General features: G+C 46.0%; 1 protein-coding gene across 1 annotated transcript; it reads right to left on the minus strand.

The window, feature by feature from the left end:
• Nucleotides 1-13,567: 13,567 nt before the first annotated feature.
• COL20A1 (collagen type XX alpha 1 chain) lies at nucleotides 13,568-56,880 on the minus strand. The gene is made up of 37 exons (XM_075846234.1): nucleotides 56,862-56,880; nucleotides 55,522-55,632; nucleotides 55,298-55,441; nucleotides 55,089-55,205; nucleotides 54,272-54,439; nucleotides 53,925-54,080; nucleotides 51,919-52,038; nucleotides 51,673-51,837; nucleotides 51,406-51,570; nucleotides 51,153-51,325; nucleotides 50,600-50,729; nucleotides 50,126-50,268; nucleotides 49,931-50,054; nucleotides 47,401-47,537; nucleotides 44,553-44,685; nucleotides 42,253-42,392; nucleotides 42,038-42,170; nucleotides 39,762-39,821; nucleotides 38,802-38,849; nucleotides 36,449-36,587; nucleotides 32,826-32,968; nucleotides 32,209-32,318; nucleotides 31,490-31,648; nucleotides 27,436-27,513; nucleotides 26,958-27,044; nucleotides 26,764-26,817; nucleotides 25,051-25,146; nucleotides 23,788-23,841; nucleotides 23,338-23,391; nucleotides 21,389-21,442; nucleotides 18,323-18,394; nucleotides 17,560-17,595; nucleotides 17,314-17,380; nucleotides 16,755-16,943; nucleotides 15,266-15,343; nucleotides 15,041-15,184; nucleotides 13,568-14,545 (listed from the first exon to the last, which is right to left on the minus strand). The coding sequence occupies exons 1-37, from the start codon at nucleotides 56,878-56,880 to the stop codon at nucleotides 14,517-14,519; spliced, it is 4,029 nt and encodes a 1,342-aa protein (XP_075702349.1). The 3' UTR covers nucleotides 13,568-14,516.
• Nucleotides 56,881-59,710: the final 2,830 nt, after the last annotated feature.

Below are 59,710 nucleotides of genomic sequence, written 5' to 3' on the forward strand. Positions count from 1 at the left end.
CGCCCTCCCTCCCTCCCTCTCCGCCCTCCCTCCCTCCCTCTCCGCCCTCCCTCTCCGCCCTCCCTCCCTCCCTCTCCGCCCTCCCTCCCTCCCTCTCCGCCCTCCCTCCCTCCCTCTCCGCCCTCCCTCTCCCTCCCTCCCTCCCTCTCCGCCCTCCCTCCCTCTCCGCCCTCCCTCCCTCTCCGCCCTCCCTCCCTCTCCGCCCTCCCTCTCCCCGCCCTCCCTCTCCCCGCCCTCTCCCTCTCCGCCCTCCCTCTCCCTCTCCGCCCTCCCTCTCCCTCTCCCTCTCCCTCTCCGCCCTCCCTCTCCCTCTCCGCCCTCCCTCCCCCTCTCCCTCTCCGCCCTCCCTCCCCCTCTCCCTCTCCGCCCTCCCTCCCCCTCTCCCTCTCCGCCCTCCCTCCCCCTCTCCCTCTCCGCCCTCCCTCCCCCTCTCCCTCTCCGCCCTCCCTCCCCCTCTCCCTCTCCGCCCTCCCTCCCCCTCTCCCTCTCCGCCCTCCCTCCCCCTCTCCCTCTCCGCCCTCCCTCCCCCTCTCCGCCCTCCCTCCCCCTCTCCGCCCTCCCTCTCCGCCCTCCCTCCCTCCCTCTCCGCCCGCCCTCCCTCCCTCCCTCTCCGCCCGCCCTCCCTCCCTCCCTCTCCGCCCGCCCTCCCTCCCTCCCTCTCCGCCCGCCCTCCCTCCCTCTCCGCCCTCCCTCCCTCCCTCTCCGCCCTCCCTCCCTCCCTCTCCGCCCTCCCTCCCTCCCTCTCCGCCCTCCCCTCCCTCCCTCCCTCCCCTCCCTCCCTCCCTCCCCTCCCTCCCTCCCTCCCTCTCCTCCCTCCCTCCCTCCCTCTCCGCCCTCCCTCCCTCTCCGCCCTCCCTCTCCGCCCTCCCTCCCTCTCCGCCCTCCCTCCCTCCCTCCCTCCCTCCCTCCCTCCCTCTCCGCCCTCCCTCCCTCTCCGCCCTCCCTCCCTCTCCGCCCTCCCTCCCTCTCCGCCCTCCCTCCCTCTCCGCCCTCCCTCCCTCTCCGCCCTCCCTCTCCGCCCTCCCTCCCTCCCTCCCTCTCCGCCCTCTCCCCCTCCCTCCCTCCCTCTCCGCCCTCTCCCCCTCCCTCCCTCCCTCTCCGCCCTCCCTCCCTCTCCCCCTCCCTCCCTCTCCTCCCTCTCCTCCCTCTCCGCCCTCCCTCCCTCCCTCCCTCTCCGCCCTCCCTCCCTCCCTCTCCCCCCTCCCTCCCTCCCTCTCCCCCTCCCTCCCTCCCTCTCCCCCTCCCTCCCTCCCTCTCCTCCCTCCCTCCCTCCCTCTCCTCCCTCCCTCCCTCCCTCCCTCTCCTCCCTCCCTCCCTCTCCGCCCTCCCTCCCTCCCTCTCCGCCCTCCCTCCCTCCCTCTCCGCCCTCCCTCCCTCCCTCTCCGCCCTCCCTCTCCCTCCCTCTCCCCCCTCCCTCCCTCCCTCCCTCTCCCCCTCCCTCCCTCCCTCTCCTCCCTCCCTCCCTCCCTCCCTCCCTCCCTCCCTCTCCGCCCGCCCGCCCTCCCTCTCCGCCCGCCCTCCCTCTCCGCCCGCCCGCCCTCCCTCTCCGCCCTCCCGCCCTCCCTCTCCGCCCTCCCTCCCTCCCTCTCCGCCCTCCCTCCCTCTCCGCCCTCCCTCCCTCCCTCTCCGCCCTCCCTCCCTCCCCGCCCTCCCTCCCTCCCTCTCCGCCCTCCCTCCCTCCCTCTCCGCCCTCCCTCCCTCCCTCCCTCTCCGCCCTCCCTCCCTCCCTCTCCGCCCTCCCTCCCTCCCTCTCCGCCCTCCCTCCCTCCCTCTCCGCCCTCCCTCCCCGCCCTCCCTCCCTCCCTCTCCGCCCTCCCTCCCTCCCTCTCCGCCCTCCCTCCCTCCCTCTCCGCCCTCCCTCCCTCCCTCTCCGCCCTCCCTCCCTCCCTCTCCGCCCTCCCTCTCCCTCCCTCCTTCTCTCTCCGCCCTCCCTCCCTCTCCGCCCTCCCTCCCTCTCCGCCCTCCCTCCCTCTCCGCCCTCCCTCCCTCTCCGCCCTCCCTCTCCCCGCCCTCTCCCTCCCTCTCCCTCTCCCTCTCCGCCCTCCCTCTCCCTCTCCGCCCTCCCTCTCCCTCTCCCTCTCCGCCCTCCCTCCCCCTCTCCCTCTCCGCCCTCCCTCCCCCTCTCCCTCTCCGCCCTCCCTCCCCCTCTCCCTCTCCGCCCTCCCTCCCCCTCTCCCTCTCCGCCCTCCCTCCCCCTCTCCCTCTCCGCCCTCCCTCCCCCTCTCCCTCTCCGCCCTCCCTCCCCCTCTCCCTCTCCTCCCTCCCCCTCTCCCTCCCCCTCTCCTCCCTCCCCCTCTCCCTCCCCCTCTCCCTCTCCGCCCTCCCTCTCCGCCCGCCCTCTCCGCCCGCCCTCCCTCCCTCCCTCTCCGCCCGCCCTCCCTCCCTCTCCGCCCGCCCTCCCTCCCTCCCTCCCTCCCTCCCTCCCTCCCTCCCTCCCTCCCTCCCTCTCCGCCCGCCCTCCCTCCCTCCCTCTCCGCCCTCCCTCCCTCCCTCTCCGCCCTCCCTCCCTCCCTCTCCGCCCTCCCTCTCCCTCCCTCTCCGCCCTCCCTCTCCCTCCCTCCTTCTCTCTCCGCCCTCCCTCCCTCTCCGCCCTCCCTCCCTCTCCGCCCTCCCTCTCTGCCCTCCCTGCCCTCCCTCCCTCCCTGCCCTCCCTCCCTCTCCCCCTCTCCGCCCTCCCTCCCTCTCCCCCTCTCCGCCCTCCCTCCCTCTCCGCCCGCCCTCCCTCCCTCTCCGCCCTCCCTCCCTCCCTCTCCGCCCTCCCTCCCTCCCTCTCCGCCCTCCCTCCCTCCCTCCCCTCCCTCCCTCCCCTCCCTCCCCTCCCTCCCTCCCCTCCCTCCCTCCCCTCCCTCCCTCCCTCCCTCCCTCCCTCCCTCCCTCCCTCCCTCCCTCCCTCCCTCTCCGCCCTCCCTCCCTCTCCGCCCTCCCTCCCTCTCCGCCCGCCCTCTCCGCCCTCCCTCCCTCTCCGCCCGCCCTCTCCGCCCTCCCTCTCCGCCCTCCCTCCCTCTCCGCCCGCCCTCCCTCCCTCTCCGCCCTCCCTCCCTCCCTCTCCGCCCTCCCTCCCTCCCTCTCCGCCCTCCCTCCCTCCCTCTCCGCCCTCCCTCCCTCCCTCCCTCTCCGCCCTCCCTCCCTCCCTCCCTCTCCGCCCTCTCCCCCTCCCTCCCTCCCTCTCCGCCCTCCCTCCCTCCCTCTCCCCCCTCCCTCCCTCTCCCCCCTCCCTCCCTCTCCCCCCTCCCTCCCTCTCCCCCCCCCCCTCCCTCCCTCCTCCCTCTCCCCCCTCCCTCCCTCCCTCTCCTCCCTCTCCTCCCTCTCCGCCCTCCCTCTCCGCCCTCCCTCCCTCTCCTCCCTCTCCGCCCTCCCTCTCCTCCCTCTCCTCCCTCTCCTCCCTCTCCGCCCTCCCTCTCCGCCCTCCCTCTCCGCCCTCTCCGCCCTCCCTCTCCGCCCTCCCTCTCCTCCCTCTCCGCCCTCCCTCTCCTCCCTCTCCGCCCTCCCTCTCCTCCCTCTCCGCCCTCCCTCTCCTCCCTCTCCGCCCTCCCTCTCCTCCCTCTCCGCCCTCCCTCTCCTCCCTCTCCGCCCTCCCTCTCCTCCCTCTCCTCCCTCTCTCCTCCCTCCCTCCCTCTCCTCCCTCCCTCCCTCTCCTCCCTCCCTCTCCTCCCTCTCCGCCCTCCCTCTCCTCCCTCTCCGCCCTCCCTCCCTCCCTCTCCGCCCTCCCTCCCTCTCCGCCCTCCCTCCCTCTCCTCCCTCTCCTCCCTCTCCTCCCTCTCCTCCCTCTCCTCCCTCTCCGCCCTCCCTCTCCGCCCTCCCTCTCCGCCCTCCCTCTCCGCCCTCCCTCTCCGCCCTCCCTCTCCTCCCTCTCCGCCCTCCCTCTCCTCCCTCTCCTCCCTCTCCGCCCTCCCTCTCCTCCCTCTCCTCCCTCTCCGCCCTCCCTCTCCGCCCTCCCTCTCCGCCCTCCCTCTCCGCCCTCCCTCTCCTCCCTCTCCGCCCTCCCTCTCCTCCCTCCCTCTCCTCCCTCCCTCCCCTCCCTCTCCTCCCTCTCCGCCCTCCCTCTCCTCCCTCTCTCTCCTCCCTCCCTCTCCTCCCTCTCTCTCCTCCCTCCCTCCCTCTCCTCCCTCCCTCTCCTCCCTCTCCTCCCTCCCTCTCCTCCCTCTCCGCCCTCCCTCTCCTCCCTCTCCGCCCTCCCTCTCCTCCCTCTCCGCCCTCCCTCCCTCTCCGCCCTCCCTCCCTCTCCGCCCTCCCTCCCTCTCCGCCCTCCCTCCCTCTCCGCCCTCCCTCCCTCTCCGCCCTCCCTCCCTCTCCGCCCTCCCTCCCTCTCCTCCCTCTCCTCCCTCTCCTCCCTCTCCTCCCTCTCCGCCCTCCCTCTCCGCCCTCCCTCTCCGCCCTCCCTCTCCTCCCTCTCCGCCCTCCCTCTCCTCCCTCTCCGCCCTCCCTCTCCTCCCTCTCCGCCCTCCCTCTCCTCCCTCTCCGCCCTCCCTCTCCTCCCTCTCCGCCCTCCCTCTCCTCCCTCTCCGCCCTCCCTCTCCTCCCTCTCCGCCCTCCCTCTCCTCCCTCTCCGCCCTCCCTCTCCGCCCTCCCTCTCCTCCCTCTCCGCCCTCCCTCTCCTCCCTCTCCTCCCTCTCCGCCCTCCCTCTCCTCCCTCTCCGCCCTCCCTCTCCTCCCTCTCCGCCCTCCCTCTCCTCCCTCTCCGCCCTCCCTCTCCTCCCTCTCCGCCCTCCCTCTCCTCCCTCTCCGCCCTCCCTCTCCTCCCTCTCCGCCCTCCCTCTCCTCCCTCCCCGCCCTCCCTCTCCTCCCTCCCTCTCCTCCCTCCCTCTCCTCCCTCTCCGCCCTCCCTCTCCTCCCTCCCTCCCTCCCTCTCCGCCCTCCCTCCCTCCCTCTCCGCCCTCCCTCCCTCCCTCTCCTCCCTCCCTCTCCGCCCTCCCTCCCTCTCCGCCCTCCCTCCCTCCCTCCCTCCCTCCCTCCCTCCCTCTCCGCCCTCCCTCCCTCCCTCTCCGCCCTCCCTCCCTCCCTCTCCGCCCTCCCTCCCTCCCTCCCTCCCTCTCCGCCCTCCCTCCCTCCCTCCCTCCCTCTCCGCCCTCCCTCCCTCCCTCTCCGCCCTCCCTCCCTCCCTCCCTCTCCGCCCTCCCTCCCTCCCTCTCAGCCCGCCCTCCCTCTCCCTCCGCCCGCCCTCCCTCCCTCTCCCTCCCTCTCCCTCCGCCCGCCCTCCCTCCGCCCGCCCTCCCTCCGCCCGCCCTCCCTCCCTCCCTCCGCCCGCCCTCCCTCCCTCCGCCCGCCCTCCCTCCTCCCTCCCTCCCTCCTCCCTCCCTCCCTGCCCTCCCTCCCTCTCCCCCTCTCCGCCCTCCCTCCCTCTCCGCCCTCCCTCCCTCTCCGCTCTCCGCCCTCCCTCTCCGCCCTCCCCTCTCCCTCTCCGCCCTCCCTCCCCCTCTCCCTCTCCTCCCTCCCTCCCCCTCTCCCTCTCCCTCTCCGCCCTCCCTCTCCCCTCTCCCCTCTCCGCCCTCCCTCTCCCCTCTCCGCCCTCCCCTCCCTCTCCGTGATTATTTAGGAGAATGATAATCAGGGTCCCCTAGCATGCAGAAATTGTATGGTCTTTAGCTGGTCATGTGATGCTGTGTGGGATTGATAGCAAAGCAGAGAGGAAGAGAAAGCTGGGGAAATCAAAGAATTAAGATGGAGGCTTTTAAGGCACAGACAAGGCAGCAGTTCAAAAAGTAAGTCCGGTATACATAAAAGAAGTGTAGAGTGTGGCATACGGTCAGGTGTGTTTCCAGTGAAGGTCTTCTAGAAAGATTTGCTGCTGCTCCTTCTCAGATTGCCATTGTGTTCCATACTACATGCTTCACAGACCTAAAGTGTTCCTTATCTGCACCTCTGCAGCACGTCAACCTTTTTGGAGCTTTTAAAGTGAATCCCTCGGGCTCTGGTTCTCCAAGATTTTACCATAAATTTTCATTATAATCATATCCTAAAGATAGAGTATGCATATTGCACATCATATTCGAGGCAAGAGTACAGATAGCAGACAACTTAACTGACAAGACCTACATTATATTAGCCCTAAGGTTTTGGTTGTTCCCAGATTTGATGACTGTGGGTAATTATAAAGTTGTACCTTTACGATAATTTTATCTATTTCCAATAGAAGTATAAAGGAGTGTGCACTCATGGCATGTAAGGCTGGCAGGGTTGGTTCCAGGATTATGTGGGCACTTGGGCGAGTAGTAGGCCCCTTTGAGGTGGAACTCACGGCGGCAGTAAAATCGTAGAAAACATCACTTTGTGCCCCATAAATTTAGTGCCCTCTGTAGATAGTGCACGCGCCCTCCCAGGCAGTAGCAGATGTTGTGGCACTAAGTAGACCATAGACCCTGGGCTGTTACCCAAACTTGGGCCTCCTTCTGCACCATGACGATTGTTAACACTACTTTTTTGTGCTAGCATTAACAAATGGGTGTTACGATTCTCTTTGTCAAAGGGCTGTGTCCCTACATACTGACAGTCTCCAACCATCGCTGTCAGCAGTGGTGTAACTACCGCCGTAGCGGCTGCTACGGGGCCCGCGGCATGAGGGGGCCCGTGTCACCCGCCGGCACGGGCCCCCACCATGGCCGGAGGCTCCGCTAGCAGGCGCTATGGCTGCTACAGCGGGACGTCACTGAACACTACGGCAGAGCAGGGAGGTATCGCCCCGCTCTGCCATTAACTGGTTCCCGACCGCTGGCTGTATTTTTACAGCCAGCGGTCAGGGTCCTTAAAACCCGAGCCATAGACTTTCTACGGCTCGGGTTTTAACTTGCTGCCCGCGTGATCGGGCAGCTGCATGTCAGGTCCCCAGCAGTCAGTGACTGCCGGGGACCCCGAGGAGAGGATAGAAGCAGCTTTCACTGCTTCTGTCTTCAGGAATAGAGACAGCAGCAGCAGCGGCGCTGTCACTATTCCTCCCGGTGATCATGTGACTGGTCAAATGATCGCCGGGTGCCGTTACTGACAGGCTGCTGCTGGGTCTTACAAGACCCAGCACAGCCCTATTAGTGACAATCGGGGCTGCTGTGCAGCTCCAGTTACAGTGGAAAAACATGGTGTAAAAGAAAGAAAAAAAATATATAAAGTTCCCCAAAGGTCTTTTTTGACCTTTGGGGGACAGACCATAGTAATAAAAAAATAATAAAGTACAGTGCAAAAAAAATTTAAATAAATACACATAAAATACCCACCCCCAAAAAAAACGTCCCCCACGTCCCCCCCCCCCGCCAATCATTGTTGTAACGCTAGCGCTGACCCAATTACCCTAATATAGACATGCAATATATAAAAATTTACGGTAGACAATGGCGATCACAAATAAAAGGTCTATTTTAGGGTAAAACTGTTATTACCAAAAAAAAAATAGCTGAAATGTAAAAAAGCTTATTTTTTTACTATTATTTTCAAACTTTATGAATAAAAATTCTAAAATGGCAAAAAAGGTGTGTATAAAAACGATAAAAAATGAAACCTGCATTGTCTACGGAAAAAACGTCGCAAAAATCACGTCGTTAGCCCAACAAATAAAAAAGTTATAGCCATTTAACTAACACGCGCTAAAAATGGCTAAACGGTGTCTGGTCCTGAAGGCGCAAAATAGAGCAAAAGACATGTATCCCCCCCCTCTCCACAGGACAGGGGATACATGTGTGATCTCTGGCATTGATAGGGAGAACGGGGGACTGAAAGTCCCCATCACAAACCTCGGACTTCCAGGGTCTGTGTCGGCAGCTCCTTAGAAATGAATGGAGCGCTTGTGCGCATGCGTGACCAGCGCTCCTTTCATTTTTATTGAGCTGCGCAGACGCCGGAAGTCAGAGGTTAGTCATGGAGAACTTCAGGGGACTTTCAGTCCCCCGTTCTCCCTATCGCTGCCAGCGATCACACATGTATACCCTATCCTGTGGAGAGGGGATACATGTATTTTGTAGGACACATTGTAGGTCGCATTTTTTTGGGAGGGGGGACGCTGTATGGCGTTCCCTACAGTGGGGGGGGGGGCTGTATGGCGTTTTCTGCAGGGGGGATGTATGGCGCTATCTACAGAGGGGGGGGGGGTTGTGTGACACCCAGGGGAGGGGGGGCCCCAGTCAAAAGTTTGCTATGGGGCCCAGTCTTTCCTAGTTACGCCCCTGGCTGTCAGTCAGTATCACACTTGTGCAGGAACACATCCTCCTGACTGTGCAGTCCAAGACTGATTAGGGAAATGGTGTAAGACTTTTTGTGAAATATAGGAAATTCTTCTAATAAATATGTACGGAGAGGTGGAAGATTAGATTTATAGAGAGTGTCTCACAGGTGACGACGTCTAATGCTAGTAGTTTTTTCTTCTCCATCCAGTCCAGACATCATCACTACTTCTCCCGGCCTTGACCCATTTCTTCAGAATTTGCCACTCCGATGTCTTCGGCTCCTCACTTTTCCAACATTTCCACACCTATAAACGAAGAGAAAATTATCATGGTGCCACATACTGTGGCACTAAATATAATTATCAAACACTGTAAAATAATGCATCACATACAGTGCCCCCCCTGTACATAGTGCCACACACATTACCCCCCCCCTATAGATAGCACCACACAGCCCTCCCCCTCTTGTAAATAGTGCCAAACAGCCACTCTTAAATGTAATATTATATATTGTACTTTACCTTGCACCGTTCCCGCGACGGCCGCTCCAGCCAGACGCATGTGCAGACTGGCGTGATGCAGCCTATTAGTATTAAATGAATACCGAGTCCTGAGGACTCAGATACAAATGGTGTTTGCCACTAGCACCAGGGCCCCCTCCAGTGCTAGCGACGCAACCGGGCATGAGGGGGCCCTCTGCGGTTCGGCCGGCAATGGGCCCCCTGGGAGCCACCCTAATGAGGATCCGCCACTGCTCCCAGGTAATGCCACAAAGCCCCCCTCCCTGTAGGTAGCGCCTTTGGGGTTCCCTCTAGGAGTGGAATCCCCAGCCGGAGCATTGCCAACACTCTGGCTGTGGATTCCGCTTTAGGAGAAGCCCCTGATGTCACTGTCCACATATGGACACTATGGTCAGGGGAAACTCCAGAGCATAGTCCCGGGCAGACGTCACTACATAGCACCTGCCTGCGCCGAGCTACACGTGGCACAGTGAATGCTGAAGCAAGGCTCCAGCATTGAACCCAACTGAATGTGCGTCCTGCGGTTGCGACCTCTATAGCTGGGACACTGCTCTGCTATGGACAGAGATGTTGTGACGACGGCAGTGTCAGCATTCTTAGTGGGCCCGGCGCTTGCCCGAATTCGCCGGGTGCAGACGTCGGCCCTGAAAGCTGCCCATAAACAGCCCATTATTTGGCTAACATGCTTAGACAAATGGCCTCTCATTTCTATGGAGTGATGGAGATAAGCAGCTGCCGGTAACATTGGAGACCACTTATCTTTGCATCGAACTGGTTAGAATTCAACGTATCCAAAAGTTTAACCTGTGACTGTTAGTAGGCCCCGTCTATGGGACAGATTAACAAACAAGTCATGTTTCTAGCTATCTTAAAGAGGACCTCTTACCCTCCTACATATCTAGATTAGTAAATACTTGTATCCCCCATGAAATAACAATTCTCAAACATCTTTTCTTAGAACGCTACATTGTGCGGTTCCTCTGTTATTCCTCCTAGAAATTTATGATTAAATAGTCTGAGTGTTACCATTCCCCTGGTCCAAGGGGCGTGTTCCTACAAGTCACACTCAGACTGTCAGCACTAATTAGACAGTCAGTGTAGGGACACCTCCCACACCAAGTTGTCAATGTATTTATACATTTCTAGGAGGAATAAAAGAGGAACGAAACAGATTTCTAAAAAAATATTAAATTATTGGGAATGCAATTATTTACTAAAGACATGTCAGGAGAGGCGACAGATCCTCATTACAAATCACATAGTTGCTGGGAAATATACCTATAGGTCTTCATAACTTGGAGTGATGGGAGTAGTAGTTGTATGAACACATTGATGTTGCTCTCATAATGACCACTTTTATGTGATCAAAACTCCCATGAAAGTGAACTTTCCATTAAGTCGATTTTCCGCTCGTTCCTGCAGGTGAAGCAGGATTGGAAGTACGTCGCGATGGTGATTGACCGGATCTTCTTATGGATGTTTATCATCGTCTGCCTATTGGGAACTGTTGGACTATTCCTTCCCCCTTGGCTAGCCGGAATGATATAACCTCAAGGACCCAGGACAACAAGACGACGGGTTTGCAGACTGTGGGGTTGGGACATTGGATTAGGGTGGGAATATTTGGGAGCATGAATGCATGGTGTATGCAGGAAGGCTTAACCGGACACAAGACAGAAATGAAATCTTAAGTCGAAACGAAGAAGAATAATGACCGGAGCGCGTGTGCGTGTGACAGTGTCTGTAGTATATCAATATTTAATCTTATGTCTGACTCGCATGAGTGGGTTCGGAAAGCTCCTGGGGATACCCTAGGGCAGAAAACCATTTCAAAGGCATTCCCTGCTTCCTTGGCCAGGAATCCTTCATTAAATATTTGCTGTACACAGCTCACTGCGCAAAGCAATGGAGTATTGTAAACCTGGGCAAACTCTGCTGCTCTTCAGTAAGTGAATAAATATGAATCGAACCTTCAGTCTTTTGTAGTTTGTCCATGAAAGTGTCTGTGTCCAATCTTCTATACATTTATGTGGAACTCAGAGTAGTCTTCCAAATGATAGCACAGTCTCCGACAACCTGGAAAAGGCTTTAAAGGGAGTCTCCATTTCTTAACGTCCTGTCCTTTTGTGATGATTAATTTCTTTATAAAAATATATTGAGGTCAGAGCTCATTTTTTTTGATACACTGCTCCAAACAGAGTTAACATTTTATTATTTAACTGCTTGCAGCCAGCACTAGAGGGAGCTCAGGAGCATACAAGGTATAAACCGTATGCAATAAGCTCCCCCTAGTGGTGATTGCAGGCAGCCATAATTGTAGAATTTGATGCAATGCCTGTCTATGCTGGGGTTTTGAAGCTCTGTATCAGAAAATGAGCTCTGATCCCTACAAAATATATTAATAGGTCCCTAATTTGTGACAATGAATTTTTATAACGCTACAAGTTGTTCTAGGGTGGACATTCACCTCCCATGCCATCACATTCCTCATTGGCTGGTGTCTATTTAACCCCCTTTCTTTGCACATCATACGTCTTAAGTTAATTCTTCTGTTCCCTTTTAATGGTTTACCGTGTAATGTCTGTGGAGAAGATAAGCCCGCTCACTCAATTGGCGCTAACCTAAGCATAAGTGTGAGTCTACATGCCCAATAATGGGGGTTAAGGTCCTGTTCACACAGTTTTTTGCTGCCTGAAAAATCTGACTCATTCTTTCAGGAATTTTGTGGCAGATTTTGGCTTGCACTCTTGGCCGCGGGCAAGAAACACCGCAACAAATGCTTTCTCTGGCTCCTATTAATGTCAATGGGAGGTGAGAGATGGAAACAACCAAAGAAAGGGCATGTCGCTTTTCCCTGTGAGGGTTTTCTCCGCTCGCGGGGAAAAAAAAAAACCTCCTACGTCTCCCATTGAAATCAATGGGAAGAGATTTCGGACGTTTTTTGCCCCGGTTTCCGACGTGTTTTGCGGCAAAAAAAACTCAGTGTGACCAGGGCCAAAAGGGCAAGAACGCAAAGCACCCAAGGTATTTGCCTTTTAAATCTCAACGCAAAAGCGGCCTGATGTACTGATCACAGGCACACGTGCCATCTTTTATCCGCTGCCCTGGTACATCTTGGTAAAGAGCTGTAGAACAGCTCATGTTGTATGAAGGACATGTTGAAAGTTCGGATGTATCCTCCACCGCAGGCAGAGCAGCTTGTGATGCAACAAACGTTCAACTATCCAAACCCATAGGGACTTTAGGAAGAGGGAAAAAAGGAACAGAGGTTTAATTTGTGAAGGGCACAGAATGTGTGTAATGTGTTATTCAGATCATCCTCCTCATTAACACAAGACAGAGAACTCTTTCTCCAAATAAATTTCACATCCCCCATTCAAAATACAGTGAGAAGCACATGACTGAGAAATAACTTAATTTACAGTGCAGAAATACTTGTAGATAATGAGCCTGACATCAACACATATGCAGATGGAGCAGCGTTCGACACATCGGTTACAGACGCTAATCTATCTCTATTAAGTGTCTACAAAGTCATTCTAAATGTAATCTCAATGCAGCAGAAAAAGACACAGAATTAACGATTTCCACTCTGAACTGCTCTTTCAGTTCTAGGCTCAGAAGCAAAGAAGAACTGTAGTATATCAGTACTACTCCTTTTATATACAAGAATATAACTACTATAATACTGCCCCCTGTATATAAGAATATAACCGCTATAATACTGCCCCCTATATACAAGAATATAACCGCTATAATACTGCCCCTATATACAAGAATATAACCGCTATAATACTGCCCCTATATACAAGAATATAACTACTATAATACTGCTCTTATATACAAGAATATAACTACTATAATACTGCCCCCTATATACTGGAATATAGCTACTATAATACTGCTCTTATATACAAGAATATAACTACTATAATACTGCCCCCTATGTACAAGAATATAACTACTATAATACTGCCTCTATATACAAGAATATAACTACTATAATACTGCCCCTATATACAAGAATATAACTACTATAATACTGCCCCCTATATACAAGAATATAACTACTATAATACTGCCCCTATATACAAGAATATAACTACTATAATACTGCCTCTATATACAAGAATATAACTACTATAATACTGCCCCCTATATACAAGAATATAACTACTATAATACTGCCTCTATATACAAGAATATAACTACTATAATACTGCCCCTATATACAAGAATATAACTACTATAATACTGCCCCTATATACAAGAATATAACTACTATAATACTGCCCCCTATGTACAAGAATATAACTACTATAATACTGCCTCTATATACAAGAATATAACTACTATAATACTGCCCCTATATACAAGAATATAACTACTATAATACTGCCTCTATATACAAGAATATAACTACTATAATACTGCCCTCTATATACAAGAATATAACTACTATAATACTGCTCCTATATACAAGAATATAACTACTATAATACTGCCCCCTATATACAAGAATATAACTACTATAATACTGCTCCTATATACAAGAATATAACTACTATAATACTGCCCCCTATGTACAAGAATATAACTACTATAATACTGCTCCTATATACAAGAATATAACTACTATAATACTGCTCCTATATACAAGAATATAACTACTATAATACTGCCTCTATATACAAGAATATAACTACTATAATATTGCCCCTATATACAAGAATATAACTACTATAATACTGCCCCCTAAGCATAAGATTTCTACACGCAGTAGAAGACGACTTTTTGTGGACATTTTTCAGACCGCAACCTCATTAAATTCACAAACACTTATCAAGACACTTGACAACTTCTTCAAAGTTTATATTAAAAATGTAATTTTATTGTGTTAAGAATCTTAAAATAGACTTCAAAATTGTCTTAATTTAAATTTTTTTGAGGTACTGTTCTACCACTAATTTTATGATCTTTTCACCGTATATTTATCTGATGATTCGTGACCGTTCCTTTACAACCCTTAAAGGAGTTTTTCCACTAAGCACATCACTGTATGATCACTGGGGGCTTCGCTACTGGGACCCCCACTGACCACTAGAACTAGGATTTTGACTGGAGAGGCGATTGACTATGGCGCACATACACTATGTCCATGGGGCCGACGAAGACAACCGAGTGCAGCCATTTCTACATTTTAAAATCCTCCGAACTGCGATTGTGCAGTGAGGAGAATCAGTGGTTAGGACCTCCATTTTAGTGATCGGTGGAGCCTTTAACCATCATACATTTCTCACCGATCCTGGTGATGAATGTTTAGTGGGAAAACCACTATAACCTGCAAATAGATCTGATCTGCAATACCAGACACAGCCTGTGGACAAGGATGGCACTGTCTCTGAAAAAAAAACAACACTTTAATCCTAGACAATACCTTTACATTAATTTCAAAGATACTTCAGTGTGGCATCTCAATGACTGTCCTGGCAATCTTGGAGCACTCTTAAAAATATAATGTATCTTATAGGCAAAGAAAAATTGATTATTTTAAGATAAACCTCAAACATTTATTAAGAATGCAGGAGGTCATCAATACACTACTACATACAGAAGAAATATCCACATTTCCTTAAATTTATCTCTAAAATTTCTTTGGTCATATAAAGAAGATCTCCTGCCCTGTTTTAGGGTCCGTTGTAGCCTACCTGCCTGAAACCAAAAAATTCTTCATTTATGGTAAAATCCAAGGGAAGTCCAACTCTCCCAACAGCCAAGGTTTCTTGGTCCCAGATGAAGCCTCTCAATATAAAGGTCCTATTTCTTCAACCCAAAAAGTGACACAATGGAATCAGGGAATGAAGTTCGGGTCCTGAGCACCTGGAGACAGAAGGGAGAAGATGTCTATCGTCTCAAGCCAAGGTCCAAAAACTTAACATGGAGGTCATGATGTGTCTATACCGGGTCTCTCCAAGGAGATGGTTTGGGTTGAGGTGAAAGATCAGTGGTTGTCAGTCATGGTGACAAATGTCATTTACAATGGATAGGAGAACATTGCGTGGAACAGCTTTCTAAGGGGTGCAAATAACCTTTGATATTTTTTTTCCTACCCGTTGTCCCATTGATTTTAATGGAAAAAACTAATGATATTCCAATGACATAAGTGGTGGAAAACTAGACATCAATGGGACAACAGTTGGAAAAAATGATGTGACTGTTGACAACAATCATACATTTTTTGCAATTCAACATCCGTAATGTGATTACCAGAAATTGTTTTTTACCCCCCTATTCAGATCTCACACTAGGTTTGAGATTCCATCCATTTCCATAGATACGAGACTCTAGTGAGTGGTAGTTATTTTTACTTAGTACCTGAAAAGCATAGAGATGATTCACAGTCTCCTGCTGCTCCAGGAGGTCCATGATGTCCGGGGATCCCAGGACCTCCAGGTGGCCCAGGAACCCCAGAAGAGCCTATAGATCCAGGATTTCCAAATACCTCTGTGCCTGGTGAACCTGTAACAGATATGAAAGCCTTAGATCTAGTATTTTCTGATTTTATTGCAATAAAAATGTGGCAACAACCTCTGTAGGTACCTATTACACCTGGAGGTCCTGATGGTCCTTCTTTCCCTTGCCCTGGAGCACCCTTCTCTCCAAGATATCCTTTAGGTCCTACGATAAAATATGACATATGATGAAGACCATAGTTTGTACATTAGGAAAAGAGGCATCAAATACGTAAGGCACAAAAGCAGATAGGAACTACTATCTGTATACTTTTTACATTGATCGAGGTTGAAACACTGGAAAGGTAACTGTGCTTGACTGCATGGAGTAATGCCCAACATGGTAGTCTGGTATCAAAACCATCTACTACCCAAACCTACAGCAGGTACCTTCAAAAATATGGCACTATGGGACTAGAACATTACATTTTATAGGTGGTGGTCAGTCTTGAGATCTTCACTGATGTCAAAGGCCACCATATTCCTAGTGGTAGTTTATGGGCTCCAAGAGCAAACTATAGGCTGGTGTTCGAAGATGTGTCTATCGACCTTGGCTACAGGTGGTCACAAAACAGTCTTTAGGCCGATTGACAGATGTGGTGGAGCCACATGGAGTTTTTATTTTCTCCCTCGGCTTCCCTACCCTGTTCACGCCAACTTTATTACAGAACCTGATCTGTCCAAGCATCAGTTCTCAATATATTCGCTTGTGTACCTCCAAAAGAGAGAACATGAGACCCAACACATTACAGCCAACCGTAGGCCATAAGAATTAATCCATAAGACGACCAATAGTTCTAATAACGTCAAATGTGGGAGGTGAGAGAATTAGTGAAAAGCACAACATGCGCTGAACCAAACGCGGGGGGAAGGGAGGGGGGGGGTCATTGGCAAATACGTCCTGTCATTTCCTTCATATTGGTTCCTAAACCGTAAAATTGGCCATTGGTCCTCAAGTGTATGGATGTCCTAGATCAAACCCAGTCTCCATCAGGTTTAGCATATACAATAATTTTAAGCTTAAAAGGTATGCCTGGCCTGAGAAAAATATGTCTGCCTACTTCCAAATACTGCACCACACCTGTCCACAAGTTTTGTCTGAGGCTGAGCTTCAAGAAAGATGGGTGCAATACCAGATACCACCTACGGACAAGTGTGGTGCTGTTACAAGATTAGAAAAACTGATTATTTTTTTTTCCCCAGAATGTCTCTTTTAAGCTCTTTCTTTATCCAAGAAAAATAAACACGTTCAATTCAATGAGGCAGGACACGTTCAGGGGCATAGCTACGTCTCTGGCCACAATGGATGGTGCCATACCTCTAAACTCTACAAGAACTGGACCAGCTATAAAATATGGGATGGAGCTTAAAGGAACACCACAGGCAAAACGTATATACTATGTTATGCATAGTGCAGGTCTAGAGGGGGAGGTGCATGACTCAGGGATTTTCTCTTTGATGTGATTTCCTTGTGTCCGGTCCTGCACCGTGTATCCATTTTGCCTTGTATGTTCCTTTAAGAGAAAATATGCCCATAGGCACCAACAATGCACATCAAGTCCTCGTGCCATCAGTACCTCTTTCTCCCGGGTATCCATTCCTAGCTGCTTGTCCTGATGCCCCATTAACTCCTGGTTCTCCTTGTTCCCCTGGTAGCCCTGGAGGTCCTGGCGGCCCTGGCTCTCCCATTTTTAATTCTGTATCCCAGAGAGGAACAGGCGGTATATCTTGTTCTCTAAGCAGCGTATCCAGCTTTATTAAGTGAGCTGAAGAAGAGACACAAAAACAAAACATATTGAGCCAGGAGAAGTGCACAAAAAAACTAAATTTTAGAAGTTTTCAATGAATTCAAATTTTTAAAAAAGCACGGACACCCTTTTAGCCATTATGCATATATCATAGGTAAGATATTAGAAGGGTGTATTTAAAGGAACACTCCTGCATAGATGACAGTGTGTTTTGCCTAGTGCAGGGCCTGAGGGGGCAGGGCATGACACAGGGATTTTCTCATTGATGCTTCTTGAATCCCTGTGTCATGCCCCTCCCCCTCAGGCCCTGCACTAGGCATAACTAAGTGCTTAATTTTTGCCCGCAGTATTTTGAAGGGGAGGGGGGGGGGTGGTTTCTAGGACTTACCCTGAATTAGCCTCTCGCACACCTGGTGCACCAAGTGATAAATGGTCGCAACGGACTGAGGTTCCCCCTGTGTTGAAAAAATGTGACCTTTACAATACATGTCACTGAAATTCTTACAAGTGACGGGCAATCAATGACGGGGGCTCAGCTGGTCGCCAATGATTTCCTGTCCCTCCACATTGCTTATCTCTTGATTAGACGTCTACCTAATCTTCTGCAATTAGTCTTGTGTTAATTGTCACTCACCTTCTCCCCCTTCTCTCCACGGGTGCCAGGCAGGCCCTATGAAGGTAGAGAAGACAACAAATGATTGCAGAGAAATAGAAATCACTGTAGGATTGAGACAAAGCCGAACGAGATAATAGGAAAAGTCTGTGAGATGTTCACCATACCCCTTCAAATTAAAGAGGAACCTTGAGACATTGGTCCCAGTTATCCTAGAGTACAGAATGCCTGGTGGGGATCGTTGCTATTTCTGCCTGTAGAGGTCACTAGTCTAATGGGTGACCGCACACTGGACATGGGAGGACTTTCCTTAAAATGAACCCTGGTGGGCCTTACTGTGGGATGCAACCTCCAATGCTGCGGATGAAGCTGACATATTGCTGTTTGGATCTTAACCTCTTAGAGCGCCACCTAGAAGTGATTTCATGTAAAATATAGGCATCTCCCTTTTCGGGGGGGAAGAGAATGGTGAGCAAAATTCGCATTAGATACTGGAATGCCAATGAATATCTAGGCAGCTCATGATAATGAATAGTTTGTATGACTTTTTGGCATGTGGGCATATTTCCAACTGATATTTGATACTTTTAGGGTCTTGTAGGAACTATAGGCCCAGAAACCTCTAGTGGGCCAATAGAAAGTATCAATCAGCTATGGTCAAAATGTCCCACTATAATTTACGTAAAGTTGTCCAACCAACGGGGATAATTATTAAAGCCATGATAATATACCAGAACTATTGTGTTTGGACTGTTTTATTGGAATAGAATTAGAAGCCTCTTACCGTAGGCCCAACATCCCCAATGGGACCCTTCTCACCAGGATTGCCACTGAGACCATGGAGTCCTTGGATACCCTGAAGAGAACAAAAATAAAATAGTTACCTACTTTAATGGTCCACCAATTGAGTTCTTGGGGTTCCTCTGAGGGTTTTAGAGGGTACCCAAGATGACAATGGGTTTTGGCACCTGACCCTTCCAACTTTTCTTAGGCCATCTTGGCCATTATGCCATACAGGTAAATATACTGTACTCTCAGCAGCAGGATCTTCCCTGAGACAAAGGTCCTGGAAATGATGGAAATTTTTATACGTGGTAGTTCTATACAGATTTCCTACAGCGGCTACTTTTTTTTTTCTTGCTGCAATTATTTTTGGGCAGTATGCTCTGCACGACTACTGCTCGATAGAAACGAGACCGTGAAATATTGCTTTGAAGGTGGCGTATAGGACACGGACAGGTAATTCAATTGTTCTGCTTGTACCGGTGTTGAGATGCCCATAGCAGCCTACCAAATAGCAATAGTCCTTTTACAAGTTCATCTTATAGGATTCAAAGTCAAATCAAAAGCCGAAATTAAAAGGAATCGGCTCGGTTTCAAGAGGTAACTTGTGCCTTGGTGATGGGGGGGGGGGGTAGAGGTGACTCGAATTACCTCAACTTCTGAAGATTCTCCTACACACATAAGAAAGGTAACCATTAAAAAGGTGAAATCTCACTATTGGGAACTATAGGGACAATATATTTATTGGGGGAAGGCAATGTACAAGAGCCATGCAGATGAAGCCTCTGGTCAAACTCAAGTCCAGGACCCCGGTGATTCAAGGCACCACTACCAACCTTTGTTATTTTTGCTGGGGAGGACTGGCATACACTAGGCTATATATCCAATAGGTGGCCACACAAGCTCAAAGGACAGGACTGTAGACTACCAAGTTCTCTTTGGAAGAAGCATCAACTTGCATTGGGTTCCTTTGGCCACACATCTAGAATCCCAAAGGCAATAGTTTGGAGGAAGACACGTTCCCTGTTATAACACTGCCCCTGGGCACAATGCTAAGTTAAAAGTCCAAGTGATTTTGTGAGGAGCAACCACATATGGATGTTTATTGGCACTACATGGCGATAGCTTGGCACCTAATGTCCATGTAGTGTATGTATGAACTGTTATAATTCCATCCCTGATTACGCTGCATTTTTCCAAATCCACCACCTATGAATTTCTTTGCTTACTACATGACTCAACATCACCTACCATTATACCTGATCTGAATGAGATAGATACAAGAAAATGATTCCTTACTCTTATCAAACCACAACCCAAAGCAATACACCCAAGGCATCGCAAATAAAAGGGGTTATACGGTATTAGAAAAACAAGGCTACTTTTGTCCAGAAACAGCGCCACACTAGTCCATGGGTTGTGTCTGGTATTGCAGTTCGGCTCCATTAAAGGGGTTGTGGTATTGCAACTCAGCCCTGTTTACTTTAGCGTTTATACTGCAGCCATAGAGCGGGGAAGGACCTCGGATGGTTGCTGATCTGTGCAGATCACACCGACTTCCTCTCTAAATACAAAGGCCATTGATTTTGGTCCCCCTCGTACAGCACCAATATATCTCAATGTACTAATTTTGGACTCATCTGGATGTGCTGGTGTTCTAGCTGTAAATGTCTGTAATATATTATATATAATGAGACCAATTTCAAGTGTCTAACAGTATTTTTCCGGCTGCGCTTTCCCGGTCCCTGGATATGTATTATAGGAATATAGCTATAAATAAATATTGCCCTATATAGAAGGCTTGTTTGTCACTATGACAAATCGATTCTGTCCTATCCTAAATCTTGTTTAAGAAATCAAAAAGGGTAAATTAAGAATTATCTTTATTATAACAGACTGTATATATCGGCTGGTGCTCCCCGGGCTTTACACTCAAGGAATTCTTACCTAGTCCGCTAACTGGTATCCCCCTCTAAGGGCTCCCAGGCCACTAGGATTCGCGTTTTGCAGTCCGCAACGGTCGCGTGCATGAGCCCTAAAGAAGCGTTCATTATCCCAGGTCTACAACGTAGGCAAATATATCTCCATGAACTTCCTGAAGCCACTTCATGTGGAGTGTTGTATCTCCTGTATCTTGTCTTAAAATGTTCCAACACCTCTTTTACCTCCATGTCTCTAAATCTCTATGGATGTTCCCTCTAAAGCATATAGACTCTTATAGCCCAGAAGTTCTCACTAAATGATGCTCAAAAATATCCAATACAGGTTGTGAAGTTCATAACCAAGCAACCGGGTTCAGTTGGCCGTCATAAGGTCACAAAACCCAGACCCACCACAGCTCCACAAAACCCAACTTAGATCTCCTGAGAGGTCTATGGAGATCTAAGTCTGGTTCACTTCAATCTGGAATGGACTCGGGTGCTACGGCCATAATACGACTGTCTGAAATAGGCCTGAGGATGGTGACAACATCTAGAATATAGAAGGTCGTTGACCACATGACAAATACGATGACTTCATATTTTCAAGTAGACATAACAGAAGTACTATAAAATAGATGGGTCATTAGCAGGGCCAGGCTTAGGTGTGCTTGGTCACTATATGGTAAAGCATAAGTGGGGCATCAGTAGTAGGTACTGAACGTGGTAGTTACCAACCTAAGGCAGGCCCTGGTCAGTAGGTAGTTTAAGGTAGCTGGAATTATGAAGAATTTTGTTTCCCTTTAAAGAGGACCTATCACCTCTCCTGACATTTCATAAGAAATACAACTATTAGACATAACTAATCTCGAGCATCTCATTTTAGAACTCTACATTGTACCATTCCTCTGTTATTCCTCCTAGAATTGTATGAATAAATTAACCAGTGTTACCAGTTGTGGGTGTGTCTCTACACAGTTTGATACTGTCCAATCAGTGCTCAGTCTGGGTGTAGGGACACGCCCCTTTGAACACTGACAACTGGGCGTTACCAATCCCCTTGTCAATGAATCTTCTCTTGTAGACCAATGAAGACACAAGGATCATGAGATTCTACATTCAAGTGACGTACAGTTCATGGTTCTTACCCGAGGCCCAGGTGATCCTGGAATTCCAGATATCCCCTCCACACCTCGTATTCCCTAGAAATATATACTGGCAAATATGAAATCCATACAAGATGTGGGCACAAGCATATGGTTAATGATGTATTATACAATCCTTCTCTGGCTATGAGTCAACACAACACGTTCCTGTCTATTAGCATTTTTTTTAGCAAAATTACAGAAAAAGTGATTTATTGAAAACCCATCTGCCGTTCTCTGCAGTAAGCAAAATCCGACTGTATATTAAAAGGTCACATTTGTCTGGAGAGTTTCAGAAGTATAATGAGCAGTCATGGAGATGCGTGTGTAGCGGCAAATGTAGACAATTTAGAAAACGGTCTGGAGAAAAGTTACAAAGAAGAATACGTGTGTGACAAGATTGGAAGTATTCAAAAAGTTATGATGGTATCATCCCAGCCCTGCCTATTCATTGAGGCAACAATGTCTCTTCAGATACCCAGAATACCTCCCAAAGTGTCTAAATGGGGTCCCTTAGACCCACCAGACGAGATGACTCGCAAGGTTCAACCTCCATCTATACAGAACATGCACATCCACTTGTAGTTGCATCATAACTTTGCTGTTATCATTGCACACACTGGACATATCAATAAAGGTCTAATAGGTTATTTGTGAATCAAGATTTAGACCATAGTGACAACTAATTGGTTCCAAAATCATCTCCAAATGATGTGGTTTTCTGCTGAACCCTTGGGGACTATCACACCCTAGTGGCAACTAATAGACCCTAGTAGCAAGTACTGGTTCCAAAGTCATCTCCACATGGCGTGGTCTTCTGCTGGACCCTTACGGACTAATACGGTGTCAGAGCCCGGACCACCAATGGATTCTCTGGTGGGCCAGTCTGGCCCGATCAGTAGGTTTGCTGGAGTAAACTTGACTAAATGCTAAAAAATACCTATAACCAAGTGCCTCATGGCAACTGATCAATGAGTCAACTCGATAATCATTATGTCAGTGGGCTTTAATAGCTGATAACAGTCATGTATTAATGTCAGACAAAATATTTTTGGGACACACTAAAAGTCCATCATGAAGACATAGAAGGGAAGTTAATCATGAGCCTGCAAGCCCAATGATGAACCTTCACGAAAAGTCCAATGGGTCTGATCCCTGTCTAGCAAGATCTCTGTTGGACATCTAAAGGAGGGCCATATCTAGGAGAGGATGCCCCAGGTGCTGGGTGCCAGTCTGCCTTGGCCAGGGCATTTAGATACGAGGAAAGGGCAAAAAATGATATCTTTGTCCCAAGTGAAGATACGTCCTGCTACGCCCCGGGTCTAATGTACAGTTTTTGGTTAAAAAACAAATGGAGGCTTTTTCTCAAACCTACTTATCAGATAGAAACACTCATCATACTATGGCAGTAAGAGTATCACGGGGACTAGAATTTGCTACCTGCCAAACAGAGATGAATGGATGAAGACACAAGATATGGTGTAGGGATCCATATTTTGTGGCCAAGACAGGATGCCCTATAAAGATGAAATGGAGGACTGAATTGTTTCCACTAAATGACCCCAAAATTACAAAATGACCAGAACAAGTGATCTCTGAACCCTGACTCCTTAGTGACAGGATTGAAGACGAAAGGGGTAATATAGTTACGAAGTGAGAAGCTCCGTATTATTAGGGTCTCTGTAAGATATAATGTTTACAATAAGTGGTTGGGTCCCTTTAAATCACACATATGAGAACGGACATTATACAGGGGAAAAAAACATTCAAAATTATCTCTCATTAAATAAAAACATAGGTTGGGAGCAAATCACAAAGATACGCAAATAACTAAAGTCACACACAAGTCCTATTTATAGCGACACACATCTAGATCTGTGAATACACGTTGAGTATTATTAGCGGGTTCCTTATAGCCGCGTACATCACAACTTCCCCACAGTCATACATACCTTGGGTCCCATCATCCCATCTCTTCCTGGCATGCCCTCGAGACCAGGAGGACCCTAGAAGAGCAGAAAAATCACTTACTTGGGGAAGTCAAAAACATTCTTAGGTGACAGGTCCACCATCTTGTCTCATAGTTTAGTCCCTCTATCCAGAGGCCTAAATTGAAGCTCTTGGACCCCAATACACAAACAGTGCCCCTACCTACTACGTGCCATTTATAATACTGATGTCTTCTTATGTGACAGAGGGGCATTTGGGCCCTGGTGATACTTCTACCTCTGCACCCACTATAGCTACACACCTGACTCCATCCACCTCTATACAGGTTTTAGTGATGGGAACCCAATACTATTGTCAAAACTAATACACACATTTCCCATTGTCTCATTTTTGCTGTTTTTCTGATACCGTGATGGAGGAGTAGTGGAGAAGACATTATTGACCCTTATTACCTGTAGTCCGGGACTTCCTGTGTCGCCCTTTTCGCCTTTCATACCTGGAGGGCCCTGAAATAAAACAGACACGATATAATGAAGCAAAATTTTACTGTAACCTAGTAAAAAGCTGAACCTAGGGAACCCCCCCAAACTCATTTTTATTTTGGCCTCCCAGTGCCTACTCCATAATACTTCCATATGGAGAGGTTATAGATATAACCGTGACTTTTACGGTGGTCCTATAAGTGAGTCTAGGATCACGTGAACCTTGTGCTTAAGAAGTTTGGATCCCTCACATCATTTCATGGAAATACCAAGTATAGATGAAGGTTTATTGCTACTTGTCTTCTCCTTACTAGGTGGGACTATTAGACCTTGGACTCTTTAGACTTTTTGTAGCTCCAAAGGTCAACCTATGATCAACTTTGGTCCTTGTGCTCTTGGAGCCTTCATATCACTTTATGGAAAAATGAGCTGTAGACGGAAAGCTCGGAAAATCTGTCCTCCCCTTACCAGGTGGTCATATGAGACCACAATAAAAGTCAATGAATAAGTCAGTCAATGATTACATTTTGTGGTCACAGGTTCTTAAGACATTTGGAACCGTCACTTCATCTTATGGAAATATCAGGTGTAGATGGAAGGCTTGTACAACCTGTCCTCTCCTTACATTCATCAGACCTTGATATTTTTGTGGTCTCACAAGTCGGTCAATGATTACATTTTGTGGTCATAGGTTCTTAAGAGGTGTGGAACCTTTACATCATCTTATGGAAATATCAGGTATGGATGGAGGCCTCATGCTACCTGTATTCTTCTTACCAGGTGGGACTTGACTTCTTCTGAGTCCCATGAGTCTGAGTGGGTCTTAGAAAAATTTGGTCATTGTTTTTAAGATTATATAGATGGAGGCCTCAAGGTTTGCTAATTGTAGACTCCTTATTAGGCACACAACCCTAGTTGGCCATGGTCAAGATTAAACAATGTAAGCATTGGAAGCATGTATGAAGTTTAGTGATGGTCGTAGACCAGAATAATCTTAAAATCTTCATAAAAACTTGTATGGTTAGAGGGATACTGTGCCTCATAATCTCCTCAACGGGATTGCAACTGTAGAAGTCAACGGCCAAAGCATGGCATTAGATGTAGGTGTTGAGGGAAGTGTGTAAACATTTTTGATGGAGTTTTGCATCCCCCCTACTCTTTCCTCATGTTCCTGACTCTTTATAGGATCACCATGTGGCCAAATGACTATAAATTAACTATACTTGTTGATACCATAGGTCCTGCAACCATCATCCCACGAGCTCCAGGAGACCCCATGTGGCCTCCAAGACCCTCAGGACCCATCTGTCCAGATCCTCCAGCTTCACCCTAATGAGCATAGAAAGAAAACAGATGGTTCAGGCTTCACACTATACAAACTAAAAAACACAACTCGTCCTACAGATGTTGTCACCCTGTTTTACATTTCAGACCAGCGTCTCCCTCGTGTTGATTACATTCGCTCTCAGCTCATTCCCCAAAGTGTGATGTGTTGATTTAATGCAGGTGGGTGAGGAATATAAAGTTTCATTCAAATCCCGGAGCATAATTTACTCCTCAGCGTGAAGCAGGAGAGGGAGGGGGGATAAATAGTATAATAAAAAAATATTCTTCGTTTATGGGTCATGATGTGCGAGAAACACCGGAAAATACAGCACAGAGGGGGCACTGGGATAGCAGAGGACCCATTATCCGGGAGGGGGCTGCAGCCTTTTTGCATTAGGAGATACATGTAGACAAAAAAAATTCCCATGATACCTTAGGTGTGTTACCATGACAACTATAAGACACCATGGGAGGCATAAAAAAAAACTAAAATTCATGCAGCATTTTGCAGAAAAGGGGTGCGAAGAAGTGTAATAGCTAGAATGCGCATATTAGATAAGAGACGTCCTCTAGTTGTCCCAGAGCCCGGAAAGGAAAATCTGGAAAGTTGTGATGTAATATGTCACCAGCTCCCATATCGGTCTTCGGGAGTCTCGGACAGTTGGACAGGTGGAGATATCTTTAGTGCAAGGAATGGATGAAGGGTTGCATCATCACCATGACAAGCCATTCTCATACTAAAGCTAGCTTGGCAAAGCTGATCGCCACTGGTCTGGCTTCATAAACCCCCAGGGATCGGCCCTAGAATTTAATATTACATGCCAGTCAATTGATTGAAGGGCCGTCCACGTAATACATACTTGGGCTGGATCCACCAGAGATAGAGAAGGATCTACCACGCTGGACCCTTCTCTATGATATCCATATGCCCTAAGATGGCATACGGACAAGGGGTTGTTGTGCTGGAGTATTCCAGTCTTCCATAAAGGGATTGTCCGGAATAGAAAACCCATTTTTATATACCTACTAGGGAATTGTGAGTTAATAGAGGGGGTCCGCTGTTCAGGATCCTCATCTCTTGGCCAGAGGAGAAAGCAGTTATGAAGAGCGTCTCTCTCTCTGGAGGATCTGTCCTGTCCTATATTACCCAGACAACCCATTGATTTGAATTGTGTAATACTTAATTTCCCCTGTGGTGGTGCTGCAGGGAAATTGTACACTTACTACCAGGTTTTCTTACAGATTAAAGCTGATCGCTGAGGGTCCCATCAGGAGGACATTTTGTGATCCATTTATTATTAAGAACCTTTAGGGATTGTCCAAAGAGGAGAACCTCTTTAAGATCCATCATCAGCCTATGAGCAGCCACTTTAGCTGTCTGATGTTGACGGTCAGCAAAGTTTGGGATCGGGTCCCATTTGAGGGTGGTAAGTCTGTGGTCACTAATTACAAGGGGGTAAGGAATGGGCATCTTAAAAAGTCTCGTTTTGTTTTGTGATTTCCAGGGGTAGAAGTTACATGCCGGGTTACCTCGCGTTCTCCTAACTGCATTCCGGCTATTCATATACCTTCACAAACATATTCCCAATGGTCAGAACACATATGTACAATCTTTCATACCATTGGTCCAGCTTCACCCTGCTCCCCTTTGGATCCTCGAGGCCCAGGTGGTCCCTATGGAAAGTAGAGTTTTATAGGGGAATGTCAAATGACAGGTTAACCCAAATCTACCGATCTCAAACATGAGTACAATATACCAGCCATACAGTATGTTCCATATCTCTTTCATGCATGGTCTCAAGTATTGTTCTTACAGGTAGTCCAGGGGGCCCTGGGGGTCCTTGAACATCAGAGGTGCAGGTGCAGGCAGATGGCGGAGCCGGACAGCTGTTCTTATCCCTCTGAAAGAAGAGAGAGATCACTGGGGAAGATCTGAGATGGTTGAAGACCTGACCAAGATGGGAAATAACAAACATGGTGGTAGGACAGACTGGGGAGATAAATGGTGTCAAGGTCCTCGCCCTGTGCCCACAAATTTCCTCGGGCTGGTATTTCCCAGAACCTGGTAGTAAGGATGGCATTTCATTATTCTCAGCATATTCAGGGCAACAAAAATGTCAACGTAAAGATCTCACTTCATATTTTAATTAGGAAACTAGACGAAATTGTGAATTCTAGGAACCTACAGCATAATCCCCAGAGGTACTAGTTACAGAACAGCAGCAAGTTATTCACTGGGTATGGGATGTAGTGCAGGATAGAAATAGCAGAGTGCGCTCATCTAGCTCTCACCTTGGCTGGGACATCACAGCATCCGTCTCCTTCTGGGATCTCTGAAGTGCAGAATATCAGAAATGACTGGAGCTCCAGCTGAAAGACAAATACAGAAGGGTTTGGTCCGTGCGTTGACTGACCATTTGGGCAATGCCTGGAGGCCCATGGACAGTGGGTCCCACAGCTCCAGCACTCTTTAAAAAGGAGTATTCCAACAGAAAAACTCTGCTCTAAATGGGGGGGGGGGGGGATCCCTGTGGTGGGACCCTAACCTTATTATGTAAGCTCTGCTGTTTGTGCTTTAGACTTTTCCAACATCCCGTTTCTGGGACAGTAAGTAGCTGTCTGGCAGCAACCATTGTCAGCCATATTAGCTCTCGTGGGACATTTTTGTCACCTTTCTTTCCTCAAATCCCGTAGCAAATGGCCAAAGTGAGAGAGTACACCTTTAATTGATTCTGGAAATAAACATTTGGTCACTATCAGGCATTGGTCAGACAGACCAGAGCCTCCACCTTAATGTATAGCTTATAATATTACAAGGTTTTCTTTTACTTCACTAAATCAAGTTAAAAAAATAATCAAGGAATAGTGGAAAAAGTAAGTCATTGGTGTCACCAGTGAAGGAGGAAGTAGCTAACTTCTCTTTCTACTTGGATTTAATAGCCAGTCACCTGGGAAATAACTGCATGAAAAGAAAGTCTTCTCCCGTGTTGCACCTATGCTCCGGAATTCTGCTTGAGGGGGCTCAAACGCCCCTTTGCCACATAAGACATCAGTATTACAAATGGCAGTCAGACAGACCAGAGCCTCTACCCTAATGTATAGCTTACATTATTACAAGGTTTTCTTTTAATGTATTAAATAAAGTAAAAAAAACAAAACAAAATAAGGATACTGAAAAGAGTAAGTCATTGGCGCCATCAGTGAAGGAGGAAGTAGCTAACTTCTCCTCCAACTTGGATTTAATAGCCAGCCACCTAGGAAATAACTGCATGACATGTCTTCTCCTGTGCTTCACATATGCTCTGGAATGCTCTACCTCCGGCAATGATACTAACTATTTATCGTGAAAGGCATTTTAAGAGAGGCTTATCACATTTTTTATTTTCGTTACAACCCTTGGTGTGAAAACGTTATATGTAAAAACAATTTTATTGTCCTTGCAGCTCTCCGCACTCCTCTTCACTTGTTAATAAACTTTACTGTACATCTGAGCCAGATCTGTGGGTGATATGCAGCAATATTTATAAACCCCACTGTAAACTCCTATATAACTAAACTGCTCCCCTAGACAGATGTGTGCCACCACCTCTGCCCTCTTTAGCTAGTAAGCCCCAGTGACCAGGGTTCTTTCTTGGTCTACACAGCATTTTGGCTATGCTTGTCATAGCAGCAGTTTCGGATCCAGAGGTGCTCAGTCAGGACAGGAAGTTGCATCCATAATCAACCATTTTGGGCTACGGGGAGCTGTTTTTGGTCACACAGTCACCCAATTCCTATACAGAAATACTTCCCTGCTTTATTTTAGAAAGGGAGAAAGCAGATAAAGAATGAACGGGCATTCAGTCCAATGTGCTGGACTTAATGACAGGCAGGTAGGGGCCTTCCGACACTTAGGCCACATGACAGCCCACATGAACCCTTGGAGCTAATAATGCAAATGCCTCTGATTAGGAATTTAATTAGAAATGGTGGCCTGGCAAAAACAGCTATAATAACATGGAAATAATATGTAAGACATGCAATTTTATAAAAATGCATGAGAAAACTTCGCCCTCAAGCCGAGCTCTACTAGAAGTGTATAAATAAGTTCTACTGTAATACAAATGACCAGCAGATATAAGCACGATGTTGCGTTATCAGTAGGCGCTGTGATGGGATTTAAGGACAGGCGCTCCCACGGTTAATAATTAAAAGAACACGTTGATTTAGCGAGGCGCTCTTCTCATCTTGTCCCCCATCAGCGGTCCCCTCTCCACTGACCCGCACAGCTATATATAGCCAGATGCTATCGCCTCTTTAAACGCCCTCTGGAGAGCTGGACTCTTTCTTCTCCATTCCCAGAGATGCGGGAATCAGTCAGAGCCTGAATCTCTTCCAAATGAGACCCATTGATCACTGGAAATTTAAAATGTCTCAGGTTAAATAAATCTGGATGACGGATGAAAATAAGGCGTTCTGGGCTGATATGCCGGGAGGCCGCGCTGACTCTGGGTGACATTGCATTAAGGAGAACAATGAATGACTTACTGATGCTGGAATTGGACACTATCAAGAAATAGACATGGGTTAACCCTTCTTGTGCTGCAAGAGGAATAGAAGTATCTGCCATAGTAACTATGGCTCTGTACTAAAGAAAATGCAACAATTCACTGACTGCTATAACCTGGGTATCTTCTGTACATAATTATATATGTACAGCTGGTATAAGTTATACATCTTCTTGTATATAGTGATATGGAGCACGCTGGTATAACCTGGGTATCTTCTGTATATAATTATATATGTACAGCTGGTATAAGTTATACATCTTCCTGTATATAGTGATATGGAGCATGCTGGTATAACCTGGGTATCTTCTGTATATAATTATATATGTACAGCTGGTATAAGTTATACATCTTCCTGTATATAGTGATATGGAGCATGCTGGTATAACCTGGGTATCTTCTGTATATAATTATATATGTACAGCTGGTATAAGTTATACATCTTCTTGTATATAGTGATATGGAGCATGCTGGTATAACCTGGGTATCTTCTGTATATAATTATATACGTACAGCTGGTATAAGTTATACATCTTCCTGTATATAGTGATATGGAGAATGCTGGTATAACCTGGGTATCTTCTGTATATAATTATATATGTACAGCTGGAACATACTTCTTCTTGCATATAGTGATATGAACTTTAGATATATGGACCATATATATATATGTAGGCTTAGTCCCAGTTCTGGGTGTATGTGCAGCGTAGGTTCCCACCTTACAGAGGTCGCCTTGTCGTGGCAGGTGGGCTAACACTTTTTGATCAAAATGTGCACTAAGAACCTCCCTATTGTAAGTAGATTTAGCTTTAGTGCATATTTATTTATATTTAGTGGTTTAGGTGGCATTAGTGTTGCAGGGTGCTGTCGCCATTTTTTGTCTGCTATATATATATATATATATATATATATATGTGTGTACGTACGTACGTACGTACGTACGTACGTGGTCCTTCCCCTTTTTCATAGAAATACTCATGTGCACATCTTGCCCCGTGGACAAAATCTATGAGACCACACCAGCTGTATATAAGGGGCCAAGGACATGTCAGCAACTCACCAACAATTGTGGACTCTCGCACGGTTCCATAGACCACCGACTACAAGATGCTACTTTTTGATAATCATCATCTTGATCCATCTTAAACACAGGTGTTGTTTTTGGGCTACGCACATTGTGGACTTTGTGATACTGGTCGGCTAACATTGATGTAGACGCCATACTGGTGCTTGCACTGGGCTTTCCAGTTTAGAAAACCCATTGTCATACACCCTATTAGGGCATTCCGAGTTAATAGAGGGGGGGGGGGTCTTCTGTTCAGGATCCTCATCTTTTGGCCAGACATGAGAGAAGTAACAATTAGCGTCTCTCTCTCTCTCTCTGGAGGACTTGTCCTATCCTGCATTACACATACAACACATTGATATGAATGGACACCGTGTAATGCCTCATTTGTCCTGTGGTGGCACTGCAGGAAAATTAAACACTTACTGCCAGGTTTCCCCACAGATTACAGCTGATCGCTGGAGTTCCAGCAGGTGGACACTTGGTGATCAGCTTATTGTCAATGGACCCATCTAACACGTAGGAATTTGTCCAAGTTCTATTCCAATTGAAGTGGTGCATTAAGTTTCTACACAATTACTTTGTCCATTCTAAATAGGGAAGACTAGGCATTGAGAAATCCGTAACAGATATAAAAACAGAAGACAACACAGTACAAAGAAGACCATGTGGACAAAAAGGAATAAAGTAAAAGCAGAGGTGACTTGGAGATCTGGCTCCAGGATTTACTTACTGCTGAGGAGCCACTTTTTGGACCTCGAGTTCTTGTTAGTTTGCCCAACATTTCAAACCCCAAGGTGGTCACCTTCCCCATAGTCTTGACAGTCTTCTCTGCCACCATCTGGCAATCCACATGGATCTTGATACTCGCTCTGTTAATGGCTAGTTGTACCTGGACAGAAAGACCAAATAAATTAAAGTAGACATCAACCTTTAGTTATAAGACGATAATATCGGTGGTGCCTACAGAGTTGGTGGCTCCTTACATTCCCAAAATCAAAGGGTTGCAGAACTCATTAAAGGGAGTCTAGTTTAGAAAATCCATTGTCATACACCCTATTAGGGAGTTCTGAGTTAATAGCGGGGGGGGGGGGGGTCAACTGTTCAGGATCCCCATCTCTTGGCCAGAGTGGAGTGTGGTTATAAAGAGTGTCTCCTGCTCTTGAAAATTTGTCCTGTCCTTTAGACATCCCATTGATATGAATGGGCACTGTGTAATGCTTAATTTCCCCTGTGGTAGCACTGTAGGGAAATTGAACACTTACTGCTAGGTTTCCTCACAGATTACAGCTGATCGCTAGGGGTCCCAGCAGGGGGACACTTTTTAAGTTGTCATTGGGATGCCCTGCTGTGGCCTACTACTACACAACTGAGTACACAAATGATCTTGAGTAATCCTTCAATGGACCCCGATCTCTAAATCCAATGGTGATGAAAAGGCCAGTATTTTACCTTATGGAAACTTCCATAGAAGATCTTCTTTACTTCGTGCCGATGGAAGGTCACCTCCTGTAATCTGCCCTCAATATCAGAGTTGAAGTAAGTCAGAGACTGTTTAGTTGCTGTTGATGAGAAAAATGAAAAAAACCTAAAAGAAAGCCATAGATGACCCATCCCCGTAACATAACCCAAGGAACCACTCTTCAGTTTGGCTAGTCATGGGATCCCAACGTGAGATCTGACTATTGGCTGGTCCGGCTGAGCAGCTTGATCCCATTTTGGAAGGATGTGGTCTATTGGTGGGGCAAGATGGGGTCTGTTGGTGGTCCTCACTAGGGCTTTTGAGGACCATCACAGCTTCTAGAGCATCACTGTTGAGGATAGTGATGGTTTTAGGCTCACTCACTACGACATGGGCTAACCTTGTCCAAGAAAAAAATTACTGGAGGAGAAAGGGTTATATAGAAGCCATCATGGCCAACATAATACTAGAGGAGCATTCGGGAAGCAAGGTTTATAATGGATGACATAAATAGACCTAATAACCTTAACCCATTACATACCAGCCCCCTATTGCCAATCCCAAACCCAGATTTAAGATCTGATATACTATATTCGAAACACCTTACGGTCCAGGATAATCCCCGTGACGGGCTGGAAGTCTTCATCCGTTATCTGCCACAAAGCGAAGGGTTCCTGGGCAGCATGTGGAGGCAGACGTAGAAGGAAGCTCAGGCTGTGTTCTGGGGGAAGGCCATTAGGATGAACTTCTCTTAGGATGAGAAAACACATAGATTCATGGTAGACGGGGAAGATCACCAACACGCAAATTATGTCAATTTACTAGACGCAGCTCTGATACACTGTAACGAGCCATGCACTGTCAGTAGGACAGGATTAAGACCGTTTTGCGCTGAACCTAAACAAGTGTGTTTCAATTCACCGACAGCAATCAGAGATCTTGAAAACCTTGAATCATTGAAACGCAAATTTGCAGAATGATTCATAATTCAATGAGTAAAAACGTCCGTCTCACGACAAAAACCCCCGTCCATATGTTCTATTAGGGCATATGGACGCCACAGAGGGGGGTCTTACAGGGAGCCACTCTCTATGGCCGGCATGTAATGTTACACCCTGGCTGATGCACTGAAAATTTGAGGCTGGCCGAGATTTCCCTCAGTTATAACGTATGACAACTGGGGGGGTAGAGAAGCCGGATCGGCTGTTTTTTTACAGAAGGGTTGCCTACATTAAACAGCCCCTTTCAGTGCATTTACATCAGACTTGACAACCCCTTTAAATATGGTGTCAAATGGTTTCAAATAAAAAAAAATCTTCAACCAACCATCTGGGGTTGAGGAGAGGGCAATCTGCGGTCTCTGGTGTGGAAATCAAATCTGCTATTGCTCTATGACCACTTTTGTACATTCAGCTGCATGTAATGAAATAGTAGTCACCTAGACAGGAAGAACAGTGGTTGCTAGGCAACTTGAGGTATTGTAGCATGCAGAATACACTATGGGGGGGAAGGGGGAGTTGCAGGATGCAAAATAAACATTTGTGATATTTAAGTATGTAATAGGTGGACGCTATGTGTAGGCGGTAACTGCAGTTGAATCACACCTTAAAGGGCTTCTCCACTTTGGACAATTCCTTGTACGGCTGGGTTCCCACAGTGCAGATTACAGATTTGCTGCAGATTTTGCCCTCATTTTGGAAACCAAATCCAGATTTGGATCCAGTAGCGCAGACCTATACAGCCTTTCTTTATTTATTTCTTCTGTTCCTGGTTTTGGCTTGAAAAAATACATGAAAAATCTGCCAGTAAGCGTTCAATTTCCCTGCAGTGCCCCCACAGGCGAGATGAAGAATTACACAGTGTCCAATTATATCACTGGGTTGATAGGTCCTCCAGAGTGAGGGACGCTCTATGTAACTACTCTCCACTCTGGCCGAGAGATGAGGATCCTGAACAGAGGACCCCCCTCATTTTTCCCATACGGTGTAAAACAATGGGCTGTCTAAACTGGACAATTCCTTAAAGCAGACTATAGAGGCGTAACCTGAGCCTCTAGGGCCCCATTGCAAAATCTATAACTGGCCCACCCACCTACCATGCGCCATTTATACTACAGGTGTCCTTATGTGGCAGAAGGCCCCCACTCAGGTACCAGAGCCCCATGCGACGTATCTCTGCACCTCCTATAGCAGCCCTCCCCTCCCCCGATGCAATTCATTTGCTTGGAGCCAGTTAATACAATATTTCCGTAAATCGCAGAATAATATATACGGAAAATGAATAACGTAATGTAATTCTTTGCAGCAAAGACTTCCATCATCAATTGCGCTCTCGCGCCCACAGCAGACCGCGGCCAATCTTCACATAGCCAAACGGCTGCAATATTGTCAGCAATGATTGATCAACCATGTGGCGTTAAACGCACGCGGAAGGTTTCTTTTTGCCATGGGAAGCGAGTCAAAATACTAGAATATCCCCAAAGCGGGAGGAGATCGCAATCCGCCAGCCGCATTCAGAGATAACGGAAACAGCGTGAGATTCCAAGATGCAGATTAGGTAGAATTAACATATAAAATAGCGAGACCCCAATAGGTGACCTGTGATATAGGACCAGCGTGCCCAGGACCATGGATGACTCCATATTTCAATTATTATACTAGGATAATTTCCAAAATACCCCTCCCCTGCCCATAGGGGGCACCACAGGTCTCTGGGATTTGCACATTCTTCCGTATAAAGGAGATTTATGTTATCAGGGCTTTGTAGGATTAAGAGCGGAGGCGACGCAGGCGACATGAAAAGACAGAGCCCCTCGCCGTTCCCTGGGATGTTCTCGCTGCCAATTAATTTCCTATCCACCAGAAAAAGGGTCTCGCACAGGCCACGAAAATGAGATGAAAAGTGAAGCGGAGGGAGCTGGAAACGACGGGAAGATGAGAGGAGCGGGGAGAAGGAGACGTAGCGTGGAGAATATAGGAAATTACAGAGAGCACCTGATAGTGAGGGGGAAACGGCCATGCTGAGGCCGAGAGGGGGTGCCAGAGATTAGGACGGTCATGCCAGGTGTTGCGGGTAGATTACGTAGCTCCACCACACCGGAGCCTGGCTGGAGATTATCAAACTCCAGCGTAAGGTAATTGAAGCTGGACCGCTGTATAATGAGAAATCCTACAGCTTTGGGTTTCAATTCGTCACCATTTTAAAGAGCTCTGCTTGCCGTCAGTGAATGAGTAATAGATTATTTTTTTTCATGTAGGGCTTGAAAATCTGTAGAGACCTGATACTTCTCACGGCTGAGGGTTTGCTACAATGTATCCAGTCTAGGCAATCCTAGCTCTGATATATTGTTATCTCTTGACACATATTATGGCTTTTATTCATATGGAGCACAGGTAAATCCCCAAAAACACGCACACCCCGGTTTCTTAATTTTGCCTTTTAAGAACTGGAATTATTTTTATTTTTTTGGAGAAGTTGTTAATTCCTTTACATTGTGTTTATAGTTATCACCATTTTCAAGATAAACGATTGTTGTCAGTGAATGAAACATTAGATTCAATGGTCTAATAACTGGTTCTGACCTGGTCCTGCTCACATAGCTGGTGGTATGTGTTACATTGTATCAGTCTAGGCAAATCTGTGACCTAAATACTGAAGCAGCACAAATATCTCACTTGTCCTGGACTCCAGGCGTATACTGTAGCTTTCACCTACACTGAGAAATAGTAATAACTCAGCTGGGTGAACAGGACTAGATCAGGACAAGTTTAAGACTTGGAATGTTAATATTTCCATTCACTGAAAGCAATCAGAGATAATGAAAAACAAAGTATAATAAAAAGATGGTTGTCCATTCTTTTTTACACCCTATTAGGGAATTCTAAATGAATAGAGGGGAGTCGTCTTGTCCTCTCCTGTATTACACAGACATCCCATTGATATGAATGGACGATGCGTAATACTTCATTTCCCCTGTGGCGGCGCTGCAGGGAAATGAAACACTTGCTCCCCACAGATTACAGCTGATCGCTGGGGACACAGCAGGGGGAACACTTTGTGATCAGTTTATTGCCAAGGGACCCTTCTAACAAGTAGGGATTTTGCACAGCGGAGAGCCCCTTTAACTTCCTATAATACAATAATTACGCTTTATTGATAGACTGGACGAGCCCTTTAAGTGATCTGTTCCTGTAAGACACCAACGATATATTACATAGTCATTGCCATTACCTGGTCCATAGGGTCAGCTGGATATCCTCAGCAATTGAATAAATCCTGGACCCCCCTAAAACAAAGGCGTCAAGGGAGACCCCTCTGATTGAAGAGTAATTCTTCTCGTCCAAGCCAAAAACCGCCATCATATTATAACCTGACAGAGAGGACAATGAGCAGATCAGTCACCTGTATGAATAAGCTTCTTTACAAGGCAATATACAGCACCCTTAAAGAAACCCCCCCCCCCCACCCACCCCAGTAAACAGAAGACCCCGAGTCGCCGTCTTATGTAAGGTGGTTACAATTCTAGTTCTATCTGTTCCTGGGAAAGCTGGGTGATGACTAATACGACCTGCATTATAGATCTCATCTTCTAGAATGATGCCTGTTAGATTATTATTGAGTCTATATACGAGTCACCAACTGCCAAAGTATAGGTCTATGGATCTAAATTATGACAACTACTATAGGCACTATGTTGTGATCCCCATAAGGGTTGTCATAGGAACGGAATTAAGTTTGTGGACTCTAGTGTAAACAAGCCTGCCGTCACACGTAAACCCACATACAATAGTCTTTCTGCAATTTGCTAAAATACTTTGTCCCTTTCAAGATCTCTGCTTGCTGTCAGTAAATTGAAAACTTCATATTTTCTATTACATCCAGAAGCTGAAACCCCATTCTGACCCCACAGCTGAGGATTTGCTTCAATTGTATCCGGTTTAGTCAATCCTCTGTGAGATTTAAAAAAAATAACTTGGACTTTTATTGCATTGATACGTTGTAACAAATTCTCAGAGCAGCATAGATTTGTGCTACTGGTGTAATTACTTCACAGACGATTCGCTAGACTGGATGCATCTGTAACAAACCCTCAGCTGTTGTTTACAAGAATGTCCCCATTTACTGACATCAAGCAGAGGTCTTAAAATTGGTGAACAATTGAAACACAAATTATATTAGAAAGTTGCAGAACTTTTCAACAATTAATAACTTCTAGGAACAAAACTGAAAATGTCATTGTGGATAATGCCCAGTGGTATTGACCTCGCCCGGGTGTAAAGTCCAGTATGGCGGCGCTGGCCATAGTATCATGTGATCCGGATATAGTTCTGTGCCTAGAGTCCCCTGTCAGTCCTATGACCCCGGTGCCAGTTTTCAGTAATACTATGGCATAATGAAATCTGTAGTTGGGGAGGGGGCCACATGCCAGGGGCCCGAGTGCCTCATAAGGATTCCAAGCTAATGGATGGGAAACACTTATTTAGGACTATAGGGGTCTTACATATGAGGGACCTCTTGTATCATTGAACCTCCACACTCCTTATCTGCAGCTGTTCTCTTTGGGGTCCCCCATGGTTTATACATTAGCGCTTGGTGCGCTTGTAACCTCTGTACCTCCTATGCCACAGTGGGGTTATCACTTTATTCCGCTCCCAACTTTTGGGGGGACGTAATGGACATTGACCCCCAGATTCTGCCTCCATTAAGCGGACTAAATGGGTTTTTGAGCAGTAGCTGCCCCTTTAAGAGCGCTATTCCTGGCCGGAGACTTTCTTATAATATCTTCATTGTACGCGGCTATTTTCTGGCACAGATCTTATTGTGCAGCTGATTGACATTGTGCTCTAATGTTGAGACAGATTGAATTGGCTGTAAAGATAAGAAGTACACGACTCCTCAGACTAGTTCCAGACAAGACAAAGTCATTATTTCACTTTAGGAGAATGTTCTCAGGATCTTATAAGAAGATTTTCCACCTAAATAATAGAGAATCCCCCAGTGAATATCTGACCTTGAGTCGTCCTCTGAGGTCAAGTTATTAAAAAATAGCAGTTTCCTCTGTATATCTGTTTTTGGGAAAGTAGGATGACAACTAATATGATTCCCAACTATCCTCAAGTCCTGAATGGCCCACCTACGCAGTTATGTCCTGATATGTTCCCATTGCTGTTTAGAGCTCTAGGAAAACTGATATCTGCCACATTTGTTCTAAATTTGATATAAGAGGATGGATGAATTCCATAAAATATGTGCAAGAAATCTCAAATCCTCTGCTTCACTTCACACAGAGTTTAATTATAAAATTCTGATTGTCTGCAGCCACCACTAGGGGGAGCTCATTGTAGCTAGTATTTAACTCAATAGGAGCTGTACAAATATGTGTGCAGTGAGCTCCCCCTAGTGGTGGCTGCAGGGAAAGTTAAGGACTCTGGTGGAAAGCGGATAGAGTGCTTGGCCCCCTTTCATAGGCTCCATAGGGGTTGCCCCTGGCATTATATTTAGATAGAAGAGGGGTCATTAGAGCTCCCATCACAATCTTCAGCTCAGTATGGTCTGGTGATACCTGTAAACTGAGGGCCCCTACCATGAAATGCATCTTTTAGTCCTTTGTCTTCAATCAGTGGGCACAAATCTGGAAAATATAAAGACACAATATTGGCATTATATATATATATATATATATATATATATATATATATATATATATATATATATATATATATATATATATATAAAATGGGGTCTGTGGGGATCAAGATCACTACTAGGGCCATGGGTTCAATTCTGACAAGGGCAACATCCGCAGGGACTCTGTACGGCATACCAGAATCCTGCCCTGACAAACTACAAATTACATAGGTAAACACAAAAGATTTCATTATCAGCACCTGGTGGCTATAGGTGGTATTGCAGCTCTTTGCAATTTTTCAGTATACAGTTCATAGCGCAACAGATCAAATTCCATTACCAGCACCTAGTGGTCATAATTTAAAAATGAGAGTACATAGGGCAACAATTTTCTATTGGCTCCCTCAATACCAAGGCATATGGACACAATAGGGTACATCATTGAATCGAATGGGCAATAAGTCGGGTTTGAGCTCTCTTTCAATTCTTAACCCTTTCCCATCTGGGCTGCTTACAGAAAATGGACAAAAGACGCAATTTATTCTTCAATTCTATGGTAATTATTTAAATCCGGTAACACGTATCATGATAGCGCCGCTCACTTCGCCGCCTGCTTCCATTTCACTTCTAGGGAATAAATAACTTCTCTAAATTGTAATCAAATTGTCATTTGTGTTCCAGTAAATCCATCATAACACTGGACGCAAATGGAAGAATTTTAATGCGGAATTACCAGAACGGATTAAACCGAAAATCTCCCCCAAAAATTTATAATTTTTTTAAAATAATTTTTGTTATATATTTTATTTATCTAATTTCTGCTTTAAAGAACCGTCTACCAATCTCATTTCCAGCCTATCTACCATTTTGATTGGACGCCAATGGTCAACTGACCTAAAACGACCGGATTACTCACCGTCTGTACGGGTCAATGTGAACCCACCACGGGCCACAGGCATCTTCCTGGGATTGTCCCCTGCACCAAAGAAAAGTGAAGGATTATCCTCTTTCCTATATCAGCAATCTCCTATTTATATCTACAGGGTTGTACATTGAAAACCCGGGGCCCCATAGCAGAGATGGGGCCCCTTTCAGGTTCTGCTTGACACCCCCCCCCCCTGACAACCAGGGACAGTGCAGATTCCAATCACCTATTGAAGACCAGCTTGGAAATGGGCCAGTCTCTCTAAGGGCCCCATAAAAGCCACGATGGTACGAATACCAGCCCCGGGGCCTGCAGGGGCCCAAAGGTCTCTCTGTCCCATATGAGGAAACCAGTGTTATAAATGATCCATCATAGTTGGGGGCCCAGAAGATTCAAGATACCCCTCCGCTTGTCGCATAATATATCATAGAGGCCGCCGGTATGGTTTACATGGGGCCCTTAAGAGGGGCCACAGCTCAGATTGGCTCGGTCTCTGAATTTTTGCCCCCTTCTCGTCATTTATAAGACCCCTCTGTCAGGGTGTAAGCTGTGACGCCGGTTAACAGGATGGATGGGAATGTATCACGGGGATAACGTCGTCTGGAAGAGGCCAATTACTTATTATTACTGGAACTAAACACCCTGATAATTAATGACTGAAGGACAATTTTCTTAAAAGAATTAAACTATAAAGCCGCGTGTTCCGGCTGCTGCGGCGTCTACGAGATCAATCTCTGTCTTACTGCGAGACAATGAGGGATAAATACCACAAGGTGATAGATAGATAGATATGAGAGAGATAGATAGATAGATATGAGAGAGATAGATAGATAGATATGAGAGAGATAGATAGATAGATATGAGAGAGATAGATAGATAGATATGAGAGAGATAGATAGATAGATATGAGAGAGATAGATAGATAGATAGATAGATATGAGAGAGATAGATAGATAGATAGATAGATATGAGAGAGATAGATAGATAGATAGATATGAGAGAGATAGATAGATAGATAGATATGAGAGAGATAGATAGATAGATAGATATGAGAGAGATAGATAGATAGATATGAGAGAGATAGATAGATAGATATGAGATAGATAGATAGATAGATATGAGAGAGATAGATAGATAGATAGATAGATAGATAGATAGATAGATAGATAGATAGATAGATAGATAGATAGATAGATAGATAGATAGATAGATAGATAGATAGATAGATAGATAGATAGATAGATAGATAGATAGGTCGCCCTTGCCCCCATGGCCGGCGACGCCGCTAGCATCCGCTGTGGCTGCTACAACTGTAGCGACGCAACATTCAATAGTATCTGCATCCTAAGGACACAAATACTATTGAACACTATAGAGGAGCAGGGAGGTATCTCCCTGCTCTGCTATCTACTAGGCCAGTGGTTCCCAACCGGGGTGCCGCGAGAACCCTCCAGGGGTGCCGCGACACTTCTGAACCACAGCCGTGCTTTCTCTCCTTCTCACAGCGCGAAGTGCATGTGAGGTGGAGGAAATTTTTTGCTGCCTCCGTAGAGGACACCCCGCCCTTCCTGTACATAGCGCCACTGTAGCTCCCTGAAGGAGCGGAATCTCCCTGTGGCCGGGAATTCTGCTTCTGGAACGCTTCACTTGATGTCTCTCCATATATGGACAGTGACATCAGGGGCAACTCCTAAAGCGAAATCCCCGTTCACAGCGTTGCCGGCTCAGTGGATGGTGATTCGACTCCAGGAGAAGCCCCTGACGTGACTGTCCATATATGGACAGACATCAAGCGGATGGGGGATTCCGCTCCTTCAGGGTGGTACAGTGGCGCTATGTACAGGAAGGGGGCATACCATTTACAAGGGGGCTGTGTGGCACTACCTACAAGGGGGAGGTGGGGGATTATGGCACTGTCTACAGGGAGGCTGTATGGCACAATCTACAGGGGGGCACCATCGACAAGGGGGGGGGCTGTGTGTGGCAGCCAGGGGAAGGGGTATTATACTGTGTGGAGGCCACTAAACGGACATTATACTGTGCAGGGGCATTATACGGTGTGTGTGGCACTTAGGGGGTAGAATACTGTGTGGGCACAATTAGAGGTAAAATACTGGTTCCTTGAAGGGGTTATAATATATTATTATACTGTATGGGGGTCACTAAATGGGCATTATACTGTGTGGGGGCACTATATAGGGCATTATACTTTTTATGAGGCATGGGGGCAAGGCCCTGTAGATAGATAGATAAATAGAATATTTTACCTGTACTGTAGCGCACAGAAGACGCGTCGCTCTGGGATCCATCCTTGTACCGTGCGGATATTGACACCTGGTATTCTGTACTATACTCCATATCATACAGGACGGCTGTCTGCTCTCTGCCAGCGGTGGACATCTGGTAAACAAGGAGGACTATAATGACCAGCATGCCTCTAGTTTAGGACAGTATTTTGGAATGTTTGGATAACATTTCCTACCTGGTTTAGTCTTCCGCCACTCAGTGGGATCCACTTGATGAGATATGAAGCCACATCATCCGCTCCTGTATCCCATGATACGGATGCCTTGTCTCCAGAGAGATCGACCACCTTCACACCAGTAGGGGGCAGAACCTTTACTGCAGAAAACAACATCCACAATACATAAGTCTAGATCCAATCATATATGCCTGAGACTGCATGGGTCTAGGGCACTTCAAGAGGAATGGGGTAGGGGGGGGGGGGGTCACACCAAAGTAGGATAAATCTTGTAGTCTGGCCAGTGGCCACCCAACACTGTCACGTAATGTTATTGTATGGAGCGGAGAACCCAGAGTCAGTTCAGATTTTGCAGTTCTAATGGGGTCTAAGGGCTACAAAAGTGAATCTGACCCCTAAATACAAGTTTTTAGCACGCAGAATTTTTTCTCTTATTCCACACGATAGTGAGACTCTCATAGTGTGACATTCTGGAACGTGACTTCTTTATATGAGGACTGGGCAGTAACTTAATTTAGTAAAAACTAACTGACCCCTCCATTATAAGAGTTCAGATAAACAGCTATGGGTGTGTCTGACAGGCTTGTTGACTGTTTCCAATAACAACCAGCAGAATAGTGAGTGCAGCTCTGGAGTATAATACAGGATGTAACTCAGGATCAGTACAGGATATGTAATGTATGTACACAGTGACTCCACCAGCAGAATAGTGAGTGCAGCTCTGGAGTATAATACAGGATGTAACTCAGGATCAGTACAGGATATGTAATGTATGTACACAGTGACTCCACCAGCAGAATAGTGAGTGCAGCTCTGGAGTATAATACAGGATGTAACTCAGGGTCAGTACAGGATAAGTAATGTAATTTATTTACACAGTGACTCCACCAGCAGAATAGTGAGTACAGCTCTGGAGTATAATACAGGATGTAACTCAGGATCAGTACAGGATAAGTAATGTAATGTATGTACACAGTGACTCCACCAGCAGAATAGTGAGTGCAGCTCTGGGGCATAATACAGGATGTAACTCAGGATCAGTACAAGATAAGTAATGTAATGTATGTACACAGTGACTGCACCAGCAGAATAGTGAGTGCAGCTCTGGAGTATAATACAGGATGTAACTCAGGATCAGTACAGGATAAGTAATGTATGTACACAGTGACTCCACCAGCAGAATAGTGAGTGCAGCTCTGGAGTATAATACAGGATGTAACTCAGGATCAGTACAGGATAAGTAATGTAATGTATGTACACAGTGACTCCACCAGCAGAATAGTGAGTGCAGCTCTGGAGTATAATATAGGCTGTAACTCAGGATCAGTACAGGATAAGTAATGTAATGTATGTACACAGTGACTCCACCAGCAGAATAGTGAGTGCAGCTCTGGAGTATTATACAGGATGTAATTCGGGATCAATACAGGATAAGTAATATTTTACAAAGTTCTAACTTTTTACGTAGATTATATCTATATCAAGTGGAAAATGTGCTGATTCATTTCACAATATACCGTTATAGGTGGCAGAGTTCCGTTTTTTTCTAAAAACAGAGCACCAAATCCCCAGCATAGACAAAGAATTAATTGACAAAGTTCCTCCTGCCATCACCACTAGGGGGAGCTTACTATCTACTGTTTAGACATTGAACTCCATAATAACACTGTACACAGTGAGCTCTCCCTAGTGGTGGCGGTCACCATAAATATTTATCACCCCATTAATAACTTATGATATCACTGACCGCCAGTAGGTCCTGCGTCCCTGTTTTTCCTTACCTGCACGGTTACAATGAGCAGAAGCTTGCATGGAGCGGCGGTGGAGTATACATGCTGCCACTCTATATACAACCCACACAGCTTGTATAAAGCGCTGCACTCAGCTGTTCCCTGTTATCAGCCACTTCAGGTTTGGGGAGGCTAATTATTATTAATACATTACATTAATATACATCTGTACTGAAAATCATGAAGCTCGGACTGCAAGAAAGCCGCCGATACAGACGCATTCAGCCATATGTCTGTCCTCGCGGGCAATTCGCATTTGTCCCTCAGTGCCCGATGGATCTGCCATTAGTGATGACATTCCGGAGCTCCGTAATTAAAACTAATTGACCGATGTGTCAGGAGTGAAAACATTTCCCTACACAAGAGCATGTGGCGGCAAATGGTAAACACCCTCCGACAAACCCGAGGACAGGCCGCTGTTTGACAGTCAAGGTCACGACTCCTCCGGGACCCTGGCAGTGCCAACGCACAGCAACAGAATGGGCATGAGAGTAATTTCCTGTCACTTACAAGTCGTGAGGTTCCCGGTCAGTATAGACAAGGTCTTTGGACCTCTGTGTGGGAAAGTGACAGTGACAGCGTAGAGAGTCTGTGAGGTCAACGACTTCAAGGTCACGGAGGAACTTCCATCGGAGACTTCAACCTGCAGAGAGATGATGATCATTGACTGGATACAATTGAAGCAAACCCTCAGCTGTGAGAAGTATTTGGTCTATTTCTATTACAGCCCCTGGAAGTCAATACACCACCCTCTTATGATCCTGTTTTGTAATGAGGTCGGGAGGACGATGAGCCCCCAATGCTTGGGCCACGCTGCCCATAGATAGTAAACATCGGTTTGTAGTGGGGTCCACCAACGATTAGACTTCTATAGGGATGGCAGAGCCTCATCTGGCATCTATTAGTCTATTGTTTCCCCAAAGATAAGCGGCGTCAGGCAGCCACTCATCTCCTTAGATTTCATTTGCATGTTCAAGGTAGCACAAAATATATTTTAACCATTTCAGGACCAGACTAATTTGTTTTTTCCTCCCAGTCTTCACAAAGTCATAACTTTTTTTTTTTGTTCGTTGACGCAGCCATACGAGGGCTTAATTTTTACGGCACAAGTTGTACTTTCTGATGGTACTATTTAATATTATGCGCGATGTACTGGGAAGCTGGAATTTTTTTTTTCGAGTGGGGTGGAATTGGAAAAAACAGCAGTTCCTCCATATTCTTATGAGTTTCTTTATTACGGTGTTCAATGTACGGGGAAAATGACACGTTATCTTTATTCTGCGGGTCAGTACGATCGTGGTGATACCAAATTTAGATCGTTTTTGTTATGTTTTAGTAACTTTTTTGGGGGGGACAAGTTTTTTTTTTTTAATTGCAACATTTTGGGGTACATGTAATTTATTGATTAACTTTTATTAACTTTTTTGGGGGCGTAATAGAAAAAAAACAAATATTTCGCCACATTTTTATTGCGTCTTTAATTTACGCCGTTTACCGTGTGGTATAAGTGACATAATAACTTTATTCAGCGATGATACCAAATTTATAAAGATTTCTTACGTTTTCCTACTTTTTACTTACTATTACTGCCTGTTCGTGTCCACTAGAGGCCCCCGGCTGCTATAGAAGACAGTGGCACCCCGCGATCTCATAGCTGGGTGCTGGTGGGGTGAGAGGGGAGCTCCCTCCCTCTCACCAAAGCCACTTAGATGCGGCGATCACTATTGAGCATCGCATCTAAGGGGTTAAACGGGCGGATTTTGATCCACCTGCTCGAGCAGCACTGCCCCAAGATCCCAGGTACCTCCGGTAGCTGAGAACAGGGAGTCTTACCTGCACCCGGCGGCGCAGCTTTATTCTGATGCAGCGCCGTGAAAAGGCGTATTGGCGGTCACTAACCGGTTTAAAAAAGGTAAAAGTGAGAAAATTAAAAAAGTTACGGGTTTCTTTCAGTGTACAAAGCCGTGTAAGGCGTCTTTTTGTACATGGAAAAATTTCGTTTTTATTAATACCATTTTGGGGAATGTCGGGCATTTCAATCACTTCTAATTACATTTTTTGTGGCAAAAAAACTGCGATTCGGCCATTTTGAGCATTTTTCCCGCTACGATTTTCCCCGTATTAGATAAATATTTTTATAGTTCGGGCATTTTTCGCACGTGGAGATACCGAATGTGTTTATGTTTATTATTGTTCATTTATTTTATATGTGATCTAGGGAAAGGGGGGGGGGGGTGATTTGAATTTTTATAATTTTTTATATTCTTTTTATTATTTTAAAAACTTTTTTTCCTTTATTTTAACTTTTATTTAGCTCCCCCTAGGGGGCTTGAACCTGCGATCATTAGATCGGTTATGCCATAGATTGCAATAGATTGCAATATCACAGTCTATGGTAAAATCAGTGAATTGCTATTGAGACCTGCCACAGGCAATCTTCCTATAGCAGGGCTGGGATCGTTCACAAGGCCCCCAGCTGTTCTCGGAATACACCGGCTGTCGCAATCTCGCCACGCCGGAGCCGGTAACCGGCCCCGAAGCAAAAGGGGCTGTAAAAAAACCCTCAGATGCCAGTGGTCACATCTGACTCCGGCATCTGAGGGGTTAAATACTTGCGATTGCCACTGGGTTATATTTAAAGACACTTTCTTGGCGTAAATCTACAGATCAGCGACGGGGAAGGGTTAAAGGGGTTGTCTGGTTTGGAAAACCCATTTGTTCCCCCATTCAGGATCCTCATCCATTAGCCAGAACAGAGAGTGGGTACACAAAGGGCCAAGCATATCCATGCATTACATGGACAGCACTTTCATTTCAATAATAACCGTGTAATACTTAATTTCTCCTGTGGGGGCATTGTAGGGAAATTGAACACTTGCTGCCGGATTCCCACACAGATTCCAGCGGCGATCCTTTTGTGATCAGCTTACCACGAGGGGACAAACAAGTTTTCAGGGCAATCGGGGCACTTCCATTCGCGGCAAATTTATTCGGACAGAATTGGACCCGAAACTAATTTCGAGAAATTTGCTCATCTCTAATGATGAGCATCTTGGAAGCGAAGGGTTACATTCTGTACCGGATTTAGAAGCGGAGAACCTGGGACGAGCCCTCGTGTCATCTGCCGAGCAGCATGAATCACAATATGAGCCGTGTCACCGTTAGCGATGGCATGACGGCTCGATGCTTCTAAATTATCCGAGGATGAGCTGTGACTAGATCCCGGGGACTCCTGATATAATCTCCTTTGAGCAGAGATGATGATGTGTCACTCTCATCATCTCCAGCGGTTTCCTGCAATGTGAGAGGCGAGAGATAGACGGAGATGTGGACCACAAGGCTGACACTTCACACTTACCTCTCCTTTATTGGCGCCGTCTCTGTGAGGGGTATATGAGACACGCTGGACTGGGCCGTCATCGGGCATCTTCTCCCAGGTCACGGTGGCCGTGCTGTGTGTGACATTGGTGAAGTCTAGGTTTCGGGGTATAGGTTCTGTAGGATGATTAAGGTTTCGCTGATTATTATTGATTTCAGGTGCAGGGGATACGACTACAATGCTAACCAGGGCCGGAACATAGTATAGGGGCAAAGGGCAATTGACCAGAGGCCCCAAACACGTTGTCACATAGGTGTCCGGCTCTAAATTTCCTCCCGGCAAGACCTCTTACACTTATGTCACTGCACGGACTGTGATATAAGGCATAGATTTTTGGGTACTGTATGGCATTACCGTATAGGTACTGTTATGTAGCCCCTATGTAGCACTATTATGCAAGACACTGTGGCATTACTATATAGGCACTGTATGGCATTACTATATAGGCACTGTATGGCATTACTATATAGGCACTGTATGGCATTATTATATAGGCACTGTATGGCATTATTGTATAGATATTATGTAGGCACTATATGACACTTTATGTAGGCACTGTACGGCATTATTATGTAGGCACTGTATGGTATTATTATAGAGATACTATAATGTAGCAATAAATAAAAGTAGAAATGTCAGCTCACCCTCCCAGGTGCACGAAGAAGACAACGATCTCCACGCTATAGGAACAGCATTCAGGAGGAAAAGATCAGCACTCCTTGTGGAATTTGAAAAATAATATTTTTCAAATTCCACAAGAAGTGCTGATCTTTTCCTCCTGAATACTATAATGTAGGCACTATATGACACTTATGCAGGCATTATGTAGGCCCTGCATGACACTATTACGTAGGCCCTGCATGACACTATTACGTAGGCACTGCATGACACTATTACGTAGGCCCTGGATGACACTATTACGTAGGCCCTGCATGACACTATTACGTAGGCACTGCATGACACTATTACGTAGGCACTGCATGACACTATTACGTAGGCACTGCATGACACTATTACGTAGGCACTGCATGACACTATTACGTAGGCACTGCATGACACTATTACGTAGGCACTGCATGACACTATTACGTAGGCACTGCATGACACTTTTACGTAGGCACTGCATGACACTATTACGTAGGCACTGCATGACACTATTACGTAGGCCCTGGATGACACTATTACGTAGGCCCTGCATGACACTATTACGTAGGCCCTGCATGACACTATTACGTAGGCCCTGGATGACACTATTACGTAGGCCCTGGATGACACTATTACGTAGGCCCTGCATGACACTATTACGTAGGCCCTGCATGACACTATTACGTAGGCCCTGGATGACACTATTACGTAGGCACTGCATGACACTATTACGTAGGCACTGCATGACACTATTACGTAGGCACTGCATGACACTATTACGTAGGCACTGCATGACACTATTACGTAGGCACTGCATGACACTATTACGTAGGCACTGCATGACACTATTACGTAGGCACTGCATGACACTTTTACGTAGGCACTGCATGACACTATTACGTAGGCACTGCATGACACTATTACGTAGGCACTGCATGACACTTTTACGTAGGCACTGCATGACACTTTTACGTAGGCACTGCATGACACTATTACGTAGGCCCTGCATGACACTATTACGTAGGCCCTGCATGACACTATTACGTAGGCACTGCATGACACTATTACGTAGGCACTGCATGACACTATTACGTAGGCACTGCATGACACTATTACGTAGGCACTGCATGACACTATTACGTAGGCACTGCATGACACTATTACGTAGGCACTGCATGACACTATTACGTAGGCACTGCATGACACTATTACGTAGGCACTGCATGACACTATTACGTAGGCACTGCATGACACTATTACGTAGGCACTGCATGACACTATTACGTAGGCACTGCATGACACTATTACGTAGGCACTGCATGACACTATTACGTAGGCCCTGCATGACCCTATTACGTAGGCACTGCATGACCCTATTATGTAGGCACTGTATGACCCTATTATGTAGGCCCCGTATGACACTTATTTAGGCACTGTATGACACTTATGTAGGCACTGTATGACACTTATGTAGGCACTGTATGACACTTATGTAGGCACTGTATGACACTTATGTAGGCACTGTATGACACTTATGTAGGCACTGTATGACACTTATGTAGGCACTGTATGACACTTATGTAGGCACTGTATGACACTTATGTAGGCACTGTATGACACTATTATGTAGGCACTGTATGACACTATTATGTAGGCACTGTATGGACCAATCATGTATGATACTGTTATTTGGTACCATATGCCACTTTTATTTGACTAGTATTATGGCAATACTCCCCTCCAACATTCGCTCCCAAAAATAACTCTCCACATGTCTTACCGAGGGGTCTGCACACTGATCCTAGTGACGTCAATGTTATCATTATCAATGTCAGGGATTTTACATTGAACTACTAGAACGTACCTGTTCTTTGCTGAATTGTGACAGGGTCACTGGACTCGTCCCCGGACACGGCCACCACAGTCACACTATGCAGGGTTCTAGGCCATAACCCAGATACGAAGAACTTGGTGTCCTCCACCTTATTCTGCAATGCAAAGATTTGTTTTAAAACAGGTTCAGTCAAACTCTACGGGGACACAGCGGAAGCAGCATTACCTCCGTCACCTCCAAACCCTGATCAGTCTCTGCTGAGAAGGTCACTAGGTAGTGCATGGCTCCCTCCGATGGCTGCCAGTGGAACTGCATGGATGAGTCTGTCACTTGATCCACAGCAAGAGCACGAGGAGCTGTCAGTGGTACTGGAAGGGATAACATAGGAGATATTACAAAGCTAAATGGGATATTACACATTGCACCGATCGAAAGCCGTATGCCAGTGCAGTAATTGCATATACATATATTATATTTGCATGAGTCTGGGTGACCTTTTGGATATACGTATTGGTCACAGGAAGTTCTATCTGCTGTACAACAGACTGCCTCTGCCTACCGCACAGACTTGTTTAAGGTCCCTCCCACATAGTGAACAGGAAGAATAGAAAAACTGAAATAGTAAAGTTTCAGGCTCTAGAACAACCAAAATAATAAGAAAATCCAATACTGCAGGTATTTCATTTTATAGAAACTCACAGGTTGAGGTGATTCCGCGGAGTCCAGCACCGACACCGCTGACGTAGATGGGAAACACGGACACTAGGTAGTCCGTACGAGATGTCAAGTTCACCAGAACAGCAGAGGAAGAGTCTCCATCTAATACGACCTGTAAATAAATGATCGGGTGAAAGGGGAAATAGTCAGGTAGAGTAAGGGCAGAGAAGGAATGTATAGTGTAGACCCCAAGTGATGGGTGAAATTTTTTGGAGAGAAGTACAGTGTAGGACAACGCTTGGTAAAGAGAAAAGACAATAAATGGACCTATTCATAGGGAATAAATGGATGTCGAGTCACGCAAAAAAAAAAAAAAGTTATGAGAAACGTGGAGCAATGGGTAATGAATATTATATAAGAAAAAGACAAGAGACAATGACTGGAATGGGAAGAAACTCATTGCAGGTGGTGAAGAGGAAGGTGTGAGGTTAGACGTCCGAAGCAAAACCAAACAAAACCCAAAAATGTTGACATATGGAAGACTAGATGGTTATTGTAGTCAAAAAGAGTCATATTACAGAATGAGGGTTCACACCTCCTGAGGGGTCCCTCCTCGTGATGGATAGTAAACTATTCGGTACTTCTTGACAGGTTGTTGAGGAGGAGTCCAGGAGACCCGCATAGTCTTAGATGTTACATCTGAGACCACTAGATGCGTAGGGCTGGGATGAGGGTCAACTGAACCTGGTCCCACTACGTTCCAGGACCCTGTATGAGAAACATTAGTATAACTGAGAAGCCCGAGCTAAGAATAGTACCAAGGACTAGTGATATCCCAGACATCTCACCAAGATCTGCTTCCCTCCTCCTCTCCTTCAGTCTCATGCAGAGGGCTCGAGAAACATCTCCCACCAAGGAGCTAAGCATTGGGAAGTCGGGTACCATGTGAAGTGTCAGCTCCGTTGGTTCTGATGCGATTTCTCTCAGCTCAGACTCATCTGCATTCTTAACCCCTGGAAATCCAAAAAGACCCCGTAAGTAATATGGAAGCCCACAAATCAAGAGAATAGGTCACCACATTGACAAAGGGTCAATTAGCCCCTCTGCATCCTTACCAATGGCAAATATGTATATTCCCGATTGTTTGAGACTTTTGGAAACCACAATTGCATCATCTTGTGACTTCCCATCTGTCAAAAGGATTAACACTTTCCTTGCCAGGGGTCGGGCCCCCGAGGCCGCCCTGAGATTTTCCTCCAAGACATGGATGAGTGCCATACCTAGTCATGCACCAAGCATATATGTTATAATGGTGAGAGACCATGAAATCACTCCAAGGACTAAGTCACCCCATTGCATACCAGTAAACGTGTTCCCTCCTTTGTATTTCACTCTCTTTACAGCGTCTAGGACTTCAGCTTTATGAGAATATGTGTTCAGGTCCCACTCAGTCTGTGGCTCTCTGCTGTATTGAGAAAGACCTAAAGATAGAGATGACAAATATATGTCCAACATTGGTTACTGTCCAGATTTCTAAATCTGTGGATGTAAACAATAAGCCACATACTGTATAATATATGTTCTGGCTCAGGGGGCCTCTGATGTTTTTGTCTGCCCCTGGATCTCTATGGAATATTCCTCTATTCCATTATTCAGTCACTTTCCATTTTCAAAAATTTCCCACCCCTTCTTTTTGTTTCATTTCCCTTTCCCCCCTTCATTCTCCATCTACTATTCTCGACTTTACAGATCTTTCTTGTGTGGTATAGGAATCCACGTTCTCCCCCCCCCCCCCCCCCCTCAGGCTCTGGTGACCAGTTGCAGCTGCAACGTCTGTGCCCCCTATAGGTACACCCATGTCTTGCGCTTTGTTTCTCAAAAGAGAAAATCACAAGAAAAACTGCTGATCAATAGAATGATACAGTAAAACGTAACCTTTAATTAATATATTGGGATAAAAAAAAAAGGAAAAATTATTATCCCACCAAATAATAATGAAAAAAAATAATAAGGGTGAGGGGAGAGGGTTTTTATATTTTTTGAGTTGAGAGAACAAGAAAAACAACTGACCCTGGTACACCCTATCAGGTCACCTTTCATAGTGGGAGTAACGCCCCTACTCAAGGTTCGCTCACCGCGTTTCCACTGCGTTATTTCCAGCGTTAGTTGGTTCCACGTCTAGATGTTTCAGGTGCTTGTAGATACTCCCAGAATAATCGACAGCAGATATACAAGACAATGGAAGTGGACAAAAAATTGTTGTATGCAGCGCTCTGATAAAAATTATGGTTTTATTCGGTCATTTTAAAAACAGAACAATTAAAATGAAAATCCCGGGACCACGCTTACGCGTTTCAAATCTCTGGGGGTTCTTAATCATGGTTCGAAACGCGTAAGCATGGTCCCGGGATTTTCATTTTAATTGTTCTGTTTTTAAAATGACCGAATAAAACCATAATTTTTATCAGAGTTCTGGATACAACAATATTTGTTCACTTCCATTGTCTTGTACGCTAGATACCCCATCAATTCACAGGGAAGCTCTCCAGACTAGATCAGTCCTGGATCCCTCATTACAGACCATGATGAGAGGGCATGTGGTATGTTTTTGTATGAGTGGATCTTTTGGGTATAATTTTAAATTTTTTCTTCATTTGTGCCTACCCATTGTTGTGCACAGTTTGAAGTTCTTGCACATATTTGCTTTCTCTACTTGCCTCTCTAGGTCGCTCTGTACCGGATATCCACTATAAAGAATTGGCTAGGCCATTAATAGGGTATCTAGGGTACAGGTTGGCGTCGTCCCTTGAGTAGGTGCGTTATTCTGACTATGGAGGGTATACCAGGGTCAGTTGTTTTTCTTCTTCTCTCCCTCCTTTATTATTTTTCTTCTATGATTTTTTTTGACTACATAACCACTGACTATACATTTCACCTTCCAAAGCCGTTATATTTGTTTGGTTCATTGAGCAGCTTTGTTTCTCACCAGCTCCTTTCCCAACACCCCGATTCCTTCTCCTCCTATCTACGCTCCAATTTATCAATGTTATGTCCCTTTTAGCTCTCGTATTTTCTTCCTCAATCCAAGAATCCCTATGGTCTCCTTTTATCTCTCAGGTCATGTCCCATCTCTATCTCCCTTTCCACCACCTTAGTCCTCTACTCTTCCTAACAGCCGTCTTATCCTTTCTCTTTAGCATCTTTTTTACGGCAATCTTCAGTGACTACGTTTTCTTTTTACACTTATAATATTCCCCCGTTTCTCCTAAACCTTCTATTGTTTCTGTATAGTCCATAACTATAGCAATAGAAAATGTAATGCTAGTTAAGTCATTGGACTCCTAGGGCCGCATAATAGACACAGTACCAACGCGAATCTTGTCCCGGGAAATGTGGAGGGGGCTGAGTATGCCCCAGAGGAAGTTTTTCACAAGCCTGAAGTTAGTGCGTCCTACACTCCAAGAACTGTCCACAAGTAAAATGATGTCCCACTCGAGTGCTGTGTCGCACTGGTGAATAGATCCTGATGAGAAATAAGAGAATAATTGATTCAAAAGAGAGAATCAGCACCACAAAGGTTCACAGGTTGTGTGTGGTATTGCAGCTGAGCTCCATTGAAGTGAATAGGGTTGAGCTGTAATACCACACACAACCTGTGGACAGGTGTGGCACTATTTTTTGATTGACTGTTGGGCAGTGTGGGACTTTTATCACCTCTTCGTGGGGTACCAGAAGTTGCAGGAACATCTCTTTCCATCTTGGAGGAAATCTTCTGAGTAGGTTTAGGAGCTATGGTGGCATTTTGAGGGCTAGATCTCTTTACATCAGACCCCTGCAGTTTGGTACTGAGGGTGACAGGCTGATCATTCTCCGTTGCCCTTTCTATAACAAAAAAGTTCGGCTTTCTTTACACATTCTGAGACATTTAATTTGGCCTTGACAACGCATCTATAGAATTTAAACCACAGGATGTCTTAAGTTAGTGTGGGACAGAGGGAAGCGAAGGAAGGGGAGACAAGTATGTATGAATGAGAAAGAAAAATGAAAAGAACAACGGCGAAGAATTGAAGAAAAAAAAGGAGGAGGAGAAGAAGAAGAAGAAGAAAAAGAAGGAGAAGAAGGAGAAGATGAAGGAGAAAAGAAGAAAAAAGAAGAAAAGAAGAAAAAAGAGAGAAGAAAAAGAAAAAAAAGAAGAAGGAGGAGGAGGAGAAGGAGGAGAAGAAAAAAGAGAGAAGAAGGAGAAAAAAAAGAAAAAAAAGAAGAAAAAAAGAAGAGGAAAAAAAAGATAAGAAAAAGACGAAGAAAAAAAGGGGGAAGAAAAATAAAAAAAGAGAGAAGGAAAAAAAATAAAAAAATAGAAGAAAAAAAGGTGGAGAAAAAGAAAAAGAAAAAAAGAAATAGAGGAAAGAGAAGGAAAAAAATAAAGAAAGAAAGAAAGAAAAGGAGGGAGAACAGAGGGAAAATAAGGGGAGAGGAGAGAAGAAGGGAATTAACAGAAGAAACCTATTGTTTGACCTCCGCCCCTTCAGACCTGTCTCCGTTGTGCTGCTCTCTACAGGTGGAGTAGGTTCTATCGCAGCGGTCCTTAGTGTTGGAGTTACTTCTGGTTTCTTCTTCTCATTCTTGACTTGAGCTTTCAGGTCGTCTACTACGCTCATATAATGGACAGAGAGACCTGATCAGTAATAGACGTAGACCAGACTTCAGTTATAAACATAGATGTCCTCATGGACTACTCACTAATAAATCTCTTTTTGGCTATTAGAGTGTCGTTCTCCCCCTGGATCACATGTATCTGGAGAACATATTCCTTCCCAGGGTCCAAGCCGCCTACTGTCACTTTGGGGGTCTTAGTTTTCAGCATTACCTCCTGCTCTGGGTCTCCTGAAATAAAACACAAGGTCCTGGTCTTGTTAGTTGTAAACGATGAAAGGTTCGGATCCCATCAGTCTTCTTAATCTCACCTGTCAGCGGTTTAACTAGAACCTTGTATCCATTGCGGAGTCCTTCTGCCTCCCTCCATTTCATTTGTAGCCTGTCCTCAGCAAGAACGGATAATCTCAATCGTCCTGAGCCTTAAAAAAAAAAAAAAGGGAATAAGAAGGGTCTGAACATGGACTGGACCTTAAAGGGGTTGTCTGAAATTGTGTGTTGAACAGGGGACCTCAGTCTATTAACTCTCTCTGGAGGACCAAACAGGTCTGTGAATTACAAGGACGATCCATTGATTTCAATGATAAATGTGTAATGCTTCATTTCTCCTGCGGTGGTGCTGCAGAGAAGTCAAACACCTGTGGCCTCAGATTACAGCTGGTGTTCTTAGCAGCAAAATGCCATGTGACCAGTTTATAGTTCGAGGACCGTTTTAACAAAAAGGGATTGTTCAAAGTGGGAAACCCATTAAAATACTGTAGACAATAGAAAAAGGAAACTGTATCAATATAGTTATATATTTTGTGTATTCCAGAAGATCAACGTCAACCACCGAGGAGACTTCGGAAAAAGAGGTGTGAACACAATCATGAGATGAGACATGGCTGATCATTACTCGAGTTTATTAACAATTGTGGGTAGGAAAAATATCAATTTGGATGAGGATGTTCGTTACATATATTATATATACATATACACTCATGGCCCGCGAGCCCCCAAATGGGAGTCCATGAGAAGAACACCGTTTTCTACCAAGAAGTGAGATTTATGTCATTGTGACACCTAGTGGCCATTCTTAAAATTGCACTTACAACCCAAACTTCGCTCTTTTTTTTTTGTTTCCTTTTTTTTTTTTTCTCTCGATGAGGATTTGCTAAGGAAAAGTCAACTTCAAAACGGATTTAACCAAACTTCATTCGCTTTTACGCCCCCCAATTATGTTCACGAAGGATGATGTATTACTAAATCAGTTCATCGTTTGGAAACGCCATTTTACAAGACAGCATTGGGCAATATTGAGTTAACTGAGAGGGACCCTTTATTTATCAGCCAGAGAGGAGAAAGGCTACAAAGAGCATCTCTCTTATTGGAGGACCCAACCCTTACTAGATTGTGATGGTAACCATGTAATACTTCATTTCCCCAGTGGTGGCACTGTAGGGGAATTAAACGCTTGCTAACCGCTTCCCCCATAGATTATAGCTGATCGCTGGGGATCAAGCAGCAGGAGCACCGGTGATCAGCTTGTCAAGGGATCAGTCTAACAAAAAGACAATGTGGAGAAGTCTTTTAAAACGGATCAACAGTGTAACATTCTCTTTGTGATATTACAGAATTGTATCTTACAAAAGATACATTGTCAACTTCTCACCTGCTTCCATCATGGTCATTGTCCCCATCAATAGAACAGTTTTTATAGTGTTAAAGAAAATGTTCATCAGACTATACAGTAGATCGACATTTACTGCTGTTACCTTCATGGTCTATCTAGAATATTCCCTCTAGATACATAATAAAAAGTAAAGAGATGGTCCAGCGTGGAAGGGTCCCTATATGAGAAGCTGATCACAGGTAGTTCTGATGCTTGGACCCCCAGCAATCATCTGCGATCTATGGGTAAACAGGACAGCAAATGTTACATTTCCCTGCAGTGCCACCACTGGAGACATTGAGCATTACATGGTGCCCATAGAAATCAATGGGCTGTCTGTGTAATGCATGGACACACCAGGTCCTCCAGAGGGAGACACCCTCTTTGTAGCCACTCTGGGTTAAGAGATGAAGGTCCTGAACAGAGGACCCCCCCCCCCCCTCCCTCTGTTATCTCAGAAAACCCAAAAAGCACATTTTAAAAAGGGTTTCCTAGAGCAGACAGCGCCTTTAAGGACACATATACTATACGGACTGGTAAACGGCCACACGTTGTATGCAGAGACTATATATCGCAGCCGTCGCAGGAAATGTTCTCAATGACAAAGTTTCCTCCTGGTTAAGACTTTAATGAATGCAAAATCCAACACATTGGAAACCTAATGGCTCTATTTTGAGGAGACGGAACTTTTATCGCAATTTGTATTATAAAACGGAATAATCAGTTTCAATTACCATTAGCCGAGCAACATAATTGGCTGTAACTGGCATAAAATTGGCAAATGTAACCACCGTGGATGACATATTAATGAGAAAAATTAAAACTTATATAAATAAACGAGATGGTGTTATCTGGGTGATGGGTACAATATCTTCCATGGCTCTTAAAGGGGTTTCTTTCAAAAACAGCGCCACACCTGTCCATGGGTTGTGTCTGGTATTGCAGCTCAGCTCCATTGAAGTAATGGCTACAATACCACACACAACCTGCGGACAAGGTGTGGCGCTGTGTTTGGAAGAACACAGCCATGTTTTCCTAATCCTGGACAACCTTATTTTCCACTAAACATTTATACCAGACCTGTCCCCAGCCCACAAGGCACACGTGCCAGAAAAATTAGAGCGCAAGCTCTTCTGGTTCAAGGACTGTTATAGATGAATATGTTGTTCATACTGATCAAGATGAACTTCCTCACCATTTTCAAGATTTGTGTTTGCGGTCAGTGAATGGGAACTTTCTTGTTTGCATTTGAGAGGCAGGAAATCCGGTACAGACCTAATACTTCTCACAGCAGATGGTTTGTTACAGTTGTATCCATTCTAGACAATCCTCTGTGGACTCCAGACTGATACATTTTACTTGCACTGATACATTGTAGCAAACTATCAGGACAGGAAAAAGAATTGTGCTGCTGATGTGCAGAGTAGAATTGAGGTGGGAGGAGGCCCCGGGGCAAAAATTAAATAGGGGCCCCTCCCAGTGACAGTATGTGTGGCTATATACATAAGATAGTTGTTAGCAAATGTGACCGACAGGATCCGCAGAAAATCCAAAGTGTATGGGGCCGCCCGACTGTCCCCTGATATATGGACATGTTGGACTTTAACAAACCCGAGCCTTTATTCTCCCAGAGACAAGCGGCGCTAGAGGTGTATGATAGCAGCTTATCCCCTTCAACCCAACAAACAAGAAGGCTCAGCCAGTGGATTCATAGTTATCAGCGCAGGTGGAGCACCAAGCAAAGACAACTTATAGGGGTTGTCCAGGATTTTTTTCCAAGCTGCAATACCAGACACAGCCTATGGACAAAAGTGGCGCTGTTTCTGGAAAAAAAAAAAAGTCCCTTTTTCTAATCCTGGACATGCCCTTTAAGTCTTGCTGCTGAAAGTATCTGAGGAGCACTTGAGAGAATTAGGAGGCTGGGGGCTCTTGTGCATTTAACCCTTCCTATAACCGGCCCTGTTTAATGTGTTTAGCTAACAGAGGTTTGTGTGGACCGGATACATTGTAACAAACCCTCAGCGGTGAGATGTATTAGGTCTATACAGGTTTTCTTAGCCTCTGCATGTATCCGCTGATGGAATGTCACCCGATTGTCAACGTTTTCCATTCACTTCTCCAGTGACTGACCAGCAGAACGTCTCACAGGAGCTGCCACATATAGAACGATGGAGGGAGGCGAGAAATGACAGCGGCTTTGGTAAATACACTAGTGTCAGCGATTATGGAGGTCACCTGGTTAATGGACCACTGTTACCATAGTGACGCCGCATCGCGAAATGCAAGTGTTGAAAATGAAAAGAGATGGGGACCGGGAAGGTGCGTTGGTCTCCGAAACCAATTACATGACTCATATACAGGAGGTAAGTGAGATCAAAGTAGAGGGGGATGTGGAAAAAAACCCATCACCGAATAGTTAAAGTGGGTGATCTGCGGTGGACAATTACTTTATATTAGAAGGATCCCCCAAACATATACTGCTGAGACCCCCCCAGTGATCGATCAGCTGTAATCTTTGGGCCAACCAGATCTATTTACCTATAGCACCACCACAGGTGAAATCAAGAATTACACCGTGCCTATTGAAAACAATGCATGGTTTGTGTAATGTATGGAGATACTGGGTCCTCCAGAGCAGGAGACACTCTTTGTAAGCGCTATTGCTAATTGGTGGAGGTTTTAAATCAGGTACCCCGCTCTATTAACTCTGAACCCCCTAATAGAGTGGAAAAAAAGTATAATTTTTTTCAATCCTAGACAAGCCCTTTAAGTTGTCTCTGCTCGGAGCTCCATCTGCGTCGATAACTGAAATCCACTGGCTGAGCCTTCCTGTTTGTTGGGTTGAAGGG

This window comes from Rhinoderma darwinii, chromosome 13 (assembly GCF_050947455.1).
Source record: "Rhinoderma darwinii isolate aRhiDar2 chromosome 13, aRhiDar2.hap1, whole genome shotgun sequence".
Taxonomy (NCBI): Eukaryota; Metazoa; Chordata; class Amphibia; order Anura; family Rhinodermatidae; genus Rhinoderma; species Rhinoderma darwinii.

Excerpts from the sequence above, each read along its gene's own strand:
- COL20A1 (XM_075846234.1), bottom strand. Across the intron at positions 52,039-53,924 it reads CCGGGACAAGATTCGCGTTG|GTCTTTCTCAATACAGCAGA; the intron begins GTACTGTGTCTA and ends CTCTATCTTTAG. Across the intron at positions 36,588-38,801 it reads ACTAAAAGATGCATTTCATG|GTTATAATATGATGGCGGTT; the intron begins GTAGGGGCCCTC and ends CCTCTCTGTCAG.